We start from the raw sequence: 71,126 nt of genomic DNA, 5'->3' as shown, positions 1-71,126 counted from the left end.
GTGCTAAATAAGATCAGTGATTATGTGTAGAAAAATAGCGCCTCTTCCATATTTTGGCGTTTCTTTATGACAAAAAAACGTGTGAGGACTGCTGTAGCTTTTGCTTACTCTTGAGTTAAGGGAAAATTAAAACTGGGCTTTTCTCTGTAGGAGAGGATAAAAAAGGAAAAAAATAAAAATGGTGGAAATTTACAGTTTCCTTTCCAGTGATTCTCTCCTATTACGGCGCTCGCAGTCTTGCTCCGTGTCTGCTCTCCAGTGCTTTCGCTGTTGTCGAGTTCTTTTGGAGCTTCATAACTGTTTTTCCCTTTCCTTATTCTTTTCATCAGAATATGGGAAATATTCCTATTGAGGAGTCTTGTTGAATGACCTTACCTGACCTATTATATCAGAAGAATATTGTTATAAAAACTGAACTCCAAATGAACATTTGTTAAAAGATGCTTACAGTAACACCCGAATTATCCAGGCTGTTTTCTGAGGAGAATCAGTGTTTAAGACTGGAAGAATCCACAGGGATCCCCTTATATCAACATCCTTATTTTACCCAAGGGAAAGAAATGGAGATTTGCAGCAGTTAATGACTTGCTAAAGTCAGTGTTAATTAATTTTTTAAAACCTGGTGTCCATTTCTTTGCAACCTTAGTTAAAAAAAAAAAAAAAACCAAAACTTTATTATTCTATACATACCATTTCCTTCCAATATCCTTTTAAAGCGTTAAAAAGTAGGGATGACTGGAATATTACATGCTACATTGTTTCAAATGTTATATTTGAATACTTCACTTAGGAGATAAAATTCCTAACTGTTGTAGAAATCAAGTTTGTGCATCCTTTTGTTAGGACCCTTGTTTTTCCAGGTGGCTCCCTAGTTCCCCTCCCTTGTTTTCTGTAGAAGCAAGCATAAAGGTAAATAAAAGCAAAATGAATCAATATGCAATATGCCTAAAATTTATTACTGAAATAAAGCAAAATCACAGTGTAAAAAATGAAAGGAAACCCGTTTTACCTAAAGCGGTGAATGTGGGATTCTATTGCTGTAATGATTGAGTTAGGCATATATTCTAGAAAAATATATTATTGCAATCTTTTGTCACTGATACAGGTTAATTCTGTCTAATTTGAAGATGGGTTTTTTAGCTTTGCCTTTTTCTCTAAAAAAATAAAGTAAAATAAAGGTGTTTTCTAACCTCTGTGTGCCAGTTTAGATGTCACCTCCACACCCTGGTCTTCCCAATCTAAACTAACATCCTTAATCACTATTTATCTTTTTCTTTTCTTTTTTGCTATTTGGGGTTTGAATCCAGAGGCAAGCACCCTACCTTTGGACTACCTCTCTAACCCTATTTATGACATTTTTTCCATGATAAATTAAAATGTTTATTTATTTTCATAGCAATTAAAATGATCTTGTTCTTTTTTTTTTTTTTTTTTTTTGGTGATGGGGAACAGTGGCAGAGAGGGTGATTGTTTCATACACTTGAATGTTACTTCTGCCAGAGCAGGGTCTTTATTTTATGTGTTTGGGTGCCAAGAACAGCAGCATACTGGGGAGTTAATATTTGTTGAATGAATGTTACTTAGAATATGAAGGAAAGCAAAATAAATATTTTTTTGCAATGCTGGCAATTGAACTCAGGGCTGGGTGCACAGTAGGCTCATGCTGTATAACTGAGCCACTTTTCTAGTTCCCTGTTGTCCCTTCTGGGTTGAGCTTTATTGAGTAGCCAGTAACTACAGCTACAAAAAAAAAAAAGTGGAGGAGATGCCAGGTGCGGTGGTAATTCCAACTACTGAGGAGGCTGAGGCAGGAGAATCACAAGTTACTAACCTCAGTAACTTGGTGAGGCCCTAAGCAACTTAGACCTTGTCTCAAAATAAAAATGGTTGGGGTTATAGCTCAGTGATAGCTGAGGAGATAGGTTGCCTTTACTTTAGTTATTCATTCAACAGACATTTATTCAGAGCTTACAAAGAGCCGTGGAGGCGCCTGGGCTGTAGCTCAGTGGCAGAGCACTTACCTCGCATGTATAAGGCACTGGGTTCAATCCTTAGCACCACATAAAAATAAACAAATAAAATGGAGGCATTCTGTCCATCTACAACTTCAAAAAAAAAAAAAAAAAAAACCATGGGGTTATAAAGCCAAGTAAAACATGGGACCACTCTTATGTTGTTCTGGGAAGTTTTTCCTGTTACTTTCCTAACACAGTTTCTTGTTGTTCTTGTTGTTGTTTGTACTGGAGATTGATCTCTGGGACCCTCTCTATTGAGCTATATTCCCAGCCCTTTTTACTTTATTTTGAGACAGGGTCTCACTAAGTGGCTGATGTTGGCCTTGAACTTATGATCTTCCTGCCTCCACTTTCTGGGTAGCTGGATTACAGGCTTGCACACCACTGCACCTAACTCCCAACACACTTAGGCGTGCTCACTATGGTATACTTATGGTCTTGCCCATCTAGATTATGAGAGAGAGAGAGAGAGATATGCTGTGCTAGGGATTGAGCCCAGGGCCTAATGCATGTTAGGCAAGTACTTTACCACTGTGCTATATCCGTAGCCTGATTCTACTCAATTTTTTACTTTTTTATTCTACTTTTTTTTCCCTCCATAAAGTTTTTTTCCCTCTGCTTTGCAAAGAGATTGTAAGAAAAAGGAGAATTCCACTTTTTTGGTGGCATCTATGTATGTTAATATATGATATTTCATGTAAATCCATGTTGTAGTCTAGAGTTCTCACCAATCCGCTGAAGTTTTGTGTTACAAAGACTCAAGCATTCTCATATGTACTATATTTCTTGTTATTTCCTACCTGTTACCAATTTCTTCACATGTACTTTTTTTTGTGTGTGTGATACTGGGGACTAAACCCAGGGGTATTTTACATCTCCAGTTCTTTTTATTTTTTATTTTGATTCAGGGTCTCCCCAAGTTGCTGATGCTAACTTCAAACTTGCAATCCTTCTGCTAGAATGACAGGCTTTCATCATCACATCTGGCAAAATTCATCCTTTTAAGTGAATAGTTTTTTCAAATTTCAGCTGTCACACCCAATCTTGTGGCCACCACCAAAATCAGAATAAAGAACAGCACCCCACCCCCTCCAGATTCCCTCCTGGTATCTGTTTACTGTCAGTCTTTCCTGCCAGCCCCTGACAACCATTGAACTGCTTCTGTCTCTGTAGTTTTGCTTTTTCCAGAAGCCGGGTCAGTGGAATCATATGGTATGTAGCTTTTAAAAGATGACTCCTTTTGCTTAGCACGCTGCATTTGGGATGCATTCACGTCTGCATCTCTGCCATCTGTTTTTGTTGCTGACTACTGTCCTGTGGTAGGGTCACTGCAGTTTGCTTATCCATCCTCTAGCTGAAGGACATCTGAGTTATTTCCAGTTATGGGCAGTTAGGAATAAAGCATAAAACATTCAGACACAGACTTTTGTGTGAACATATCATATTGCTATAAAAATTCCTGGGATTAATGGGTCATATGATAAGTTATGTTTAACTTTATATAAAAATGCCAGTTTTTATTTTCTTTTTTGGTACTGGGGATTGAACCCAGGAGCACTCTACTACTGGGCTATATCTCAGCCTTTTTTATTTTTTGAGACAGGGTCTTTCTAGGTTGCAGAGATTGTCCTTGAACTTGCACCCCTCCTGCCTCAGTCTCCTAAGTTGCTGGGATTTGAGAAATGTCTTTCTTTACCTGGCCTTGTTACCGAACTTTGAGAAGGCTTCAAATATTTATCAGAAATGGAATTTAAAAATATTTCATACAGTCTGTAGCTTGTCTTTTCATTCTCAATATTTTTTCAAAGCAGAAGTTCTTAATTTTGGTGAAGTACAGTTTATCACCTTTTTTATCTTTGTTTTTGGTATCCTATCTGAAAAAACTCTCTAACCCAAATTCACAAAAATTTTCCCATTTCTTCTAGAAGTTATATGTTTTTAGGTTACGCATTTAGTTTTTGACTCATTTTGAGCTAATTTTTGCATATTATGTGAGATATGATCAAGGATTCTTTTCCTTTGTGTTAGAGTGTCTAGTTGTTCTAACACCATTTATAATAAAGACTATTTTTTATTATATGAGTTGTCTTTTTTTTTTTTTGGTATGGGAGATTGAACTCCCATAAAATAAAATAGGCTGGGAACTTATCTCAGTGGTAAAGCATTACCACTGAGATAAGTTCCCAGCCCTTTTTATTTTTAAGACATAGGTCTTATTAAATTGCTTAGGGGTTCAGTAATTTTCTGAGGCTGGCCTTGAACTTGTCACCCATATCCAGCTACATTGAGTTGCCTTCATATCAGCTGACCATATGTCAGTAGGTCTATTTCTGGACTCTGTACTGATTCATTGATTTGTACATATGCCTTCACTCACATCCAATCTGTCTTAATTATTTAGGTTTAATATTAAACCTAAATAGAAATTAAATATTGTGATTCCTCAACATTATTCTTTTCATAATTATTTTGGTTCATTTGCTTATCTATATTAATTTAAGAATCAGCTTGTGGGCTGGGGTGGTAGCTCAGTGGAAGAGCACTTGCCTAGCATGTGTGAGGCACTGAGTTCAATTCATAGCACCACATACAAATAAACAAAATAAAGGTCCGTCAACAACTAAAAATTATTAAAAAAAAAAAAAAAAAGAATCAGCTTGTTGATATCTATTAAAAATCCTTCTGGAATTTTAATATTTTATTTTATAGGTACTGGGGATTAAACCTAGGGACACTTTAGTATTGAGCCACATCCTCACCACACTCCCTTTTTTAAAATTTTGAGACAGGGTCTCACTAAGTTGCTTAGGGCCTCGATTGCTAAGTTGCTGAGGCTCGCTTGAACTTGTGATCCTCCTGCCTCAGGCTTCTGAATCACTGGGATTATAGGTGTTTACGACTATACACGGCTTACTTTTAATATTTTAGTTTCTTTGCTGTATTGCAATGTAAATACCATAATTCTTAGCTTCATAAATAAGGGAACAACTCTATGATAAAGAGAATTTCACAGTTTGTTCAAATCTCAGTTTACAAGTTCAATTTATATGAATGAACTGTATTTTTTTTTTTTGTACCAGGGATTGAACTCAGGGGCACTCAACCACTGAGCCACATCCCCAGCCCTACTTTTTGTATTTTATTTAGAGGCAGGGTCTCACTGAGTTGCTTAGTGCCTTGCTTTTTGCTGAGGCTGGCTTTGAACTCAAGGTCCTCCTGTCTCAGCCTCCAGAGCCGCTGGGATTACAGGCTGTACCACCGTGCCTGCTGAATAAACTGTATTCTATTTTTTTAATATTTATTTTCTAGTTTTAGGTGGGCACAATATCTTTATTTTATATTTATGTAGTGCTGAGGATCGAACCCAGTGCCTAATGCATGCTAGGTGAGCACTCTACCACTAAGCCACAACCCTAGCCCTAAGCTGTATTCTTTATTAAATTTTTTTTATAGTTGTAGACAGACAGCATGCCTTTATTTTTTATTTGTTTATTTTCTTATGTGGTACTAAGGATCAAACCCAGCGCCTCAAACGTGCAAGTGCTCTGCCACTGAGCTACAGTCCCAGCCCTTAACTGTATTCTTATATATTAACAATGAATAATTAGAAGGTGATATTTAAAATAGTACCATTTACAGAGTTGAGATATAGCCCAGTGGTAGAGCACTTGCTTAGCATGTGCAAGGCCTTGGGTTTGATCCCCAGCAACGGGGTGGGGTGGGGTGGGGGGGGAGTATCATCTACAATAGAACCAAAACAAACAAATGAACATCCTTAGATATAAATCTAATAATATGTTTCAGACCTGTATGTTGAAAACTAAAAACCCTGATAAAAGAGGTAAAAGAAGCATAAATAATTGAGAAATAGGCCATCATGGATTAAAAGAATGTTACATCTATTTTTACTTTATTTCTTCTTTATCTAATTCTTTTGTGGTGCTGAGGGTTGAACCCACAGCTACATCCCTAGCCCTCATTAAGAATTTTAAATATCACCTTTGCCTGTACCTATTCTACCTTCCTATAGTTCCTAGGAAAATTATTATTTTTCCCCTCCAAAACCACACCTAGGATAGTTTTCTAAGATAAGTGAATAATATTATATTCCTGAGTTTCTTTTTAAAAATTTACCTTGTTTCGTGTGTGATAACATGGACTTTGGAATCAGAAAGATATCACTTATTTGTATCATTTTGGGCAAGTTAACTGAACTCACTCATTTGTAAAATTAAGATAATTGTGTTTAGTTTGCAAGACTCTTGTGAACATTAAAGACAATGTATATAAATTTTTAGTATACACAGTAGGGTTTTTGTTTTTGTTTTTTTTAATTTGATACCAAAGATTGAACCCAGGGGCATTTAACCACTGAGCCACATCTCCACCACTCCCTCCACCTTCAACACCTTTCTTTCTTTTCTTATTTATTTTTATGTGGTGCTGAGGATTGAACCCAGTGCCTTATACATGCTGGGCAAGCGCTCTACTACTGAGCCATAACCCTAGCCCTCTCCAGCCTTTTTTATATTTTATTTAGAGACAGGGTCTTGCTAAGTTGCTGAGGCTGGCTTTGAACTTGCATCCTCCTGCCTCCACCTCCCGAGTTGCTCCTGCCAGTGCACCTGCCAGTAGGTGTTTATTTAAAATGGGTCCTTTCTCCCTGTGTTATTATAAACATTAAACCAGCTAACATATCCACAGCTCTTATGCAATGTTTGGCATATGTTGAACACTATTGTAAATATTAATTATTAAAATCATTGTAACAATTGCATGTAACCTTGAGGAATCACCCTGAACTCTTTGGACCTCTGTCTCCTCTCCTTAATGTAAAATAAGGCTGATGATCATTTATCATGGGATTGTTGTGAGCATTAAATGCACTGCCCTGGGCACCTGTGATTGGCAGATTTAATTTTATTGTTACAGTTTCATTTTAAGCAAACCAGTAGTTTGTAGATTCAGATTTGAAGTTCAGACCAATTGATCATAATCTTTAGCTCAGCTAATATTGACACCACCTTGTAGAGGGCCTGAATTGGCTTGGAAGTGAAGTGGAAAGTGGGAAGGGTGGATGAACAGGAGGGGAGAACCTAACTGCACAGGAACAGTTCTGTTAATTTGGTTGGCAGCAGTTCTTTAGCCCAGGAGCCACTTGTTTTGAATGTCTCCTTGTGCTCTGGGCATTGGTGCCTTCCTCCCTCCAGTGTTTACAGAGGGAATCCAGGGGCCTAGCAAAGAGCTCAGCCTTTTGGAGCCAGGGAACCCTGGGTTTGAATTGTAGCCTTACCACTAATAACGTATTCTAAGTGACTTAATCTCTGCGCCTCAGTTTCTTCATTGATAAAGTAGGGATAATTAGGTCCACTTAGGACCTAAGCATTAGGAATGATGTCTTAAGGGAACGGTGCCTGCTGCAGAGCTCCTGGTGTGCCCCGGCAGGAGCCAGAGGTGCAGCCTATGCTTGTGCTCTTGCTTGCTTTCCTTATCTTTCTATCCTGGAGATTGAATCCAGGGTTGCTCTATCATTAAGCTACATACCCAGGCCTTTTTATTTTTTATTCTGAGTCAGGGTTTTTTTTTAAAGTGCCCAGACTAGCCTTGAACTTGCAATCCTCTTGCCTCAGTCTCCCAAATTGCTGGGATTACAGGCATGAGCCACCTCTCCCAGCTGTTTTTTTTCCTTTTTTTGTTAATATTAACTTTTAGGTGTATACAGTATCCTTATTTTACATTTATGTGGTGCTGAGGATCGAACCCAGTGCCTTGTGCATGCTAGGTGAGCTCTGTACCACTGAGCCACAAACCCAGCCCTGTTTTTTTCTTAATAAATATTTTTTAAAAACTTGTTTCTCAAAGTTATAAAAGTAGAGCTCATTGTAAATTAAAAGTCGTACAATCGAGTATTATAGAGGTGTGGACAGTGACTAATGTCCCCTAATGTCCACTGCTGTTTCCCTCTGCCTTTCTTGCTTCCTCCCAGCCCTGGTGTAGGAGCTCTTGTTCCTGTTCTGGGGTGGCAGCTCCCAGAATGGCCTCTGGTACTTACACACCTGTGTAATCCCCTCCCACGAAGTGATGATATGTCACTTCTAAACCAGGCTGTAAAGACACAGACATTCTTGCGCATCTTTGCCACTTTGCTTGCTCTGAGGAGTGGGTGCCTCCTGTGAGCAGCCTGTGGCAGCTCATGTGGCAAGGAATTGAGGTCAGCAAGACAACAGGCTCCAACAATAGGAGTGAGCCTGGAAATGGATTCTTCAGCCCTCTTGAGATACCTGCAACTGGTGGATAACTGGACAGCGGTGACCTCACTTGAGACCCTGAGCAGGATCACCCAGTCACGCTGCTTAGGACTCCTGGCCCTCAGAATCTTTGGTCTTGGGAGAATTTGTTATATAGCAATAGATAACTAACATGTCCTTCGTCTATTTTTCTATTTGGTGGGTTTGGTTTTTTTTTATATTTTATTAGTTGTTGATGGACCTTTATTTATTTATATGTGGTGCTGAGAATCGAACCAGTGCCTCACACATGGTAGGCAAGCGCTCTACACTGAGCCACAACCCCAGCCCCTCTATTTGGTGTTTTTAAAAAATGGATTCAAAGACCTTAACAGGTAGATAGGTAGGAAGGTGGGTCTTAGTTTTAGGTAGATTATTTTAATTTTTTTAGAGATACTGGGGATTGATCTCAGGGGTGCTCTCATCCCTGAGCCACATGTCTAGCCCTTTCTATTTTTAATTTTGAGACAGGGTCTTGCTAAGTTGACTAGGCTGGCCTCCAACTTGTGATCTCCTGTTTCAACTTCCCCAGACACAGGGATTGCTGGCGTGCACCACCACGCCAGTGGCCTATTGGTATGCGTTGCATATATTTTTCAAGTTTGTCTTTAAATTTGGTTTTTGTTGTTTTTACTGAGTAGAAGTAGTTGTGTCTGTCAGCCTTTCCCTTAATGTTTTCTAATGATGTTTGGAAAGCTCTCACCCAGGAATATAAGAAGTGTCAATGTTATCTTGTTACCTTTATCATTTTGTTTGATTCCTGTGGAATTTATTCTGTGAGAAGTATAGAAATAAACTTATTTTTCCCACTAAAATCAGCCAGTTATCTAAATATCATATGGTGGCTTTTCTTCCTTTGCTCATTGATTTAAAATGACACCTTTATCATAGGAAATGGAAACTTTCTCCTAGAATTTCCTAACTTCTTTACTATGCTGAATTGTCACTTGTCATTATCTAATATTTTATAGGTACTGCTTTATTTGTTTATTTTCTTGTCCACCAGCTAATGTAAGCTCCATGAGGTCACAACGTTAGTTTTGGTCGCTGTTCTGTTCAGGTGTTTCCTGTACTAGACCACCACTGGTACATAGTAGGCACTCAGTAAGTATTTGGAATGAACAACTGAATACACTTTCTTTCTCAAATCTTCTTCACATCTTCCACCCACCCCTACTGGGGTTTGAACCTGGGAGTGCTTTACCACTGAGCCACATCTCCAACCCTTTTTATTCTTTATGTTGAGATAAGGTCTTACTAAGTTCTTTAGAGCCTCACTAAGTGGCTGAGGCTGGCCTCAAACTTGTGCTCTTCCTGCCTTAGCTTCCCATGCTGCTGGGATTACAGGTGTGCACCACTGTACCCAGCTGGATGTCACTCTTGCAGTAGGATGACTAGTAGTCTAAATTGGAACAGAATTCCCCCCAGAGGTGGGTTAGGGCTCAAGTATCATCCCCATGTCACATCAGATGTGACAGTGCATGCACATGCCCCTGGTCCAGCAAGAGCTGGAGTGTACACTGAAAGTTTTCCCAACACTTTCTGGGCACACAGCGCTTGAGACAAAAGGTGTTTGGCAGCTATTGAAGTAACTTTTATTCGGTGGTGGTTCTAAATTTTGTAGTCCTTTCTTGTAACTCAGCAGCCATAAATTTTGCACTGTAGTCCTGTGCTTGCCCTGGAAGTGCTTGGGGAATCCCCCCCTTGGACCTCCCCTTCATCGCCTCCTGTGCAGGGCATTGGTAACCTTAAGGGGAAGTGTCCAAGATTCCACTTTCATTTCAGCAAATGTGAGTTTTACTTTCTTTCTGTGCCTTTTTTTTTTTTTAATTAGGGGGGAAAAGATCCTTAAATAAGTGGGGAACATTATTGGACAGTGGGAAAAGTTTTGGATTTGAAGTCAGAACACCCAGGGACAGTTGGTTCTTACTTTTGGAGGCTGGGTGACCTGGTCTTGTTATCCACCTCTTTTTAAATTGGAAATTCTAGTCCAAGTATCACAGAATTATTTTAAGTCATATTCAAAACATTGCTTGGAAAACAATAAGGAGCCAACATAAGGGGTTATTATTGTACAGATGTAGTTACAGAGATCAGCTTCTCTGCTCAGGGTATTAAATAAATCATAGAAGAGTCAAGAAAAGGGATCACTTGCACTTTTGAAAGGAGTGTGTCTAATCATTAGACAACCGCCGACTGCCCCCACTCTGGTGAATCTTTTTTTGTTGTTTGTAAGCTTAGCACGAAGCAGTGTGCTAAGATAGACACTGGTCTGCCTCACCCCGATGTACACCCCTGGGCTCTGTGGGTAGAGTAACTACCTACAGCTTAAATTGCTCAAATCACTCTTTTCTGTTTCTTGAATGCCACTGATATTTGGCTTTAAATAACAACTAATGAATTTGATTTAAGAGCTGACCTTGTAGTAAGTAAATGAGATATTAAGTATTTGCCAAACATACTAGAAAAAGCTCTTTTATTCTTGGGAAGAAAAAAATGTAGAGAAAGATGGAGAAAATTTTTAAAGAAATAAAAAAGAATTTTAAAAAACCCTTGGAGCCTAGCTGCTAAGGTACAGATTCAGAGAACTTTAGTACCATGGAGCATGGCTAGTTTCCACCCCAGCAGGCCTTGGAGGGACCCTGGAACAGGGGCTTTCTTTCATTCAACCACAGTGTAGGTTTTATGGTAGGTCAGCAGACCTGGTCCAGATGGGCAGGGGTAACATGGTGGGAACCTGTCCTGGCTGCCTTGCCTTGATAGGGCACTACAGGTGATGTTGGGGTCTCTAGGAAGTTAGGGAGGCCTAGAGGGTGCGAAGTTCCTTCTGGCTGGGGTTGAGAAGGGAGCTGGCAGAGAGAAACTGGAAAGCTGCTTTTTTCCTTTTTTCTTTTTTTGGTACAAGGGATAGAACCCAGGAGCATTTAAACTGAGCCGCATCTGGCTCGGTCATTTTTAAAATATTTTATTTAGAGACAGGGTCTTGTTAAGTTGCTTAGGGCCTCACTAAGTTGCTGAGGCTGGCTTTGAACTTGTGATCTTCCTGCCTCAGCGTCCTGAGCTACTGAGATTATAGGCCACTAGCCCTAGGATCTTTCATCTTTGGTCAGGAGCCAGGGGATCCACTGAGGGTGTGAAGTCAGGGAGAGACGGGGTTAGAGTTCAGTTTAACAAGCTCCCTGGTTGTTGTGTGGAGATTGGACAGGAGGCAGTGAGCTAGGCAGTTGTGGGGGGTCCAGGCTGGGTTAATGGTGGCCAGGATGCTGACCTGTGTCAGGGACTGAGCACCAGCACACAGGACAGGGAGAAGGAGGTAGGCTGGAAGGAGTCTTAGGGTGTTGGAAGGTCATAGTGATTGGATGTGAAAGATGAGGGGAGGGGTGGGTATCGGGGAAGAATCCCAGTTTTCTGGCTCAGGCAGCCAATCTGAAGGTCATGCCATTCACTGGGGGATGAAGGGCAGGAAAAGAAACAGGACTGGAGGGAGATCAGCTTCTATAGGCCTCTGAACTGTCTGTGGGGAAATGCTAAGAGGGCCGGACAGAGGAGTCATCTGACCCTGAAGTGGGGGTAGGTCAGTCAAGGGGAGGGTGGAGAGTGAAAAGAGAGTGATACTGACATTGACCGGATGGGCCCAGCAGGAGCAGCCAGCAGACTTGGGAATATGAGCAGGAAGGTGGATCTAACTGTGATTTGTGACTCACAGCCCCTCTGATTGACTCCGGGACCTTGGTCTTACAGAGTCTTCAGCTCAGGATGACTGAGCTTTCCAGGTCTTTTCAGGAGTTTTCCTCTCCTAGGATTGAACCCAAAGCCTTGTGTATACAGGCAAGTGTTCTACTAACTGAGCCACCTCCCCAGCCCACTTCCTTGTGTCTTATTAAAGTAACCCAAGGATGCTTTACCACTGAGCTACATCCCCAGCCCTTTTTATTTTTATTTAAAAAAATTTTTTTTTTGCACCAAAGGTTAAACCAGGGATGCTTAACCACTGAGCCATATCCCTAGCCCTTTTAAAAATTTTTTATTTTGAGACAAGTTCTTGCTAAGTTGCTTAGGGCCTCACTAAGTTGCTGAGGCTGGTCTAAACTTGCAATCCTCCTGCCTCAGCCTCGCCACTCTCTGGGATTACAGGCATGTGCCACTATGCCTTGACTGCTCCTGATCATTTGGAGAAGAAAATGCAGAAATGTCATAGTTGGTCATAATGCAGAACTATGAGGATTTGGGTTTTATGCTGTGTTCAGATGGTATCAAATTGTGGAAACTTGGCTTTGGAAGGAATTTTATAAGCCTGCAGTCTGGACTCTCAGAGCAGGAAGACAAGCTGTGGCAGATTTTTTCCTTCTCTGTGACTCCCGGGGACAGACAGCATTATTCTCATGTTTCACACAAGCATAGGTTCACAAGGACAAGTTTAAGCCACAAGAAGAATTTCAATAGTGGGACACAAAGTCTGCTTTTACTGTGCTTAGATGCACCTAGGATTTTCTAGTTGATTCTAATCCAGCTGCAGATTTGATCCTCATGAACTTCTTTGAATGACAGTAGGAACAAAGCTGCTACAGTTTGGCATCCCAGGAGGCAAGAAGGAAGAATTTGTAGGTTGGGAGTAACCTAGTGAAGCTAGGCTTGTTGACCTCTTTGCTCAGTTTCTTTTGAGCTTTGGTATGGTCCGGGCAGCACTCTGGTCTTGGATATATCCATGTTGCTGGTGCTAGTTGCTAAGGATTTGAGGAAGATAAAACATGGGAGTTGAATAAGAGGTTCTTTCCACACTGCGTGTTGGTTATGGATTTTAGCAATAGACTACCATGAGGCACAGCATTTTAAAATCACTCAGCCTGCAGACTCATCATGCTTGAGGAAGTTGTGCTGCTTCAGGATTTTCAGAGGAGGCAACCCTGTGGCTCTGTGTTTTCCAGTTAGCTTTCTCTTAAAAGAAAGAATCTTAGGATGGATTACCTACTGGAAAAGTTTTTGTGTTTGTTTTTGTACCAGAGATTGAACCCAGGGGTGCTTAATCACTGAGCCAAATCCCCAGCCTGTTTATTTTTTATTTTGAGACAGGGTCTCGTTATGTTGCTTAGGGCCTTGCTAAGTTGCTGAGGCTGGCTTTGAACTTGTGATCCTCCTGCCTCAGCCTCCTGAGCTGCTGGGATTACAGGCAATGCCACCATGCCTGGCTGGGAAAGCATCTTAAATGACTTCCCTAATGATTTCCTCCCTTAGTTTTCTCTTTATAGAATTCCTATCCCTCAAATGCTGGACCTCATGGACTGGTCTTCTAATTTTTAAATCTTTTATCTATCTGAATTTTTGCTGTGTTTAGAGTTCCTCAACATTACTTTACTGTCTATCATTTTTCATTTCTGTTCTCATGGTCTTTAAAAATTCCCAGTAGTTTTTTTGTTTTGTTTTGTTTTTATGGGGTGTATCTGGAATTGAACTCGGGGACACTCGACCACTGAGCCACATCCCCAGCCCTATTTTGTATTTTATCTGGAGACAGGGCCTCACTGAGTTGTTTAGCACCTTGCTAAGTCAGTTACCACACATCTATTGTGGAAAACAAGACCACAGACTCAGAATCTAAAAATAAGACTTGATCATTTATAAGAATGCATTCCAGGAAGGAAGGCGGGGAGTGGCCACCAGCCTAAGGCGGAAGACCACCACACCCTAAGTTCCTAATGCTGCAGATGAGCCGCTCAGCAGCCCAGACCACTGAGAGAGGGAGAGAGAGGAAATAGTCTCTGAGCCCGCTAGGGATGACTGGGCAGCAAACAAAAGCCTGACCAAAGAGAGACAGAGGTTAAAAACAAATATCTGGGATACCCCAGATCTGGGAGTTTCATACTAGCTAGCTCCTCAGCTCACTCCGAAGCAGGGGATCAAATGGAGCTGGAGGCTGCTGCTTATGACTGGGCTCGTCATACCCTCCTGGATCCCAGTGTACTCCCTCAACAGGGCCATGGCCTTTAGCTCAGTGACACAGCTGAATTCCCTGTCAGTCTCTGCCACCTATCTGTCCCCCAGCTGCGGGCAGGCAGCAAGTACTATCTGGGCACAAAGCCTTCGCCTATGTTCTGGCAGAATATTCAAACACACACAGATGCATGGGGAAGGGCGTCAAAGAACTGCCTCGCCTAGGTGATTTTAAGCAGAAGAGACAGAGGAAAATCTACATGGGAGATTTGTAAAACTTCTACAGGGAAAAAAGCATTGCAAAGGCTCAGGGGAAGAATTGACTCTGGAAGATGACCCCTAAGAGCAGACAGTCTGAGCACTCTCAAACAGAAGTCAGGAACCAAGAGCCCAAATGAGGAAATGTGCAGTGACAGAATGAGGCGGCGGTAGGCTTGCTGGGCCAAGGAGGTAGATCACAGGAAATAACAGTGCTGCAGAATCAAGAAACCCGTATCAAATCATAAGCAGCAGAATGGTTCTCTATCACGTCACCCGCCTGCACATTCAACGAGTGTCCACTCAGGCCTTTCTCTTTGTATCCTCAGCATTTTTCTAGCTCCACCTTCTTCCTGCTTGATCCTGGGACCAAACCCCAGCCCCAGCAGGATGTTTTCTTTTCCTGGTATCTTATTGTAACCAGTTCTGTGGATTTGGAAGAGGAAATAGCTCTCCTTAAACTGGATGTGTGTGTGTGTGTGTGTGTGTGTGTAGGGGACACTTCCTGCCTTCTGGAAGCTTCATTGAGTCTCTTATGTTATATTGACACCTATCGAATGGCTGTATTGAAGTTTCCAGAGGGGGCTTGAATTGTGGGCCTTGTCATGCTGCATGGGACTGAACATTTTCTAATAGCTCAGATCCATAGACCTAAAGCACTTTAAATGTTAGAGCAGAGTAGGTTGGTTTGGTTAGAATCCTGGTCTTGAAAATAAGACGATTCCCATTACCACGGTCATGGACAAGTCTCTTATCTCTCTTGGGCTCAGTGTCCTTCCAACTAGATTGGGGTCTCTCAGCTGTGGCATTATTGATATTTGGGGCCTGATGAGCCTGTAGGATGTTTAGCAGCATCCTGGCCTCTGCCTATTAGATGCTGTAGGCATTTTCACTCCCTGTTAAAAACCAGCAGGCTCCCTCATCTGCTGGGTTTCTGGGATTACATGAAGCACTTCATTTTTTTCCTCCATCTTCAAAGTGCATTTTCCTTAACCCTTTGGTCCTTGGGAAACTTCATCCAAGATAATTTGGAGCCATTAGATGTGACATCTACCAATTTTAGACACCTGCCTTACCTTGGGTTCCTGCTACTCTCAAGATGCCTGTATACCAGATTCTGCAGCTCAGGAAGGAATTGCTGCAGCCCTAGAGCCTGCTCGAAGGAGTGTGGGCTGTTTGCCAAGAAACCTACAGGTTGTTAGGTGGGACCTCAGCAGATGCTGTCAGCTGCTGTTGGTAATATAAAGGGCAGTGTCTTTTTTTTTTTTTTTCCTCATTTTTTTGGTAATGGGGTTTGAACCTAGAAGTGCTTTGCTACTGAACTAATCCCCAGCCTTTTTAAATTTTGAGACAGGGATTGGCTAAGTTGCTTAGGGTCTTGTTAAGTTGCCAGGCTGGCCTTGAACTTGTGATCCTCCTGCCTCACCCTCCTAAGCTGCTGGGATTACAGGTGTGTGCTACCAGGCCTGGCTGTTTTCCTTTGTGTGTGTGTGTGTGTGTGTGTGTGTGTACTGGGATTGAACCCAGAACCTCATGCATGCTATACACATCCTATTACTGAGCTACACCCCAGCCCCAGTAACAGCTCTCCTTTAGAACTAAGAGAGCAGACCGGTGCCTCTAAAGGATGTGAGGAATTCCTGTTTCCCATCTCCATTGTACCCAGTTTTAGATTTCCTTTTTACTAATCAAAGTTTCAAGGTTCATGAGGCTTTGCTTAGCGATTTTCTAGCTTCTTAACCTTTTTCTCAACCTTATGAAAAGGGAAAAGAAGATAAAAGATGAGGGTCTCCTTTGGAAGAGAGAGTGAGGTCATTTCTGTAACTCTACCCAGCATCTTTGTGGGTCTGAGGTTAGGATCTTTTTTCTCGGAAGTCAGGCATTTACCATCATGCACTCTTCTCATGTTGGCAGTGGCCCAATTTTTGGATGTCATAACCTTGAACATTTGAATCTTACGTAATCTCTGGGTGTGCTTCCCAGGGCAACGGAATCAAGCCATTGTGAACCATCTCTGTAGGTTTTAAAGCTTACGTTGTCCAGTCATCAGGCCCTCTCCTTTTCTCCCCACTCTTCACCATCCAAAAATCAAACTAAAGTTTCTCAGATTACAACTGGGCTAAGCAGTGTTCACTTAGCAGTTACAGGATGGTACTCTGTTCTTGCCCTGTGGCTGACAATTTGTGGTCTCTATTTTGGTCTCTCTTACATTTGCAAAACATGATTTAGATACAAATAGTAAATTATAGTTTTAGATAACTGATATTTTATAGGGATAAGCCTGGGTACCTGTCTTAAGATGAATAGTTTCATATTAAGTGAAACTGCTTTTTATGTGATTTTTTTTAAAAAAACATTGGCTTTAATACCTTTACTTATTGTTTTTTATGCAGTGCTGAGGATCCAACCCAGTGCCTCACTCATGCCAGGCAACTGCTCTACCACTGAGCTACAGCCCCAAACCTGTTATGTGATTTTGAAGTTTTCATCTAAAAGTTTATAATTTTAGAAATTGTTTTTCTAAACAATATAATTCACATTCCATGACATTCACCCATTTGATGTGTACAACTTAATGGCTTTAGGATATTCTTGCAATGGTATGTCCATCGTTATCACAGTAAATTTTTAGAATATTTTTGTTACTCCAAGAAAGAATATTCCTTGGATGTCACCCCTAATCCTCCCAACCCCAGCCTAGATTACTAGTAATCCACTTCCTAGCTCTATGGATTTGCCTATTTTGCATATTTCATATAAATGAAATCATATCCTATGAAATCCTTTGTGACTGACTTCTTTGACTTAGCAAGTGTTAAAGGTTTATCCATGTTATAACATGTACTTCATTCCTTTTTATGACTGAATAGTATTCCCTCATATGGATATACTATATTTATTTATCCACTCATCAGTTGATGGACAGTTGGGTTATTCCTATTTTTTTTTTTTTTTGCCACTATGTATACAGCTACTGTGTACTTTCAAGTATCTTTGTGTAGATGTATCTTTTAATTTCCTTTGGATATTATAACTAGGAATTGCTGAATCAAGTGGTAACTATGTTTAACCATCTGAGGAACTGCCGGACTGTTTTCCATAGCAGCTGTACCCTTTTACATCTCTGCCATCAGTGCCTGAGCATCCTAATGATTTTTTTTTTTGTGTGTGTGTGTGATGTCTTGTTTCCCCTACCTGGACTGTAAGTTCTTTGAGGTAAATAAATTGATTTATATAGTTTTTAAATCTTGCATGTGCATTTTGTTGCAATTGCTAGACATCTCACTTCCCTGGGCCTCAGTGTCTACTGAGCAGAATGAGGGTGATTATTAGTGAGCTTCAAAGAAGATGATATTTAAGAAGCGTATGAGGAGGGTGGGCTGCTCAGTGGGGCTGCTCAGTGGTGGAGCACTTGCCTGGGCACATGTGAGGCACTGGGTTCGATCCTCAGCACCACATAAATAAATAAATAAATAAATAAATAAAAAAAAATATATATATATATATATATATATATATATATATATTTATTTTAAAAAGCATATGAGAAAATTTCTCCCATCCAGTAAACCTTCAGTAAATATTAGATGTTACTATTATTATGAGTAATTTTTATTCTTGTTGACATTGGATTATCGTTTGAATTTTTTAAAAATATGAACTTTGAAAAGCATTTTGAATGATTGTGATATCTTAAGCAGATAGGTTAAAAAAATAGTATGTAGGGGCTGAGGGTGTAGATCAGAGTAAGATCATATGCTTATTAGCATGCATGAGGACCTGGGTTTGTTCTCCTGCACCAAAACCAAACAAAAGCAAAACAGAGCCATAAAACAAACAAAACAAAACAAAACCCTACCAAATTAGTATGGAGAATTTCTAAGTGGCAGACATTTTCTCTCTGAGCGTCTGTGTCTGTCAATACCTTCACACAGCCCCACACTGCATTGCAGTGAGGGAGAGTTTGTCCTAGTCCATCTGGTTTATGAACTTGTACTGGCCAGATTAACCATGTGTGCCTGTCATGTTCCTCAAACATAAAGAGGTGTCTCTCCCCAGCTGTCCCCGTGGAAGTCCTCTGAGGCCTTTTTGGAGCAGCTCTCCTTGAACTGCAGGCTCTCGGGGGGCAGGTGTGTGGGTGCTATGAAAGGGCCTGGGTGAATCACCACCCTGTGCCTTGGGCAGATCTGCTCCTTTCATGCTCTGGAAGCTCTGCGCAGCCACCCCCCCAGAGCGACCATCCATTCTGCAGGGATTTGCCAGGTCAGCATTGTATGTGAGATGCCAGAGATGGGGTGGGCCCAGGGCGCTGGGAGGGCAGGGGGAGCGAATGGGCTCAGTGTTCTAGGAGCAGAATGCAGCCAGTGGCCAGTGGGAGCCTTCAGGGGTACTTACTGCTTTCCAGACTGATGGAGACCCCGGGCCATCTGTTTGCTCCACCCACCTACCCACACGACTCCCCTTCTCTCTCTATTCCTCGACTGAATAGAATCCTTGATCTCAGTTGGAGACTGTGTACCTGCCTTTCCTATTCCTGGAAAACTCTATCCCCCCCAGATCCTCAAGGGTTGGTTGTCACCTCCTTGTCACCTCCTTAGAGGACCTTCTCCGAAACCTCCATCCCACTCTAGTGGGTTAACCTTTTTAATTCCCTTGAGCACTGATCACTCTCTGAGGTGATTTTTATTTATACCTTTGTGATTGTTGACTGTCCCTCCCCTTCATGCTCAAGTAGTGAGCGCCTCAAGATGGGCATTTTGTTGAGCTTGTCCACCGTGGGCTTTCTGATGTCAGGAAGAGTGTCTGGCACACTGGAGGTGTTCAGTAACTACTGTCGAGTGGATGAAAAAAGCTGTATGCAGAGGACTAGGGGGTAGCTCAGAGGTGGAGCGCTTGCCTGGCATGCACAAGACCCTGGGTGGGACCCCTAGGCCCACACCCCCACACATAAATATTGCATGCAGAGAAACAAACTGGAAAATAGGAGACATATATTACAAACTCCATGGAGAAGGAATAAGAAGTTGGAACTCACTGGATCCTTTCTTAGAAGGTCAAAGCAGCAGCAGCCATCTTTTACAGAGAGGATAACAGTGCATTATGTATATTATATACATTACATATATATGTAAATGCATATATATGTAATTTAGTTTGGTACCCAGGATTAAAGCCAGGGGTGCTTTACCACTGAGCCACACCCTTAGCCCCTTTTCATTTTTGTTTTGAGTCACTCTCACTAAGTTCGTGAGGCTGGCCTTAAACCTATGACTTTCTTGCCTCAGTCTCCCGAGTTGCTGGGATTACAGGAGTGAGCTTCTGTGCCTGGCCATTCTTATTTTGTGTTCTTAAGTGAATTTTTAGAGCAGTATTAAATAATGTAACCCTATGTGTATGACAGGTGACATTAAAGATCTTTTACTTTCCGTGGGCTTCTGCTGTGGTTCAACTGAACACTTCCTTCTACTTAGCCAGGGGTTCCTCTGTCCCCTTGGAATGGGGATGAGGGTCCTCATTTTCCATTTTATTTTTACATTTAGGATTTATATACATTGGTGCTAAAGTGCCATCACTCTAAAATGTATTCACCTGTTTATTACAGATCACAGAAAGTTTAAACTTTTTATTAAATATTCATTGTTTGCTATCAGAATGTTTTTGCGATTATTTTAAAATTGTATTTTATTTATTTATTTTGTACCAGGGATTGAACCCAGGGACACTTAACCACTGAGCTACATCACCATACCTTTTTATTTTTTAATTTTGAGACAGAGTCTTGCTAAGTTGCTTAGGGCCTCGCCAAGTTGCTGAAGCTGCCTTTGAACATGAAATCCCCCTGCCTTAACCTGTTGGGCTGCTGGGATTACAGGCATGCGCCACCACACCTGGCAAAACTGTATTTGTAATCTTCTTTTAAGAAAATTTTTGTTATATTTAAAATCTTGATTGGTGGAATTAATGTTTCTTAATTTTCTTATTTCTTTGTATGAATAATATGCTTTGATGGTGGCATCACAACAGACACCTAGTGCCATCTTAGGCATTTTATCTCATGTAATCTTCGTAATAGGCCATTAAAGTATTATAACTTAAGTTTTGCAAATGGAAAACTTAAGCTTAAAAGGTTTTATATTTGCCCAGGGCTGTGGATATAGCTCAGTGGCAGAGTGCTTGGTCATATGCCCCACACTACAGAAAAAGAAAAAAATAGTAAAAACTTGCCCAAGGATACACAGTCAGCAAATGCCTAAACCTGAATTTTTAACCCTGTTTGTCCAGACCATTTTTTATTAATCTTGAGGGGTGTGGTGACTTTGCCTGGGGAGCCCCCTTGCACCCTCACCCCACTGGGTTCTTTTAAGAGAGCATCCTGTAGAACTCCCACCATCGCAGCAGGAACCTCGCTGCCCTTTGGTGGTAAGAGATAAAGGGAGTTGTGGCCTATGGTTGAACTGCCTTACTTCCTTCAGCAAAAGGAGACCCCCACCCCTACCCCTCACCCAGGGCATATGGTCTGGCCAGTAGGACCCTCCGGGGCTTCAGAGTCCAGAATATTTGACTTGTCCTTTTTTTTTTTTTTTTTTTGGTACAAGGGATTGAACTCCGGGGCACTCAACTACTGAACCACATCCCCAGCCCCAATTTTGTATTTTATTTAGAGACAGGGCTTCACTGAGTTGCTTAGTACCTCACTTTTGTGAGGCTGGCTTCAAACTTGCAATCCTCCTGTCTCAGCCTCCCGAGCTGCTGGGATTGCAGCCACTGAGTCTGGGTGTCCTTGGTTTTGATGACTTGAACTGTGCTGTTCCTAAGCTTCCAGTTCATCTAGTATCAGTCCTGCTGTTTCAGGTGTTTTGGCATGCCCTGAGCTCAAGTCATTTGGCACGCGGCACAGTGCTGGGTGGTTGTATTGACTCCCTGGGCCATAAGGGTGAGGTTTTTGAGGTGCCACAGGCCTTGAGTGGACCCTGCAGTGATCCTAGATCCTGCCTTGGGGACTCCAGTTGTGATATTGGGTGCATCTGAAGATGTCTTAGGTAACCTCAGACCACCCCGCTGTGTCTCTCAGGACTGGGGAGGGGTGTGCTGAGTTCAGAATCACAGGACCTGGAGGATGTGGTAGAGAAGGACTTACTTTCCTTCCTCTTGGCCAAGAAGGAAGCAGGGTTCAACAGGGTCTTGGACTTCCTTATTACGGAGAGATGGAAGCGCCCCTGAATCTTCAAACACATATGTGTCAACCAGGTGGGTAGGAGAGGAGGCTGTAGAGGCACATGGTTTGGTGTGCAGAAATTGGGCCTCTTGTCTGGAGCAGCTCCAGAAAGCTCTGTTGTTTTTCTTCACATAAAGAGGATGTAGGAAGGAGAGGGAATGTGATGGCCAGGGATTATATGGGAGAAGGTAGCTCAGGCAACTTGATTCTTAATGCTAAAATGGTCTCTAATCCTTGTTTCCTTTTTTGGTATAGGATTTTAAAAAATGTAGGGCAGGGTTAGAATTGGCTGTTAATAATACCCAGGACAAATATATACTCTTAGAATTTTGGAAAGGAAATAACTTTGTAGGAAGAATTACAGCTGCAGCAGTTATTTATGTCTTTTAATACTTGTGGTACTTGGTTTGATTTTCTGATTATATCTCTGCCTTCCCCAATCAGAAGATGTCTTGAGCAAAATATTTTTCCAGTGCATTTAATTTTTAGTGTACACACACACACACACACACACACACACCCTCAGTAATAAAATAAGTTCAAATAAAGTCAGACAGAGAAGGCTGATGATATAGCTCAGGGGTAGAGCACTTGCCTAGCATGCGCAAGGTCCTGAATTCAATTCCTAATACCACAAAAAGCAAATTAAAGACCAAGAACTATGCCATTTCTGCTTTCATAGTAGCAGAAATTAAAACAGACAAACCTCAAGGAATTATTGAATGGGTTAGTAGTTAACCTGGAGAATCATACAGTACTGGTGAGAGTGTGTTATGTTTTTGGAAAAGAATGTGGCAGTGTTTATCAGAAGCCCAGAACATTTAGACTTTTCATGCATTTATTCCATGCACAGAAAGCTCTCCTGACAGATCTGTGCAAAGAAGAACCCTGGGGACAAAGATGTTCACTGACACATTATCCAGAGCTTTTTTTGTATGCAGAAAGCTTGGGATATTGGAAGGTACAAATTGGCAACTGAAGATTAATTATTAATTAATAATTAATAATATTACTTCACAAAATAATATAATATTTACTTCACAAAATTTATATTAATATTACTTCACAAAAATTACATTGTGGGCCGGGCGCAGTGGCATACACCTGTAATCCCAGCAGCTTGGGAGGCTGAGGCAGTAGGATCGTGAGTTCAAAGCCAGCCTCAACATAAGCCAGGCAGGCACTAAGCAACTCAGTGAGACCCTGTCTCTAAATAAAATACAAAATAGGGCTGGGGATGTGGCTCAGTGGTCGAGTCCCCCTATATTCAGTCCCAAGTACCAAAACAAAACAAAACATTGTGGTATAAGTTTTCTAATTGTCCTATGTATGTCTGTGTCTGCTTTTTTTTTTTTTTTGGTTGTAGTTGGACACAGTACCTTTATTTTATTTATTTATTTTTATGTGGTGCTGAGGATCGAACCCAGGGTCTCGCATGCGCTAAGCGAGCACTCTACCGCTGAGCCACAACCCCCACCCCCACCCCCGTGTGTCTGCTTTTAAAGGAAATAGTTGGAGCCTGATTTCCCTCCTGTAGCCATAGAGTTTGCACATTTTCTCCCTCTGTTGTTCTTACCCAAGAAAACCCTAACCTTAATGGAAATAAATTGCCTTTTCCTTTTTGATATGGACAGTTAGGCATTGTTGGGGCAGAAAAAGCAAACCTGCATAATTAAACTGACTGGTTTCACTTTAAATCATAATTACGAACCTGAAATTATTCCTTAGAACTGTCCAGAAATGCCTAGCACATGCAAGGCCCTGAGTTCAATCCCCAGTAAATAAATAAATACATAATCAAAAGAACTGTCCAGAAATGCTAGAACATAGTGAATTCACTGTCTCTGTCTCTGGGAAGATATTTGGTACCTTCTTTCTTTGGCAGTACTGGAGATTGACAGGGCCTTGCGCATGTTAGGCAAGCACTTTACCACTGAGCTGGATTCCCAGCCCAGAACTTTCTTTCTTCAAATCTTCTATACGACCCGCTACCTTAGCTGATAACTTCATCTCCAGTGAGGAAAACCCCTCATGATGCTGCTGTACCTCTTATCTGAGCCCATCTGTAGGCCCCCTGCCTCCCACCAGTGTGGGTGTCACATGGTCCCCTGCCTCCTACCAGGGTCTCTTCTATTTCAGATTCACCTACCAGGGTCTCTTCTATTTCAGATTCAACTCCTTCTTCCTCTTGGGGACCTCAGTCTTTCTTTCTGTCCTCTTTTTTGGTTTATTGCTAGTTTCATAAAAAATAATCTCGTGACTTTTTAAATATTTATTTTTAGTTATAACAATGTCTTTATTTTATTTTTATGTGGTGCTGAGGATCCAACCCAGTGCCTCATGCATGGTAGGCGAGAGCTCTACCTTTGAGCCACAACCCCAGTCCTCTACTCTCACAACTTTAAAAACAAGCCCTACCTTGCTTTTACATCTCTGAGTATCTTATTAGTTTTCCTAATTAGTTGTTCTCTGCAACCTTTTAGCAAAACTTGCAGAGATGGCCTGTCTTCTTTCTCCTCCCCCCTTTAGTCTGCATCCTCCTCATTGTCTCACTGAAAGGCTCATCAAGGACAAGATCATGTTTTCACCCTCATCTTATTGATCCTATCAGAGCAAGGGGTTTTCTCCAACCTTACCTCCTGTCCTGTTTGGTGATTATTCCCCAGTTTTTAACTACGGCCAAAGTCACTCTTCCAAGCCTCAGAAATACTTACAACTACCTACCCAACGTCTTCTCTTGATATCTCTTAGCCGTCCCGGTCTAAAAACAACCAAAATAGAACTCTGGGTACTCTCCTCCCTTCCGTCTCTCCACATGTCTCTCCATTGGTTTCCTAAGACCCACATCTCGGAGACACCCTTGTTTCTCTCTCTGCCCGTCCCAGGGCACCAGCAGCCCTGATGGCTTCACCTCTGATGTCAGTATCACATCCACCCCCCCTCACCCCTGTCCACTGCCCAGTCACGCCTGCCCCACCTGCCCCGCCTGCCCCAAGCCTCCCTCCGGCTTCTTCATCTCCTTTCCTCCGGGCTTCCCCTCAGAGTGGCTGCTCTCCTGTCCAGAGCTGTCCTGCCTGTGCTTATTCACTCTCCAGAGCTCCGACTGCTGCCTTGATGCAGTGCTGCTTCTCCACTGCACGGCGGCCCTGGGAGCTGAGCACACCTTAATCACTCCTTCCTGGTACAGTGAGCGGCAAACAGTGGTTATGCAACAGGGGTTTGGGAAATGAGAGTGGATGCAAGAATGTGTGTTTTCCCTTGTGCTATTTCTAATGGACACATAGGATTCCATTGCACAAATGTAACCTGATTCTCTTAACCACTGCTCTACTATTGGATATATTTTGTTTGTTTCCAATTTTTTCACTACAGAAACATGAGACATAATTTAAAACACTATTGGGAATATTCTTGACTAAACCATGGACTATTATGCAGGAACCGTTTTTATTAATGTAGGAAAATGACTATGTGAAGTGAAAAAAACACAATACAAAATTATATATACAACATGATCTTAACTGTGTAAAAGCACATAGAGAAACCTAATCAGAAATAAGCTAAAATGTTAATTAAGCATTTCAAATTGGCAGGATTACAGACGATTTTTATTTATTATTATTTTTAAGTATCTAAATAATGCATGGTATTTTCTTCTTTATAATTTTCTGTGTTTTTCAAGTTTACCGCAGTGAGTATGTGGGTGTTAGCTTGTTACTGGGCATTAAACCCAGGGATGCTGCACCACTGAGCTACATCCTTAGTCCTTTTATATTTTATTTTGAGACATGCTCTCACTAAATTGCTGAGTCTGGCCTCAAACTTGTGATCCTCCTGCCTTAGCCTTCGGAGTCACTGGGATACAGGTGTACCCACTGTGCCCAGCTTCCTTTTCCATTCTCTTCACTTGAGAGTGGATTTGCCAGATGCTACATGATTCAGGACAGATTGGTTGCAAATGCATCTAGGAGAATCCAGCTATCTCCTGTGGAGCCAGACATTAAGGAGGCCTGCAAAAATGCGAAACACTGCTAATCTCCATAAGATTTCTTTCTTTGTGTGAGTGTATGTGTTACTGAGGATTGAACCCAGGGACACTCTACCACTAAGCTGCATTTCCAGACCTCTTTCTATATTTTTTTTTTTTTTGAGATAGGGTCTTGCTAAGTTGCCGAGGGTCTTGGTAAATTGCTGAAGATATCCTTGAATTTGGGATCCTCTAGGATTAGCCTCCCAAATCACTGGGATTACAGGCATGTGCCACTGCACTCAGCTATCCCTAAGATTTCTTATTGTGGAAAATATTATTACTATTCATTAAAATGCTATTTGTTAAACATACAATGGGTTTATTATTGTTTTAAATGAATCAGTATTTTTGAACTTTTTCGGTTTAAGTCTTCATATGGCAAATGCCAATGGATATCTACTCACATAAACAGACACTGTCTGGGGGCCTCAGTTTCTAAAAGTATAAAGAAGTCCTGGGCCAGAAAGTTTGAGAACCACTGAATTAAGAGAACTCTCTTTATGGTGGGTGGATTGACTCAGTTGACAGATTGGTGCAATCATAGGATTTGAGAACAAAGCCTAAGAGCAAATAACCTAGTCTAATAGGCAAGTATGGAATCAAAGGGATAATGACTTTTTCTCTCTCTCTCTCCCCCCCCCCTCCTTCCCTCCCTCCCTCCTTAGAGATCATGCATGATGTGATAAAGAAGGTGAAGAAGAAGGGGGAGTGGAAGGTAAGTAAAACAGCCCTAAAAGTGAATTCATAAGGGAAAAATAAGAAGGGTAGTAGAGCTGGAGGGAAGGTTTTGACAGGAATGGGGGCTCATACTGTCACCAGAGGTGCAAAAAGCTCCTGGATTGGAGAAGGTGACCTGCTCTGCCTTCCATTTTATGGGATCTTGGTTCAGAATTTATTGGTTGTAAAGCTTATTGTAAAGATCACCTAGTCAGTGCTGGGCATGGTGGCACATGCCTATAATTCCAGTGACTCAGGAGGCTGAGGCAGAAGCATCACAAGTTCAAGGACAGCCTGGGCAGCTTAGTGAGATTCTGTCTCAAAATAAAAATAATAATAATAAAAATAAAAAGAGGCTGGGGATGTGACTCAGTGGTGGAGTATCCCTGGCTTTGATCCCCAGCAGTGCAAAAAAAGAAAAAGATCACCTGGCCGGGCAGTGAGCAGTGGAACTCTTTTATCAAACAAAATCTCAACTGGAACCTGTTAGATAAAATGGAAGGTGCATTTGTTCCGTGTTCTATGGGAGAGGAGAAAGAGACTCTTCTTACTTGTTTGGTGGCTATAAAGCATCTCCAGGAGCCCAAACAACAGGTAGAGAAGCCCCCGTCTAGTCTGCCCTTTCCCTTCGAGCTGTAACTACATAAGACAAAAGAGGTAGAATGGATCATAAAGCAGCGAGCACAGGACTAGAAACCATAACACGCACGGGAGCAAGCACTGAAGCCAACAAGACTGCAAATGGCCTGGGTTCCTGGAATGGCTGTGCTGTCTTCTGTGCATGTTGCCAGCATTGTATTATCTTTATTTTTATTAATTTATTTATTTTGTAGTGCTAGGGATTGAACCTAGAGCCTTGTGCAAGCTAGGAGAGCACTATACTACTGAGCTACATCCCCAGCCCTTTTTAAGTTGTATTTTGAAACAGGGTTTCATTGAATTGTTCAGGCTGGGGAAAAATTTGACATCCTCCTGCCTCAGCCTCCCAAGTAGCTGGGATCATAGGTGTGCGTCACCACACCCAGCACATTGTCAACATTGTAAATGTTGCTTAGTCGTCTGGAGCTGGTCCTCATGCTGGCCAGGAGAGTGTGCCATTTTACTTGATCTTCCCCATGTGGTTTACACTGGCTATTCTGCCCTCAAGTTGCCAGTAGTCAAGAGCCCATACGTGTTCAGGTTCACTGGACCTGGGAAAAACAGAGCTACTTGGTACAGGAAGATTCTGAAGCCCACTCCGGCCTTGTGTTATTCTGCTTTAGTGAACACATCTGTTCTCACCACCCAGAGGGGAGGCCAGCTGGAGGGACTCTGTATGCACATCTCTTTCTCTTACCTTCCCACCAGAAATGGATTTGTAGACATGGGGGGTTTAAGCTATTCTCAAGGAAGAAAATGAAACTAAGTGGCCCTTGTACTGCAGGAGAGAGCTCTTGGGTCCACACATCTGCCCTGATGTGCCTGGCTTTCATTGCTTCCTTCACAGCTGACATCATTAAGGAGAAGATAAATTGCCTTGTTTTAACTTATGGCTCCCTCTATCCACTGTGGACTGAACGAGGATGAGAAGGGTCAGCTGAGCTTTGCAGGGTGAAGCACAGAGCAGGACATCTAGACAGAGTCCTTATGTGCCATGCCATACGTGTGGACTCTAGGATCTCTCTCTCTTAAGAATAGGCTAAGGCGGGAATGGTGGCACACACCTGTAATCCCAGTAGCTCAGGAGGATGAGGCAGGAGGATCACAAGTTCAAAGCCAGCCTCAGCAATGGCGAGGCACTAAGCAACTCATTGAGACCCTGTCTCTAAATAAAATACAAAAGAAGGCTGGGGATGTGGCTCAGTGGTCGAGTGCCCCTGACTTTTCAGTCCCGAGTCCTCCCGAGAAAGTAAGAAAGAAAGAAAGAAAGAAAGAAAGAGAGAGAGAGAGAGAGAGAGAGAGAGAGAGAGAGANGACAGTAGAGAGAGGAAGGGCAGCAGAGGGAGGGAGGGAGGAAGGAGAAAAAGAAAGAAAAGGAAAGAAAGAAAGAAAGAAAAGGCTCTGGCCAGGTGTGGTGGCACATGCCTGTAATCCTCGCAACTTGGGAGGCTGAGGCAGGAGGATTGCATGTTTGAATCCAGCCTCAATAATTTAGCGAAATCCAGACTTAAAAAATTAAGAGCTGGGGCTGTAGCTCAGTGGCAGAGCACTTGCCTAGCATGTGTGAGGCACTGGGTTCAATTCTTAGCACCACATAAAAAAATAAATAAATAAAGGCATGCTGTCCGTCTACAAATATATAATTTTTTTTTAAGCTTGAGTTTAAACAAAAAAAAAAAAAAAGAAAGAAAAAATAAAAAGGGCTGGAGATGTGGCTCAATGGTAAGTGGCCCTGGGTTCAATCCCTGGTACCCCTTCCCTACAAACAAAGAATAAGCTGTGCCCTGAAAAATATTCACTAATATGATTATCTCTGAGTGTTAGCACTACAGATGATAACCCTCAACACTTTTCTTTTTTCTTTTTTGTATTTTTTTTTTTTTACAAGTACTCATTTTCTACTACTTTTTTTCTTTTCCAGTGCTGGAGATTGAACCCAGGGCCTTGTGCTTGCTAGGCAAGCACTCTACCTATGAGCTACATACCCAGCCTTTTTATTTGTTTTATATCTTATTATGGGACAGGGTCTTGCTAAGTTGCCCAAGCTGGCCTCAAACTTGTGATCTGCCTGACTCTGTCTGTCTCCTGGGTAGCTGGAATTATAGGCCTGCACCACCATACCTAGCTGGAAAGGAAACTACTTTTTAAAGGTTTTTGAAATTCAGTCAAGTTAGTAAGAGCAGACGCTGACTCCTGGAAGGTCAGGTTTGGATGTGGGACTCTGCAGACTTGTGGTCCACAGGAAATGTGGCTCCTCCCACATTCCCCTACCCCAGGTGCTCTCTGTGAAGCCTGATGCAGGGAGCTGGCGAGACTCCCGGCAGACGCCACAAGCTATTCTCTTTTCTTCCAGGTGCTGGTGGTGGACCAGCTAAGCATGAGGATGCTCTCCTCCTGTTGCAAGATGACGGACATCATGACTGAAGGGATAACAAGTGAGCACAGTGCTATCTCTCGCTTGAGTTGCACTTGACCTCTGCCTTCCCTGGGGCGTGCTTTACTCCTTCCTACTCGCTATTCATTTTTTTTAAAATTTTTTATTTGTTTTAATTAGTTATACATGACAGTAGAATGCATTTATGCACTTTGATATATCATACATAGATGGGATCTAATTTCTCATTTTTCTGAGTGTACATGTTGTAGAATCACATTGGTCATGCAGTCACATATATACATACAGTGATAATGTCTTCCATTCTACTATCCTTCCTATCTCCCTTCCCTTCCCTCCCTTCACTTCCCTCTAAGGTAATTCTATTCTTCTCTAGTGCCACACACCCCTTATTGTGAATTAGCATCCACATATCAGAGAAAACTTTGACCTTTGGTTTTTTGAGATTGGCTTATTTCACTTAGCATGATATTCTCCAACTCCATCCATTTACTGGCAAATGCCATAATTTCATTCTTCTTTAAAGCTGAGTAATACTCCATTGAATACATATACCACATTTTCTTTATCATTCATCTATTGAAGGACACCTAGGTTGGTTCCATAGTTTAGCTATTGTGAATTGAGTTGCTATAAACATTAACATGGCTGCATTACTGTAGTATGCTGATTTTAAGTCCTTTGGGTATAAATAAACCGAGGACCTACTCGCTATTCTTGTTTGACCTTTGGTGCTTCCAACAACCTGTGTGGCAAGACTGTAAGGCCCCAAGAGTGACCCACAGCTGCCTCTTTATCACTGACTGCCTAGCACTAATGCAGTTTTAGATGCTCATTAAGTATCAGTTAAAGGAATGCCCAAAGAAAGGTTAGATCAAGAAGAAAGATTAGAATGGACACTTAACAAAGGAAGAAATCCACTCAGCCAATAAATACATGAAAAGTGCCCACCTCCTCTAATGATCAGGGAATTGCCACTCAAACCAGAGTGGGATACCACATAGGCTCACCAGATTAGAATACTTAAGCTCTGATAATGTCCAGTGACAGTGAAGAGGTAGGACAATGGGAACTCTTGAATGATGGAATGTCCATTGGTCTAGCTATCTTGACAAACCCTTGACCATGCCCAGTAAAGGTGAAGGGTTGTGGTCCTGTGAGCCAGCAAGCCCAAGGGGTGAGTGCCCAGGACACACGCACAGGAGCACTCACAGGAGCCCCAAATGGATGCAGCCAAAATGTCCTTTGAAAGTAAAGTGGCTAAATGTGCAAGGCCCTGGATTTGGACCCCAGCACCACAAGAAAAAAAAAAGTAGAATGGTTAAATAAGTTGAGGTGGAGTGTAGTCACGCAGCAGAACACGGCACAGCAATGAAAACAGACCGACTCTCCTCCATGGCGTGAGTGAATCTGATAAACAGCGTGGAGCAAAGGAAGCAAGATACAGAGGAGTGCTCACCTAGCATTGTCCTGTATGTAAAGTTCAAGACCGGACAGTACTAAGTGCAGGGTGCTGTGCTGGAACGCAAACGGAGGTGGTAAAGGGCAGCGCTTCCATGCCAGTGAGGATGGTGGCTCTCTTTGGAGGGAAGGGAGGGGGCGTGGGGAGAGGGCACTTCTGCCACACTGGCAAGGTTCTTTTAATTGGGGCAGTGTGTATATAGACATTCGCATTACAGTTATTCCTTGTTTTATGTTTAATTCATTCTTAGAGTGTTATAATTTCACAATAAATAGGTTTTTAAAAATTTTATTATTGGTGTATTATAGTTATATAATAATGGGATTTGTTATGCTATATTCATATATGCACATAACATAATTTTTTCCAATAAATAGCTTTTTTGATTTATTTGTTTTGTGGGACTGGGGATTAGACTCAGAAGGTTCTACCGCTGAGCTACTTACCCAGTCCTTTTTAATTTTGGAGACAGAGTCTTGCTAAGTTGTTAAGATTAGCCTTGAATTTGCAATTCTTCTGTCTCAGCCTGCCAAGTTGCTGAGATTACAAGTTTGTGCCACTGTGCCTAGCCAAATAAATAGATTTTTTTTAAGTTGTATCATCTACCCGGGCACGGTGACACACACCTATAATCCCAGTGACTTGGGAGGCTGAGGCAGGAGGATCATGAATCCAGAGCCAGCCTCAGCAACTTAGCAAGGCCCTGTCTCTAAATAAAAGGGCTGAGGATGTGACTCAGTGGCTAAGTACCCCTGGGTTCAATCCCTGGTAGTAGGAGAAAAAAAAAAAAAAAGTCCCATGACCTGCCCAGGGTCACTAGCCAGAGTCATACCTAAGAGCAAGGACGCAGACCTTCTGGCTCCTGTTCCAGAGCTCTTCTTCACATTTGTGCAGCTCTACTCTTCCCCAAGGCTCCTTTCAAGAAGCATTGTGTTTTAATCTTTCAAACAGCATTGATTGAGCAGTCTCTTGGGCCTCAGCTGTAGCTCCGTGGTAGAGCACAGAGTGAGCATGCCCGCGGCCTTGTGTACAGTCTGCAGCACCATAACCAATCAGTTGATGAAATTCCTGAAAGGAAAAGCAATCTCTTTCAAGGTATTATTCCAAGCTAGAACATCAATATCAGTGGTACGACTGTTGCAATGTGTCTCCTGATTTTTTTTCCCTTGGAGGCAGGTACCTTTGTGTGATGTATAGCACACAGACCATTGGAGGTCTTAAAATTATCACCCTACCCCAGTTAAAGGAAGAAAAGTAGGAGGGTTGAGTTTTGCATTAAACTAGTTGAATTTAATTATTTCCTTTTAAGGTCTGTTCTTTATTCTAAGATTATGTCAGGTTTTTTGTTTGTTTGTTTTGGTTTTTCGAGATGGGGTCTTGCCAAGCTGCCCACGCTGGAAATAACTGAGATTATAGGCATTTGTCATCAAGCCCAAGCCAAGTCTTATCTTCCCTATTTATGATGTTAAAATGTCCTTAATTTATGCCGGGATGGTAGCATAGGCCTGTAATCCCAATAGCTCTGGAGGCTGAGACAGGAGAATCACAATTTTAAAACCAGCCTTGACAACTTAGCAAGGCCCTAAGCAACTCAGTGAGACCCTATCAAAAAAAACAAAAAAGGCTGGAACAAAAAAAGTTCTTAATTTGTGAAATTATGGAAATAATGTCTTGTGGTTTTCCTGTTGATGTGGGAACACATGCTTTAAAAAAATATATATTTAGTTAGTTGTCAACAGACTTTTATTTATTTATATGAGGTGCTGAGAATCGAACCCAGTGCCTTGCACATTCTCTAGACAGGTTCTCTTACACTGAACCACCACCCCAGCCCCTCCGAGCACATGCTTTTTATAGTATTTTTGTGTCATCTGGGGACCATGTCCACGTTAAGACCAGGCATGCCTTGATTTTGAGCTTACAAAGTTATTTTCCTCAATAAATTTTTAAAATTATTTATCCTCTCAGTTGGCCATGGTGTCATGTACCTGTAGTCCCAGCTACTCAAGAGGTTGAGGCAGGAGGATCACTTGACCCCAGGGGCTTGAGACCAGCCTGGGCAACATAGTGAGACCCCATCTCACACAAACAAACTCCAACCAAACACCCCTACTTTTTCCTCTGTCACAAGAAAGGCCCAACTCACCAAGACGCTCAACAGAGAAGAGCACATCCTGCTGCCTCCCCACCTCCATGCCCCAGGCCTGTCATCCTGGGGGCTGCTGGCTGCTGCCTTACTCTTTCTTCCGGTTATTTACTTTTTTTTTTTTTTAGTTAGACACAATACCTTTATTTTATTTATTTTTATGTGGTGCTGAGGATTGAACCCACCATTTTGCACGTGCTAAGCGAGCACTCTGCTACTGAGCCACAACCCCAGCCCTATTTACTTTTTTTAAACATACATATTCCTAAATAAATGCTTATGCTATTAAATCTGGATTTGTCAATGTTGATGTTGTCTGTTGACTTCCTGTGGTAGATGACAACTCACCTCCCCCACCGTATGCAGCTTTCCCCTACCCCCAAAGGTGGGTCTCAAACAGTATCCTTACTTAGCAAAATTTAAAAGTTCATAACCCTGTGTTGAGACTCCAAACATTTTTGGAGGAAGTCTTAGTAGCCTGTAAAATTTAAAACTCTACAACTACTGGCAAAGTAAATGTTTGGGTGACTGATTTTTTATTTTTTGGTACCAGGGATTGAACCCGGAGTTGCTTAATCACTGAGTCACATCTCCAGCTGTCTTTTCTATTTTATTTAGAGACAGGGTTTCACTAAGTTGCTTAGAGCCTTGCTAAGTTGCTGCTGCTGGCTTTGAACTCGTGATCCGCTTGCCTTAACTTCCTGAGCCGCTGGGATTACAGGCGTGGGCCACTGTGCCTGGCTAGGGAATTAATTTTAACATTTGATTTGAAAGTCTTTGTAAATGCCACAAGGTATACTTCTGAAGTGATGCCTTTTTTCACTTAAATCATCTGCATGAAGAACAACAGCCACACAGCTGTACTGTTCTCTCCATGCCAGAGGATGTCGCAGCATAGGTAAACTCCCCCTAAGCTTTATCAGGTAACAGATGAGGCGAAGATGCCCCCAAAGTAGCTGAAATGACCATAAAGGAAACAAGGAAATCAAAACCCAGCAGCTGGCTTTAACAAACAGAGTGTCTGGTTCTGAACTGTTGAGTGCTGTGCGGAGGATGTGTTTGGAGGGCTTTATCCGATGTGCAGAGGAGGATGACAAGGCTGTCCAATTACTGACAAACCCAGCAGGGAGATTCTAAAGGAATCGCGATTATTTAGGACAGATGAGAAAAAACTGAAGGAAGAAGCAAAGAACCATTCTCAACAGATGAGTGGCCTTTTCCATTTCCCTCACAATAGATCAAGGAATTGAACTGAAATGCAGAGTGGGAGATATGTAGTGTGGCACGATTTCAGGCTTTCTAACATCTTAGGCATAGTGAACCGGTGGAACGTGCGTTTCCCAAGAAATGTGGTGACTTTAAGGAAGGGGTGAACGATTCTTTTTCTTTCCCCTTACTCTAGATTTTCTTTTCTTTTCTTGATTTGGCGGTGCTGGGGATGGAACCTAGGGCCTCACAAATGCTAGGCAAGCGCCCTGCCATTGAGCCCCACCCACCCTACTATAGACTTTGACTGTGTCAGTCTACATTGCTTCTAGTTTCATGACCGCCAGTCGTGTTTCCTTATTCACCTGGGCTGTTTTGTTGCCTAGTTGTGGAAGACATTAACAAGCGCAGAGAACCACTCCCCAGCCTGGAGGCTGTGTACCTCATCACCCCGTCTGAGAAGGTGAGTCCTCCACCAGAGGAATGCTGGGCTTGGGATCTCTGTGGCACAGAGCGTCTGACATTTCTAGGTTAAGCATGCATTTAACACACTGCTCTGTTTAAGCATGCAATCCATCACGGGGGCAGGGAGGGTGTGTTTGTACAAAGAGAAGTGAAAAGTTTGTTAAACCTTTTGAAATATGGCAGTTATGCAGCAAGCCGAAGCTGGCATTCCAGGCCCTGGGTTGTTCGTGTCCCCTGCACTCCCTCCTCAGGCAGGCACCCTCCCGCCAGACTTTGGGAGTGCATGTTTTCAGGGTTATTTCATCAATACCCAGTTAGAGTTCAGATTTACCTGTCTCGTAAAGTGTTCAAATCAGCATCCAAATAAGGTCCACCTCCTTGCTTTTGGTTGATAATTGTCTTGGGTCTCTTGATCTATATAAAAAAAATTCCCCTCCAGTTTTCACTTTTGTAAACTGACTCACCTGTGAGTCTGCAGGTGCAGCTGTTTGTGTCCTCCAAGGGTCCTCACCAGTTTTGTGAGTCTCAGGAACCCATGTTATGTGACACTGCCACTCATTCTGGACTGAGCTAAACTCTGAAATAATCCTAATTTTAAGTCCTCAAAATCTGGCTGTGGCTGAATGAGAGTGTTAGAATCATACGCCCAAACCCCCCGCTATTTTGTGCAAGTAGCTTGAAGCCAGCTTGAATTGAGCTCAGTTCAGATATTGGTCCCACTTGCTTCTAGAATGGGATTTAGTGCCCTCTTTTGTTCCTGTCCACAGTCTATCCACTCTCTCATCAGTGACTTTAAGGACCCACCAACTGCTAAGTACCGGGCTGCACATGTCTTCTTCACTGACTGTAAGTACCCCGCGGGCTGCCCCCGCTGCACAGGGGAACTCGTTTGGCTGAACCCAGCCAGGTCAGGCCAATAGGTTTTAGGAATGTGTTTTTGTTTTGCTTTCTTTGAGATACTGAGGATGGAACCCAGGGTGTTCTACCCATTGACCAGTATCCCCAGCCCTTTTTATTTATTTTTTTATTTTGAGGCAGGGTCTCACTAAATTGCTTAGGGCCTCAGTAAGTTGCTGAGGCTGGCTTTGAACTTGCTATCCTCCTGCCTCAGCCTCTTGAGCTGCTGGGATTACAGGCATGTGCCACTGTGCCTGGCTGTAGGGAAGAAATTAATTGTTGCCATGGTTTTCCCAACCTTTCATTTTCTCTTCAGATAATAAATTGCATAAGTAACAAAAATAAACACACACAAATACATACCTGTTAGATCCTGCATTTCCTCCTTCGGGAAACGGCTCACTCAGAACCTCCTCCAAGGACAAAGGGCTTGGAGCCTCGAATTTTCCTGATGCTACCCTTGGCATTTCAGCCACAGCCTTGCAGGTAGCACTATATCCTGCAGTAAATTTCCATTAGTTTTTCAACCACAGAGAGATTCTGATTGAGTGGTCTTATATTAGATAGAATCTACCTCATTGCTCTAAAGTTGGCTTTCTTGTTTTGTGCTGGTTTGGATGTAGATCCCACTGGAGAAGCTATGAGAGAAGAGTGGAACAGTATAAAACAGCAAGACCTCACCTGCTCTTCTCTCTAAGGAGACCCCCTAAAATCACCTCCGAGAAAATGGAAAAGTTATAGCAAGAAATGACCTTATATATAGTACTTGAATATCAGTAGCAAAGGGAGCAAGGAAATGGCATTAATAATGTTAAGCCAATGACATGTTTCTGGGCACAGGAAGCCTTAGTTAGGCCTGGGAGATACATAGACGTCATGGTTCCCTCCCATCTGCTTACTTCTCAGCAGTCCTGAGGGCGATGCCTGTATCATGTTTCCCACAAATTTTCTTTTCTTTCTTATTTTGTTTATCATAAATAGGTTAGATATGAGGTGCGCATTTACATTAAAGACCTTTCCTTCTCCCTTCTTAATCACTTCTGGTTTCTTTCCTTGGGATCAGAAAGCAGTTTTTTGTTAGCTCTTCACGTCTCCATCCTTCTATACCCTAGAGGTATGGAATATTTTAGGATGGCATGAACCTTCTAGTTGCCTTTTAAAAACCTGAATAAAATGAAGCATCTATTGGACGCATTCAGCTGTTAAATGAACCAGCCACTGCCCAGGAAACCCGACTGTCCCTGTCATTCCTGCAGCTTGCCCAGATGCCCTGTTTAACGAGCTGGTAAAATCTCGAGCAGCCAAAGTCATCAAAACGCTGACGGAAATCAACATTGCGTTTCTCCCGTATGAATCCCAGGTGAGGCTGAGCAGAAAATCTGCTTGCTGATTATTCTATCCGGAGCTCTGGGAGGGCGGGCAGCGTGATGGAGTGGGGGAGGGTTGGCCTCGTGTTCAGGTGGCCGCGTGACTGTTACGTATGGATGTTTATTTAATGGAAGCGGTTTTCCACAGGCGCCACTTCTGGCTTCTTGTCAGCCTCATGCCTTTCTTTGTGTGCATTTCCTCCTTGCCCAGTGGTCACTGATCTTGGCTGACTCTTTAAATAACCACAAGTAGCCAGTCCTAAAAGAACCTGGCAGGAGGGGGGCAGATCAGAGGATCCCATCTGCTGCAGAGGCTGTATTGGAGATAGCATCACCTGGTCACGTGCAAGAACAGATGGTGACCTGAGTAACTGTTAACCCTTCACTCACCAAAGGCCACAGCAGCAAACTTCTCCTCCTGGAAGAAAACAAAGTTGTTAAACCAGTAAAGCTGAAGCTGGTTGTGAAAGAACGTATCTTCTTAAAACGTCTTGTAGCAGAAAAAGAACCAAAACCAACAGACCTTTATGTTGTCATGGTGACAGGAGATGATTATAGCATATTGGATCTTTATAGAGCAGCTTCCAGAACCAGAGATTGACCTGATTTTAGAAAAGGAGGAATGGAAAAGACAGCACAAACATTTAGAGCTGGTCTTAGTCCCTTCTCACTTGGCTTGAAGCCTGTTTCCTGCTTCAGAGCAGCAATTTTTGTTCCCTGCATGAGTCCTGTCACCACCTAGATTGGACAAAGTCCAGCTTCAGCCTGTCCAACAATATTATATTTCAGAAGCTTTAAGAAAGTAATAGACCTTTTTAAAAATAATTCTCCAAAGAAGATCAAGATAGTTTAAATAAATGAAGATTTGTGAGATTAATGATAGCTATTAGGCTCAGTAGTATTAGAAATGAATTTCAAACTCCTGGGACCCTTTTAAAAAAATAAAAGGAATCAGGCACAGTGGTACATGCCTGTAATCCCAGCTACTCAGGAGGCTGAGGCAAGAGGATCACAAGTTCAAGTCCAGCCAGGCAACTTAGTGAGACCCTATCTCAAATAAAAAAATAAAAAGGGCTGGGGATATAGCTCAGTGATAGAGCACCCCTGGGTTCAATCTATGGTACAAACATAAATAAATAAATAAAAATAAAACATTTTACTGAAGACAGGATATTATTATACTTACCAAAAACCTCATTCATTCGCTCACAGTCACAGCACAATTTCTAGCTTGTGATTTATTTGTTAAAACCAAATGCAGGGCTGGGGCTGGGGCTCGGGCTCCAGTGGTAGAGCACTTGCCTAGTACGTGTAAGGCACTGGGTTCAGTTCCCAGCAATACATATAAATGAATACGACAACTAATATATATGTGTGTGTGAGTGTGTATTTAAAAAAAAAAACTAAAAGAATTTTTAAAACTCCAAATCCACAATGGCCTTTGACATCTTACAACCCCCTCTTCTGTTCTCCTGGCTTGTCATTGTTCAGACACATTAGGTGCACCTCTGCCCCAGGTCTGGGGTACCACCCATTCCTGCCCCTGAGAAGTCTCCTGCTGGTGATGAACACCCCACTTCCTCAAGCCTTGAGTCAGCTGTCCCTTCTCCATGAGTCCACGTGTCCTCCCCGTCCGGGGCATTCCTTCCCTGCTATCTTATTTTCTCATGCATTTATCAGCTTCTCGATACCGTGCAGTTTCCTTCTTATTCTGCTTAATATCTGCTCCCCCCCACACACCCCTGCTAGATTTAAAACTCCTTGAGGACAAGGATATTGTGGTCGCTCATAGCTCCCAAATGTTTAGTGTGGTGCCTAGCGCTGGAGCAAATGAAAACATGTCCTGCAAATTCACCGCCAGTGTGGCGGGACTCCTGCAGCTCGCCCTTCCGGACACACATGCCAAGTGCATTGTTTTCTCCTCCCAGGTATATTCCTTGGACTCTGCTGACTCTTTCCAAAGCTTCTACAGTCCCCACAAAGCTCAGATGAAGAATCCTATACTAGAGCGCCTGGCAGAGCAGATCGCAACCCTGTGTGCCACCTTGAAGGAGTACCCAGCTGTGCGGTATCGGGGGTAAGGCACACCTGTCTGCTAGGCAGGCATCCTGCACGGCTGCGAGGCGCGCCCCCGAGTCTTCCTCTGGTCTCATGTTTCCTCTAGCAGTTGTCTCAGAGGGTCAAGTTTAAGCATCTCCCTCTTAAGATCATTCTTCTAAAGGTTTTATCTTTTGAATTGTATTGTGAAATATAATGCATACAGAAAAGGGCACAGTATGTACATATATTTAGCTATCAAATAACTAAAGTGTGAGCTCTGTGCGCCTGCAGCCCGGGCTTCCCAGTTTTCAATTTCTTTCTAGGCTCTAAAAACCAATATTATTTTTGTAGAGGTATTTGAGAGTAAGATGCAATACTGAAAATAATTCTCCTAAGGACACTCTTCTCAGATTTTATGAGGTCATTCACTCATCCACTTACTTGCTTTGTGCTGAAGACTCAGCCACAGCCCTAGAACCCTGGGTAGGTAAGGTCTGGATACGACAGGTGAGCACAGGTGTGCACTCCTGCACCTAGCCCCGTGAGGCCAGCACCTGAGCACAGCACCCGCCAGGTGCTCAGGGCCTTTCTGGCCAACCACAGGCTAGAGGTGATATATGTGCGCATCTTGAAGGACAGGTTCAGATCTCACACGGATGGAGAGAGGGCGATTGGTTCTTGCCATTGGCATAAGCAGAAGCTTGGAGTTGGGAAGGCAAAGGCCGGCTGGGGAGGCTTGCAGGTCCGCATGGTGCATATGTAGAGTACACAGATAGTGGAGGCCTGAAAGCCTAGGTTTGGGACTGTGTCCTTCAGTGGCTTCCCTGGGATGTCTGGGGATTGGGACAGGGAGCAGTCGCAGTGCTTTGGAGGCCTGATAGCAGGGCTGAGGGGCAGATGGGTGCAGAGAAGCCAGGAGAGCAGAGCAGGGCCACTGCAGGAGGAGTGAAGGGGCTGGAGTGAGGAGTGGAAGGGAGGGGGGTGAAGCTGGGACCCCAGGCAGTGGGGCCTGCAACTCAGAGGCTGCAAGCTGCATGGGCATGGGGCCGCGGCCCAACAGAGCTCGGGGGCTGAGGCTCAGACGTGTGCCTGACCTTTTTGTTTCATCCTCGGCGGGTACAGGTGGCCATGGACAGCACCTCGTGGCTGCCCCAGCGCCTGGCTTCCCATCTTTGGGGGCCTGTGCTGCAGAGCCTGCCTCAGCACTCTCTCCTGGGTGGGGAACAGGGCCACCATGGTCCTGAGGTTGGCAAAGGTGACATCAGCCAACTCCCTACAAAGCCAGGGGGAGCCCAGAGAGTGTTTCACGCTCAGCCAGGCAGAAAGGTCTGAGCCCAGGCACTGCTGTCACCCTGGTTGTGTGAACATACATGCCACTTACCAGCCAAACCAAACAAGACCCAGTGGAGTTTGAATCAAGAGAAGTGAGAGTCATGCAGGTCAGGCCCAGACGTCCTGATCACGGGAGGGGGAGTGGCCGGGCCCGTCTGGAAGTGTGGCTGTTTACCTGGGCTTCTGCTCCATCTAGACAGTTTTTGAAAAAGAAGAAATAAGGGCTGGGCTGGGGCTCAGTGGCAGAGCACTTGCCTAGCATGTGTGAGGCACTGGGTTCGATTCTCAGTACCACGTATCAATAAATAAAATAAAGGTCCATTGATGACTAAAAGAAAAATTAAAAAAAAGAAGAAGAAGAAATAAGGAAATCACTTTTTTTGTTCAGGTACTGAAGCAAGCATTTTACTTTTCCTTTTTATATACTCGTAGTATCTGCGTGTATTCTTATCGTAAAAACCCAGCACTGACCATGCTCACGCATTTCCTACCCTCCCTGTGCCATCCTGCATCCTTCCTGGGCCATGAGTGCCTCACCTAGTGCCCAGGTGGTTCACCTCTGCTCCTCCTCTTTTGTCAGGGAGTACAAGGACAATGCCTTGCTGGCTCAACTAATCCAGGACAAACTCGACGCCTATAAAGCTGATGATCCAACCATGGGGGAAGTAAGTCTGGGCCTGGGCCAGGAGGTTATCTTACAAAGTGACCACAGTGTTTATGTGACAGTCCAAGGGATGATGCAGTACTCTTGCTCACAGACGTGTGAGGGCTGCTCTTTCTGTGTGTTGGCCTCTAGTGACATGCCCAAAGCCCTTGGGAGCCCAGGTATGTTCTACATAGCCAGGATGACCAACTTGCTTCTGTTCACCAGGACTTTTGCAGTTTCAACACTGAATGTCCTCATCTGGAGATCCCCTAGTAGTAGTACAGTAGCAAAGGCAAAAAGTTGCTCTCTGTGTGCACAGCCCTGATACAGTTTAACACACGCACAGATGTGTGTCACCACCACTGCAGTCAAGATGCAGAGCTGGGAACCCAGAACATAGCCCAATGTACAGCACAAGCTTAGCATGTACAGGACCCGGAGGGCCCTTCCTGCCTCGACCTTCCCACCCCACACAAAACAACATGCAGAGCTGTTCATCACTACTTTGTATCTAAAACAGAAAGTCCCGGGTTCTGGGAACTGCTTAGTCCCAGCTGGAAGCTTAATCACCCATTGTAGCTGAACCTGGAGAGTGCTCTTCTCCACAAACTCACTTCTGCCTCCAGCCAGGTTCTGATCTGCTTCCCAGGCCCTCACCATGGAATAGAAATATTCGAGTGTGCCTGGAGTGTTGGTGTTCTTGCCAAGCAGCAAGCAGACTGGTACTGTTTTAGTAGGGCTGCTTCTTGGAGTTCTTCCTGCTGCACCCTTGACAAGCTGGGCTCTGCTAACTGGGGAAGTTCTAATTGTCTGAGTGGCCCTTGAAACATCTCCTTGTTTGCCCCCAGGGTCCTGACAAGGCTCGCTCCCAGCTGCTGATCCTGGATCGGGGCTTTGACCCTAGCTCCCCTGTGCTTCATGAGTTGACTTTTCAGGCCATGAGTTACGACCTGCTGCCTATTGAAAATGATGTTTACAAGTAAGTAGAGTGTTACAGACTCTAGAGTGACCACAACTTTGCACGTGAACTAGGAATACCTCTAACTTAAGGAAAAAAAAAATGTTTTTAAGCCTAGGAAAAGCAGGTGCATTGGTCCAGTCTTTCCAATAGGCCTATAAGTTTTTGTGTGGTTTCCCAGATCCATGGGGCATTTCTAGGCAGAATGAGTGCCCCTTCTGGGCAGCCCGGAAACTTCAGATCTGTAGTTCACATCACGTCACCTCAGATCAGAGCCTGTTCAGATGTGGTAGTAGGTTGATTGGGGTGTGTGTGTGTGTGTGTGTTACTTAGAATTGAAACTTTTTAATTACAGATCATAAGATATGATGATGATAAAATATATCAACAGGAGTTTCTTACTGACTTTTCTGGTAATGGACCTGTTTTCTTCATTATACAAATATTTCTCTTACTAACTATGATCAGAAACTCAGTTTCTTCCTTTTTTTTTTGGTACTGCGGACTGAACCCAGGGGTGCTCTACCACTGAGCTACACCCCAGCCCTTTTTAAATTTTGAGACAGTGTCTCCCTAAGTTACTGATGCTGGCCTCAAACTTGTGATCCTCCTGCCACAGTCACCTGAGTTGCTGGGGTTACAGGTGTGGGCTACCGTACTCTGCTGAAACTCAATTTCTAAAAACTAATTTTTGTTTTTATGTAAACAGATTATTATCTTTATGTCATTTTTTTTTTTTGAACATTGATCCTGAAAATGGTGGTTTCAAAATGAAGGTTCTAAAATATGAGTAACTCTCAGCTCTTCCTTTGGTACCTGTAACTCTTGCTTCTTCCAGCTGTTCACTATCGTACATGTAACAGAATGTCAAGGGCCTGTTGAAGACAGCTAGATACCATTTAGGGATAGCATCCTAGCCATCTTAGAGAGGCACAAATAGGAGCTTGGCCTGTCCCCTCTGGGTGACTCTTGTGTCAACATATAGCTGGGTGTGGGGAACAACCGTGATCCCAGCAACATGGGAGGCTGAGGCAGGAGGATCATAAGTTTGAAGATAACCTGGGCAACTTAGCAAGACCCTGTCTCAAAATAAAAATTTTAAAAAGGGCTGGGGTGCAGTTCAGTGGGAGAGCACCCCTGGGTTCAATTTCCAGTACTGCAAATAAATAAATAAAATGAGTAAATAAATAAGCCCACATAGAATCTGTCTTCACACCCTGACCAGGTGGCTCTGGGGGAGCTCATATCAGCCAACCTCGGCAAGGTAATATAAACTTTGAGTAAGGAGTCTCTTGCTGCTTGAGGAATTGCAACCCGTGTTGGTGCTACACAGCTGACCTGACTGGCCATCAGATGGTCAGCGTGTTATGAGTCATTTGTCTGATTACCTGGAAGCTGTTGTCATTGCAGAGTGGTCGGGTGAGTGCTCTGGGGACAGCAACCACCCAAGTCCTGTCTCCTGTAGGTACGAGACCAGTGGCATTGGGGAGGCACGGGTAAAGGAAGTGCTTCTGGACGAGGATGACGACCTGTGGATAGCGCTTCGCCACAAGCACATCGCAGAGGTGTCCCAGTAAGAGCCCCTCTACCCTCGTCCTGGCCAGTGCTCCTTCCTGCCACTATGGGTGATGCGCATGCTCTGGGCAACTCAGGGGAGTGAATTCCTTGCCTTAGCAAAGTTGCCAATATCCTAACCAAGAATGGCAAATTCCTTCTGTTCTCTGAGCCTGAGCTACTCCAGTTTCACAAAGTTAGAAAATCCGCTGTGAATGAGGGTTGCCTTTAGGATCCTTGGAAAGCATTTGTGGCTCTCAGAAAAATGCTTTATAGACATTTCAAGCTCCTTCACTTGTTGAAAGCTCCAGGCACCCCCACTGTGCGGGCTTCCTGTTGCTCACCTGCCAGAGCTCATGTCTACCTACTGAACCATACCTTGCTCTGAAATCATATCCGAATGCTTGAGTATTTAAACATTGTTATGAGACCTTTAAACCATTAGCTAGCAGTGCTGCTTTTCTAGAAAGACCCATTCTGCTTTGGAGAGTTGGTATCCTCAGGAGATTCAGAGTGAGGAAGGACATTTTGGATAGTTAGTTCCATTGTTTACAGAAACAATCTCCCAATCTTTTTGGTTTGTTTTTTCTTTCTTTCTTTTTTATTTCCCCCTATGGTGCTGAGGATTGAACCCCTGGTCTTAAGGCATGGGAGGCAAGCACTCTACCCAGAGCTGCATTGCTACATCCCTGGCCCTTCCCTGACCTTCTTGACCACTCTGCCTTAAAAATTACTAATGTACATTTTCAGTAATTAAACTTGTCTATGAATTAGTCATATACATATACTTTATTGCACTAATATATGCATTTTGCAACATACATATAAGTTAGTGTGTTTTTTCAAACAAAATGTGTACATTTCATTTTGTATGTTCAAACACATTTGAAAAGAATGAGGTAAAATAAAGAGGAATAGATATTTTAATGCCTTCTTCTCTCACTTTTGTTTTGGGGGGTGAGGGGTAATACTGGGGACTAAAGCAGGGCCTCACACATGCTAGATAGGTGCTCTCTCACTGAGCTGCATCTCCAAAAATAAGTAAATAAACTTATTCATAAATTTATTTTTTAGTTTTGGTACTGGAAATTGAACCCAGGGGCGCTTAACCACTGAGCCACATGTCCAGCCCCTTTTTTATATTTTATTTAGAGACAGGGTCTTGCTAAATTGCTGAGGCTGGCTTTGAACTTGTGATCCTCCTGCCTCAGCCCCTGGAGTCTCTGGGGTTACAGTCGTGTGCCACTGTGCCCAGCCAGTCCTTTCATTTCTATGGGTCAGATTCTCACTAAGTTGCCTAGACTGGCCTCAAATTTGAGGTCCTCCTGCCTTGGCCTCCAAGTTTCTAGGATTACAGGCAGCATCACCATCTTGACTTTTGATGTTTTCTTCTCTTTGTCCTTTGACCCAGCTGGGGCACCCCTGGCAGCTAAGTCTCCGCATAGCCGTGAAAGGAGGCTGGTGCTTGACTGCTGTGCCCTGTGCAGAGCCCTTGGTGTTGCTGAGACTTAGCTGCCTCCTTCTGTTTCCAGGGAAGTTACCCGGTCTCTGAAAGACTTTTCTTCTAGCAAGAGAATGAATACTGGAGAAAAGGTAAACTCCTGCCATGTTCAGTGCCCTGTAGATGAGTTTTCTTTCTGGGAGCTGGGGAGAGGCCTCTGTGTGTGACTACGGAGTTAGTGAGGTGGTATTTTTCTCTCTTTCAATGTCATTCTGTCTTGTTATTGCATTTGAGATTCATATCTGGAGCTCCCATCTTCTGATGTTTAGAGAGAGCTGGGTTTTGTTATTTAGTGGTTGGGGGCTGGGGATGTGGCTCAAGCGTAGTGCGTTCACCTGGCATGCACGCGGCGCTGGGTTCGATCCTCAGCACCACATACAAATAAAGATATTGTGTCTGCTGAAAACTAAAAAAAAAATAGATATTAAAAATCTCTCTCTATCTCTCTCTCTCTCTCTCTCTCTTTAAAAAAAATATTTACTGGTTGGGATCATGGTTCATTTTCAGCTAGAAGAACAGTGAGACTTTGTTTAGCTCATGGTGGAATTAGAATTCGTAACCCAACTTATGAGGCCTCTCCTTACCCTGATGTCAGAGGTGGCCTTCCCATCTTAGGCAAAGGACAGGGACTTACTTATTGAAGTTCAGCTCTGGTTGTGTTGCTTTCTTCCTTAAAACCATTCAGTGCCTTTCAGTTCCCGTTAGAGTAGAGCCCACCTATCTGTGGACACGCCTTCTCGCTCGCGCTCGCTCTCTCTCCCCACCCCCCTTCCTGCCTTCCTGCTCCCACCTCCCCTTATTTCAGCCATTCCAGGGCTCTGGAGCCTCAGGCCTTACCTAGTTCTTGGGCTTAGACGTGGTTTCCTCAGGGAACCTCTGGGCCTCTCTGAACCAGCCAGGTGTGTGTCTGACGCGCCCATATCACCTGCTGGATCCAGTCAACAGCCTGACCCACTCTGCCCACCGCTCGCTTGTCTGGCCCCTCTGCTGGATGTTGAGATCCAGGAGACAGAACCGCCCCCTCCCCCACCCTTGTATCTCCTCACCTAGTCGTGTCTGGTGTGCGGCAGTTCAGTCAGGTTTCATTGGATAAATGAGTGAGGTCACTACAGTCAGGGAAAGTAAACAGACCCATTTTGCTTGAAGCGTCCAGCCCTCTGTAACTTCCGTGTTTTCTACCTGTCTGCACAGCTGCACCCTCTTTCTAGGTGCAGGGGTGAAGCGCAAACTTGATGCCAAGACTGCTTGAGCTGAGTCTGTAGAAAAGCAGTATATGGAAGAAAAAAATAGTTTTTCTTGGCAAGAATTACACTCTCAATGACTTTATGGTGGGCGGTCAGTAATTGGGGTTGAACCCGGGGGTGAGCTACGACTGAGCCACATTTCCAGTCATTTGTATTTGTTTATTTTGAGACAGAGTCTCGCTGAGTTGCCCAGGCTGACCTGGAACTTATGGTCTTCCTGCCTCAGCCTCCCAAGTCAGCTTTTTCTTTTAAAGACAGGTTTACCCTCAGTGGCACAGGCTGGTCCTCCTGCATCAGCTGATTCCTGCCAAATAATCAGTGTTAGAAGTGTGCACCACCGGACCAGGCTTCTCAGCTTTCTAGTCCAACAAACAGAATACAACATGACACCTGGCAGAAGCCAGGCACAGTGGCACACATCGCGGTCCCAGCTATTTGGAAAGCTGAAGTAGGAGGATTACAAGCTTGAGGCCAGCCTGGGCAACTTGGACCTCATCTCAGAAAAAGGAAAGGAAAAAAAAGTCATAACATATCCACTAGACTTGGAGGGTTAGCTGCCCACCTGTAAGACAGTCGTGACGTTTGTATCCAACACACTTGACCTTGTGTTCCACAGATTCCCTTTGAGAGTCACTGAGCATGTACATGGGTAGTCTAGGGTGGCTGCTATCCTGTCCTGTGCCCACTTAGCTCAGGGCCACTGGAGTGACTCTGTGTGCTTTCTGTTCCCTCACAGACCACCATGCGGGACCTGTCCCAGATGCTGAAGAAGATGCCCCAATATCAGAAAGAACTCAGCAAGGTATGTGGCTGCGAGGACCTCTCAGAGCCTGCTCTTCTCCCTGAGTCGAAATCCAGATTTCTAGTCCTCTTCAGTTTCCATTAGAAAAAGAAAGGAAGAAGGAAGGCAGGCTGGGGTTCACCTCCTGTCCCTTCCTTTCTCTGTGTCTTCCTCTCCTTCATTCTCCCTGTCCCCTGCTGTTGGTGGGGGGCCTCGGCTCCTCACCATACCAGCCTGTCCTTGTGCTGGTGTCCTCATGATACAGCCATCCACTCCCCAGAGCGAGTGATCCGAGAGGACCAGAGGATGTGAGAAGGCCTTCCGGGCCCTGACCTTGAGCATCACATGCCACCACTTCCTGCACTGTTTGCTGGGAGCTGGTCACTAAACCCAGCCCGCACTCAAGGAGGAGGGAATTGGGCTCCCTCCGGGGGTGTCAAGGTTCTGCACACCACTACCCTCTCAGAGGGTTTACCTTCTACTTTTCGTCTTTGTTAGAATGTGGCTCGACCCTCTCTCCTGACATGTGACACTCTACACATGATGTTTGTGTGCTTGCTTGTGCACAGTGTATCTCCTTTGTCAGTCTGGACGCTCCTTAGCACCTAGCCCAGTGTTCAGGACACTTACGTGCTCGGGGGATAGAGTGTGCGTCAGGGATTGATTCTCGGATTGATTCTCGGTCACCAATCTCCCTGCTTCCTCCTAGTACTCCACCCACCTGCACCTTGCCGAGGACTGCATGAAGCACTACCAAGGCACCGTGGACAAGCTCTGCCGAGTAGAGCAGGTAGGCTCTCTTCTTCCCTCTGCATGGCAGACTTGCGTGCCCTTCACCCAGCTGACGTGTTGACATTGGCCTTGAACCTCCTGCAGAATCCTAGGGAATAGAGCTGGGAGAGCCTGCGGTCTGCCGTCGGCTCTGGAGCTGTGCCGTCCATCTCGGGTAGGAGTGCTGGTCTGGGGTGCCGTGCGTGTGGATTTCGCATGCCTGGCTCTCTCCAGAGCCTCTTTGCCCTGGATGGCTCTAGAGAGACCTGGAGTTCCGAGCCTTACGTCAGCAGGGCTGATGAATTTTGTTCTGAATGTGTTTTCCTCCTCCTGTGACTGGACCAGCTTTGGAGACCTTGAGACCAAGAGAGGGCAGTGTAGCCGCTGGCCGGGACCTCCCCAAAGCCTGGCAGATCACACTTAGGCCTGGAAGCCGGGACTTTGGGACTTGAGTCCTGCCTCTGTCACTGGTTTATTTGTTTGTCCTGTTTCTCTCTGCTTTATTTTCTTCATTGCATGAGGGATATCACAGTGCTGACACATTTTTTACGAGAATTATATGGAGGACTCCCTAAACCTGGCATTCCATCCTTCAAGTGTGACATTACTAAATTGTGTGTCCACAGTGCTTTGCGTGTGGAGCTAGGAATGAACCCGGGGCCCTGCATGCTAAGCTCACTGTACCACAGAGCTATACCCCCAGCCCCTGTGTGTCAACTTCTAAGGGAAGAGAGGGGACATTCAAAGATCTGAAGCCTCAGCCAAAAGTCTCTCAATATAGAAAAATACCAGCTCAGGTTCTCGGGGTGAAGCTTAGATTTAGATCCTCTGGCTGATGTCACAGGCTCAGCTCAAGTTTGTAAGCCCCATCCTGTGTCAGTGGTTTTTTTACAAGAGGAAGCAGCCCTCCTGAAATCCATCGTCAGTTTCTCAGGGGATCTCAGGAAACACATGTCTTCTCCAAAAGAGTTTGACCATCCAAAAAGGAGGTTGTACCCAGGTCAGTTAAAGTGCAGTTTGGGATTAATTTTTGGTTAAATTTTTTGAGATGTATTCAAAAGTATCGTTGGACTATTTCATTTTGCTGGGCTGATGGAGGGTACTAGAGGTGGGTCCTGCTGAGCAGGTATCTGTTGAGACTGGTGGTAGGACTGAGGTGAGGGGTGTCCTGCCTCCCTCAGACCCAGAAAGAGACTATGAATTTGAGATTATCATTTGTATGGGCTCCTGGGATCTTGAGAGGAGGGAGGGAGCCTTCCAGCAGCCTCCTAAGAGTTACAAAGGAAGCTGATCTCTAAGGACTAGAGCAGATGGCTATCAGTGTGGTCTGGGAGCTAAGTGCTGCTCTCTGGACAGTGTTTCGCCTGAGGTGTGGGGTGCAATAGACTGTGCTCAGGGATCTTTTTATCTGAATGTTTTTTTTTTTTGGTTTTTGGTACCCAGGATTGACACCAGAGGCACTTGACCACTGAGCCACATCCCTGCCCTCTTTTGTATTTTATATAGAGACAGGGTCACTGAGTTGCTTAGTGTCTCACTAAATTGCTGAAGCTGACTTTGAACTGGTGATCCTCCTGCCTCAGCCTCCCGAGTCGCTCGATTATAGGCATATCCACTGTGCCCTGCTTCATCTGTAGCTCTTTGTCAGCCCTTCTTTCCTCCTTCCTCTTCCTGAGTGGATCTGCAGGTTGGGGAGCCCCTCTTTCTCCCCACATTCTTGCAAAAAATGGTAGGAAGATTAAAAACAGAGGTTAAGCCAGGCACAGTGGCACACACCTATAATCCCAGCAGTTTGGGAGGCTGAGGCAGGAGGATGATGAGCCCAAAGCCAGCCTCAGCAACTTATGGAGGTGCTAAGCAACTCAGTGGGACCCTGTCTCTAAATAAAATAGAAAATAGGGCAGGGGATGTGGCTCAGTGGCCAAGTGCCCCTGAGTTCAATCCCCATACCAAATAAATAAATAATTTTAAAAAACAGGTTAAAACCTCAGAGTAGTTAAAACTCAAACAGCATATTCTTGTGTGCCGGGGAATAGAGTGGGAAGACGTAGCCACGCAGTCATCTCCAGATATTGAGCTCTCCTGGGTAGGGAGCATGTTCCTTTAGTCCGTCCCCCTCAGCAGGGCTTATGCCTCGTGTGCACGAGGTCTGACACTCACCTGCAGGGGACAGCCTACTTTTACACAGGTGGCAAATCACGAGGGTTTCTAATTTTGGAAAGAGAAGCTCTGCGCTCTCTGGTGCACTCACCGAGGCTATTGAAGACTGTGCTGATGACACTACATCTAACAGCTACTCGCTTAGAGAGGAGCCTGTGTGCCACCTGCCCAACCATGCCACAGAGCTCGGTGTTCATGGCTGTGAACTTTCTGTGAACTGCCATCTATCCAAACTGTCACCAGAAATACGGTCAGCATGGTGTGTTTCCTACAGGACCTGGCAATGGGCACAGATGCTGAGGGGGAGAAGATCAAGGACCCCATGAGAGCCATCGTCCCCATTCTGTTGGATGCGAACGTCAGCACTTATGACAAAATCCGCATCATCCTCCTCTACATCTTTCTGAAGAACGGTAGGCAGGATGGGCTGCAGAGGGGCACAGGCTGGAAGAGGGGACACGAGGTGGAGAAGTGGTTTAGAAGACGTGGAAGGGGAAGGAAAATAAGATCTTCGTGTCTGGGAATGTGATGGAGTCCAACCAGTGGCACCCAGGGGCTGAGTTTCCAGGCGACCCTGAGTACTAGGTAGATCAGGACGGGGAGCGGGGAGGAGAGGCTCTCATTAGCTGCATCCCATTTGCAGTCTCTGATTTTAGAGAACTGATTCGTACCCGTGTCATAGTTGCCCAGAAGTGTCCACTGTGCAACAGATGGGTATAGACACCTGTCCAGTTCGACTTGGATGCAGGACAAGGGCGGGTAGGGATGAAAGCCAGGAGAGGGAGAGACTAACGGCCAGGACAGTGCTGAGGCCATCACTCAGGACAGGGCACCGCTGCCACTACTAGCTCCAGGGGAGATGGGACACTTATTTTGCCCTCATCTTTAAGTCTCACTGATGTGGTGGGCAGATCCCTTTCTGCTCAGAGACGGAAGCCGGTGGCTCTGCTTTGGAGCCTAGTGATGGGCAGGATGGGTGTGGTGACCAGGTGTCTTGTGCTCCCAGGCATCACTGAGGAAAACCTGAACAAACTGATCCAGCACGCCCAGATCCCTCCAGAGGACAGTGAGATCATCACCAACATGGCCCACCTGGGTGTGCCCATCGTCACGGATGTAAGGGCCGGCTGGCAGGCGGGGCGGGGGGCTGTCATGTCTGCTCTTGCACTAGCCAATCAGCAGCACCTCCTGACCCCGGTGCACCTCACACTCAGAGGACAGGCAGTCAGGGAGTGGGGGGGAAAGGACATATCAAAAGAGTGAAGGTGACTCACGAGTCCCACCTGTGCCGGTGACGGGACTGCAGAGCTGTCAAACCCAGCGGGTGTTTTCTCCTCTAATAGAGAGCAGGTGGGATTTTTAATCACCTGGATTTTTTTTTTTTAATGACATATATTTGACCCACATTTGCTATTTTTCATGACTTCAAAGAACCAAATTTGTTCTAGGTTCCTGAAAGGGATCCATCTTGGGCTATTTTGGGGGAAACTTGGCCCTTATAAGTCCTTGTCAATGCTACTCTAAAGGAGGAACTTGGGAGAGGTTCCAGGGCCAGTGGAGGTCACCGAGGCCCAGTGGCTCCTGCCTCAGTCTCATCTTGTATGTGCTTGGTTCAGTCCACACTGCGCCGCAGGAGCAAGCCGGAGCGGAAGGAGCGCATCAGTGAGCAGACTTACCAGCTCTCACGGTGGACCCCGATTATTAAGGACATCATGGAGGTCAGTGACTGGTAGGGATGTGGGGAGGGACATCCAGGGCTAGGGCTCTTCAATGGATGGTCCAGGTGCTTCCAGCATCCCCTGCTCTCAGGTGCAGTGACACCCCATGGTTTTCCCTTGAGGACAAACCTCCAGGCTTCCAGAGCCATCAGCCCCCTGGTCTTCTTTGTTCTGAGGGATCATGAAGAACTGGGAGACTGCCAGATGTAGACCCCAAAGAGCCACTCGCCTACTGTTCCTGTCTTGGAGGTCTAAGCCTCCTTGCTCTGGAGGCCCCTTGGTGGTGTGTGTCCGAAGCAGCCAGGCCCAACCTGTTATACTAGTTACTTGGGAAGGCTGAGGCAAGAGGATTGTAAGTTTGAGGCCAGCCTCAATAATTAGTGAGGCCTTAAGCAACTCAGCAAGATCCTGTCCCAAAATAAAAAATAAAAAGAACTAGGGACATGGCTCTAGTAAAGCACCCCTGGGTTAATCCCCAGCACCAAAAACCAAACAAAACAAAAACAAAGCAAGTAGACCCATCATAGCATCTCACAGGTCAGATGAGGGCCGTGCACACGCTCTAGTGAGGACGTGCTGTGCCACACCTCGTGCCTCAGCGGGGAAGGGCCTGCCTGCCACTTGTCCTGCCGCTCTCTTCCTGAGCCCTCTGTTCTCACTGCCTCGCCTGGACTGCTCTGACCCTTCCTGTCCACAACCTGAGTCCTGCTGTCCTTTAAAACTCCATGCGGTCTCACAGTGTCCAAATCCCGTCCCTCCTGTCTGGCCACCCAGCACCACCCCAAGGCCTGTGATCCTACTACGGTTTGTGTGCGGGCTGCTGCTTATAGGCATGTGCTGCTCGGAGTTTGGGGTCATCTTATACCATGACCCTGTCACCTGGACTGCCCCATCTTCTGCACGGAGCCTCGAGCTGGGCTGCGAGCTAGGGCCGTGGGGGCGGTGTCACTCCCTCCTCTCAGTCGGGCAGGAGGAAAGCCTGCGCTAGCCCTGCACTGGGTCTTCCAGGCTGGATGAGCCGCATGACTTCCGTCCTTGACAGGCAGCTAAACCAGGGCCCAGAGAGCAAGGGACTCACCAGGATCCCTTGGCCCATCTCCCTGCAGCCAGGTTCCTGCTGAAGGATACGTTAGAGGTCATCTGCAGGCACCATAGCAACGGGGCCACCATCGTATGCAGCTAGAACACACCAATAAAACATGGAGAAAATGAGTGTATTTAAATATGAGTCAGGGTTCTATTTTTAAAACCCTCAAACAAAAGGCTGGGTGGACAAGAAACATTCAGAAGCAATTACCTCCTCCTCCTCGGAGTGGATCAACCCGCCTGTCTCTCCCGCCTTTGCGCCTTTGCGCCCCTTTCTTCCCTCCTCCCTGGTCCCCTAGGGAGACACAAGGTGGCGGTAGGAGGAGTGTGGATTCCCGGGTACCTACCAGACAGTCAGTGCTGAGACGAGGAGAAGGCCCTGTGGGTCCAGCCCCGCCAGGCTGGTGGCCAGTGCCAGGGATTTAGTGGACACCAGGCCTGTATGTAGCTTCCAGCAGATTGTAAAAGGGAATAAACTAGAAAGAAATAAGAAAAAGGAAGGCTTTTTTGTTTTTCACACTTAAAGAGAAGGGCTGCAGCTATGTCGGCGTCACAGCTGGCTGTGGGGCCGGTGCCCAGAGGAGCCCTGTGTGGCTCTGGGGACTGCAGCGGGGGAGGGGGGCCGTGGCTCTGCCGCTCACTCCTCAGCCAGCGGTGGTTCCCTCAGCCCTGGCAAGCACAGGGAAGGCCTGACCTCTGCCTTTCTTCTCCCCAGGACACAATCGAGGACAAACTTGACACCAAGCACTACCCGTACATCTCCACCCGCTCCTCTGCCTCCTTCAGCACCACCGCTGTCAGGTGCGTGGACACGGGAAAGGCGAGGGAGACGTCTGGTCGCAGTGAGATGGTAGGACCCATGAGGGCCCTCCCTCCACTGTGTCCTCACCACAGCCTGGCTCCCCCTGGCTTCCTGCTCCTCACGGGCTCGTCCTCCACTGCTCCTTGCCCACTCCACATGGCCATGCAGCCTCCTTGCTCGTCCCTGAACCAGCTGGGCCTGTTTCTGCCTCAGGACCTTTGCCCATGCTTTTCTCTTTGCCTGAAATTATCTGTCTCCACAAGTTGGCTCTTGTCTTCTTCAGGTCGGCCATCAAGAGTCGCCTCCCAGGCCTTCCCTAACCTCCCTGTTTAAAGTCAGTAGACCAGGTTCATGGCAGCCCTGCCCCTGACAGCCCAGGTGTGGAAACAGCCCACCTACTGTCGATGGCTCCACAGAACGTGGAGTGTCCACGCAGAGGCTCCTGAGAACAGTCTGAGCCGAGCACACAAGCTGGAGACAGCACTGTTAGTGGCTCCAGAAAGGGCATCTGACGCTGGGGACTGCGGTTTTCCAGGGCAGATGCTCTTAGTCCCTCTGTCCTCTCATGCTCGTCCCGCTGTCTTCTCTCCCGCCTCTCCTCTGTCTTCATTTTTACCCCTTCCCAGGACCTGGGTGGCATCTGTGGCATTGGCACCCCCTCTGATGGCAAGCAGTCCTGGGGCCAGGCTGCTCGGGAGCCGCGGGATGTCAGATTGCCAGGGAGGGAGGCGGAGAGATTTAGGTTGGCCGAACAGAGCCCCGGGGCCTTCCTGCCTGGGCAGGGCCTGCAGTGCCTCCCGAGCTGAAGGACGGTGGGAGTGTGGCCGTGTCAGAGCAGGCTCCGCCCTTCCTTTCACTTTTCCTGTTTTCTTGTCCTAACAGCCGCCACTTCCACCTGCTTCCCAGGTCCGTGTGCAGGGAGAGGCCTGTCAAAGGGCTGCCAGGCTCTGGCCCCCCCTCCCCCATGCAGCCTAGACAGGCTCTGGGCCTTCCAGTACCTGACCCCATGACACTGAGCTCTGTCACTTCACCATTCAGACCTGCTGCTCTCCCCCACCCACCCTGTTAAACTGTAGCCCCAAGGTGGGCACGGACGGCCTCTTTCTGGGAGAACCAATCCTCATGAGCCCTGGGCAGAATGTGTTTTCCCAGGAGATCCGTGTGACAGTATGGAGACAGACCTCAGACACTGTCATTGCTGCTCCGTGCCCTCAGTGTCCCAGATACATTCGTTGTGCCTGTGAAGCTGCTGAACTTGAGCTGAGCTGAACCTCCGGCTGCGCACGTGTCTGAGAGTGACAGTGTCACCACAGAGATGCTAGTAATGATCTTTGTGCAGCCGATGGCTCAGAGATTGTGCTGCAGCCCAGAAAGCGACAATTCTCAGATGGCTGCTCTGTGCTGGGCGCGGCACCGGCACCGGTGTGCACATGAGCGCGAGCGCGGGGACTGTGAGCACAGACACTCACCTCGCCCCTCTCCTCTCCTCTCCCTCAGCGCCCGCTACGGGCACTGGCACAAGAACAAGGCCCCAGGGGAGTACCGCAGCGGGCCCCGCCTTATCATTTTCATCCTGGGGGGCGTGAGCCTGAACGAGATGCGCTGTGCCTACGAGGTGACCCAGGCCAACGGCAAGTGGGAAGTGCTGATAGGTGAGTAGCGCATGGGCTCCGGAGCAAGCAGCTGCCTCATCGCACTGTGACCCATCCCACGCTTTGGTGTCGCACCCTGTCTTAGGTTCCGCACTGCCCCAGCAAGACGTAGTCCTAGGTAACCGTTTGTGGGTGGCAGAAATTGAGGGGCTAACTGTCCCTTCCTCACATCTGCGTGGTGAGGTGGAAAGTACCTGATCAGAGAGTCCAGCAGACTCAGGCCCAAATGCGCTCTGCCACTGCCAAGTGGGGTCGCCTGCAGCCAGTGTCGTGCCCTCTCCCAGCCTCCATCTACTATGCAGCCACACAGGGCTCAGCACCCACACTTGCAGCCTCCAGCTGGGCCCGAGGTGGGAGTGGCAGTGTCCTAGCGTCGGGCCTCTTGGCCTAGACGCCGCGGAGGAGGTGGGAATTACCGCCTTCCTCCCCTACTTCAGTGGGGAATGATGGATGTTGCGGGAAGATACCACCTGGAACCCCGTCCTGACCTCTGGGTTCTGTTGAGGGCTCCTCCGTCTGGCTCCTCCCGGGTTCTCACTGCCGCAGCCTTTCCAGGGTCTCATGCTGGTTTCTAGGAGAGGAACCAGCGGCTCCAGTGGCCTCCTCCTTCCCCTCCAGGAGCCGCTGCAGTTTCTAGGTCTGTGGGGGAAGCATGACCTGGGAGAAATCTTGCTTTCTCCAGTCACCCTCCTTGTGTCCCTTCTTGCCCTTAACACAATGGACTTGCCCCTGTCCAGGTGTCCCTCTTGCCACTGATTGGCAAGAGGCGACCACATGCACAGGCCTGGCCAAGCCCCATCCTCAGCGGGAACACGCCCGTGCTGAGCAAGGCCCGAAGTCAGAAACCTGGACCCTTAGGAAGGGGTGTGCTGTGCTCCCAGTGGGGACTCAGGCTCTCCAGGGCCTGAGGACTGCCTCGCGGGCCACTTTCATGTGAACTGCAGCAGGGGAGACCCTGAACTGCCCCAGAAGGAAGGCCTCTCTGACTTCTGCCCATAGGTGCCCACTACTGGTCATAACCCCAGGCTCAGTTAGTATCTCAGTAACAGGTCTCAGTTTTATTTCTCCAATGTGGTGCAGCCGGGTCATAGTGCCCCCAAAGCCATCCAAGAGAGCAGGCTCCATAGACCAATCCGTATGACTGCTCCTGGGTTCCTCAAGATGGACCAGACGGGGTCCACCACCTTCTCACTACCACGACCCTCCCAGCTCCCTGGGCTTCCCTGTCTGGCCACCAGGCCTCCCTGTAATTATTTCTTTTTTTGTGGTGCAGGCCCCTGATCAGCTCTCTGTCCCCTGCTTGCCTGTGTTGCATGAATGTGTTGGATAATCCCGAGCTCAAACAGCTTTTCTGGACAGACGCTGTCACGGCCAGGCTTTGGGTGTGATCTTCCCCTTCCCCTTTGCACCTGCTTTGAGTTTCCCTGAGGGGAGGGGGAGCCTGGGGCTAGGATGTCGCCCATGCAGGTTCATGGAGGCCTCGTGCAGACAGCCTATGTCCGCTGTGTGGCCTCAGCTGCTTCCTGCACGCCAGCCACCTTGCCTCTGTGTGCGCGTGTGCATGCACGTGTGTGCAAGCTGTGCATCTTGCTTCCTCACGCCTCATTGGCTGCGTACAGTGTAGGCCTAAGTTGGCATGCTCCTGTGACGTACCTTGTTCAAGCAGTCAGCTGGCCTCTGTTCTCCCGCAGGTTCTACTCACATTCTTACTCCCACCAAATTTCTCATGGACCTGAGACACCCCGACTTCAGGGAGTCCTCTAGGGTATCTTTTGAGGATCAGGCTCCAACAATGGAGTGAGAGCCAAAGAAACAAAGTAAAAGCAGCTTATTACAGAAAGAAACTCTTCCACTCTGAAGGGTTTTCTTTGATTATTCCGTCACTCTTTTTCTTTGGTTGTTTTTTTTTTCCTCTTTTTAGTTTCTTATTTCTTTGATTTTCTTTTAACAAGAAAATGCTTGCAGTTCTTAACACCGATTGAAAATGTGTTCAGTGTGCCTCGCGCCCTGCCCTGAAGCCCTTGGGGCTCCGACCTGCCAGCTCACTCATGCCCTGGGTGACACGCTGCCAGCTGGACAGCTGCAGGCCACTGGGTATAAATCAAAGTGACAGTGACTGCAGGAAAGTCCTCAGAGAGGGAGCTGGAAGCAGAGGGGCACTTGAGGCATGCCAAGCCTGCCGCCAGGAGTGGCCCTGTGGGCACCCTCAGGGAATGTAGGCATCCTGGTGGTGACTTGGCTTGGGAGGGTGAGAGTGCAGGCCCGCGGCAGGGGCCATGTCCAGCAGGCAGATCTCCCGGGAGACCCAGGGGCGCCTGCTGGTGAGGAAGACTTGGCTGGAAGCGTTAGAATAGACTCTGGACGTGCCAGTACCGTAGGACGGGTACTTCCCAAGGAACAAGAGCTAAGTATTGGTTGGTCATGAGCTGCTTCACGTGCGCTTGGTGCACGCCAGTCCCCAGTGGGAGGGACTTCCGTCTCAAATTTCTCTGCTGAAATGGAACTTTATAGCCATTTGCTAAGAAAGTGCTTTTATTTTAATTCCCCTGTGGATCTTTGGAGAATCAAATAATTATACCCTCTCTTCTCTGATGTGTCTTGGTAAGGTCTGGAGCCTTTTTGGAGAAATTCACTCTTGACGCTCTGTGGGGCTTTATGGGGCTTTAATGAACACCATCATTCTGGGTGTGATGGCGCATGCCCGTAATCTCTGCGATTAGGGAGGCTGAGGCAGGAGGACTGCCAGTTCAAGGAACTTAGCAAGATCCTGTCTCAAAATAAAAAGGGCTGGGAGTGTAGCTCATGGGTAGAGGACCCCTGGGTTCAATATCAAGTACTGCAAAAAATGAAAAGAGAGAGAAAAATTTTTGACAATGTCCTCATTCCTTCCTCTTTCCACCCTCCACTGTTAGGAAACTCCGATAATGTGTTTAGGTGGCAGTGGCAGACTGATCACAAGCCCTCTGTCCCAGCATTAGTGTTGCGTCCTTGTTGATGCTCAGGGATAGGCCACCTTTTGTGTCCCTGACTTTGATACTCCACTTGCCCTGAGCCAAGTCGTGGCCCCATGAGTCAGGGGGCAGAGTCCTGTAAGCAGTGGAGAGTGACCTGAGCTGAGAGCCAGAAGTGGACTCCAGCTCTGCTCCTCCACGAGTACCTGTGTGACAGAGGTGGTCACCCCCATTCCCAGGCCACTGTATATAAGCACAAGGGGGATGAACTGCAGCACCCCAGTGCTCTTTCTCGTGAGTGTCAGGAGAATGGCCCTTCAGAACCTTGGCTTGGTGACATCAGAAGATGCTCACTTACATAAAGAAAATGGAGCTCCATCTGGAAGGGAGGAAGAGAGGCCACCACTTATCTCCTCCTCTTCCCTCTCCTTGGCAGAGGCTGGCACGCTCCAGGGAGCCAAAAGCTGAGTGCAGCAGCTAGTAGCCAGGTCAGGGAGCTGGTGACAGCCCTGGCCTTGGCCCCCATCCTTCCTGGGCTCACCTTCCTCTAGACAGCAAGGCCAATGGGGGGAAGTAGGGATAAAAGCAATTGTTAGAAAGGAAGAGAGGGAGGGAGGGAGCAGAGAGAGTATTCCCTAGAAGCAGCTCGATGATTGTTAGATCAGGCTCCCGGCCTGTGTGCAGGTGGCAAGCAGGTGTGTGACATTTGCTTGCAAGATATATTTGAAGACTTCCAGAAGGACACACAAATGTTTGACAGCAGAACACTTGTAGGACCTAAAAGAATCGCACCACACCTCTCTCTAGCTCCTGAAGAAGCAGCCTTTCCTTTGCAGAAGCTTTCCTTGACATTCCATCACGACCCCAGAGAGGGCCAGCTGCCGTCAGCACAGAGCGGGTGTAGACAGACTCTAGTTATATATTCTTGGCTTTTGAAATAGTTTGCCAGACAGTGTGGGTTTTACAGAGCTCAGCTAAGGAGCGATGAGGCCCCAGGCAAGGTGGCGCTCACCTTCAATCCCAGTGACTCAGGAAGCTGAGACAGGATTGAAAGTTCCTGGGCAACTTAGCAAAACCCTCAGCAAGTCAGTGAGACCCTGACTCAAAATAAGAACAAATACAAAGGGCTGGGGAGGCGGCTCAGTAGAAGACACCACTGGGTTCAATCCCTAATCCCCACTCCCACCAAAAAAAATAAATAAATAAAAAAGCGAAACACAGAACCTAGTACCAGCAAGGTCAGAGGTCAGGGAGCAGGTAGTCTGACCTGCCCTCCTGCTGTCCTGCAGACAATGCAGTCTCCAGTGAGCTTGAGTTCGCTCCTCCATACCAGTTTTGTGTTGGTCTGTCTTTTAAGAGGGATGAGTTTCCGCCTGCCCAGCACTGAGATGCCCCCAGCAGGCATTGTGCACGGTGACAGTCCCTCGCTCTGTCCTCTCTCCTGTCACTGAAGCACCTTCCCCAGGTCTGGATCACAGGGAGCCAGTGTGGACGGCAGAAGTGCAGGTCCACCGAGTCTCCTTGCAGTCGCCCAGTCACGCCTCTAAGTTGTCCACAAATGACATCTTTTGATTGGGTTCCATCTCTTTAGTTAATTTAGGCTAAAATACCACTCCTGAGGGGACGTGCAGGAGGCTGTGAGAAGCAAATGGGAGAGCTCCCGGGCTAGGCTGGACCTCTTGGCTTGCACATTCTGCTTGTGGTTTTATGTTGAATCCTTTGTTTCTCTAGGTTGGGGGCAGGTGACAGCAGGGCTCAGGTCTGGACCTGGTTCAGAGCCCAGCTGCTGTTGAGCCTCACTTGCACGTCCCCTCCCCTCCCAGGAGCCCCAAGGCGCCCAGAATCAAAAGACGAGAGGCCCTGCCATGCTACCAGCCCACCTTCAGACCTTCTTCTTGCCACACATGTTTGAAAGTGTGGGCTGGTCACCGCCCCAGCCCTGGAACCTCAGCTCACCTGCTTGCCCTTAAATGTGCCCATCCTCAGGCGCCTTCCTGGGTATTCCAAGTCAGTAGATCTGTTCCAGGCCGATGCAGGGACAGCCAGACCAGCTAGTCTGAGAACTCTTGGTGTCAGACCCCGTCAGTGTGGAGGGAAAGACTTTCTCCCGTCACAGCTCGCCGTGTCTGGCCCATGGCTTTGGAATGTGGGGATAGCATTTGATTAGGCCTCCGCTGGCTTAGGAAACCACTGCTCACGTTTCACAGTCAACCTGTGACATGGAACAGCAGGGACCCTCAGAGCAGTGAACCCACCTGCTACTGTCTTCTGGAGAGCTGTGTGGTCAGCCACCAATGGATTCAAATTGAGAATATTTGAACATGTGACTTAGGGACCCCAGTTGTTGGTAGCATTCATGGTGGACATTGTTAGAACCATACAGAGCCCTGCGCGTCAGGCTTTGGCTTCCAGGTGATTTGGATTAATGCCAACCAGCCTGGTCCCTTTAAAGAGACCAGTAAGTGAAGGCCCAGGAATGGGCCTGTTGCTAGGGCCTTAGTGGCCTCATGGGCTGTCCCCAAGGCTAAGTCCTAGAGTTGTTCTTCAATCAAGACTGGGAATGCTCAGTGATCAGATAATGTCAGAAAATTCTCCAGCAGGAGTCCCTGCTCAATCCTGAATCTGCATGTAAACCAGGGGGAGCACTTTCGGATCGGCATCTGATCAAAGGAACCCCTTTGGATTTCTCCTTGAAATCGAGTCTGCCTTCTTGTTTCCTGGAACCCTTTTGGGTGGCTGGGGAGCGGGGCGTTGGGGACAGTGTTCTCTGGCAGGTGCACGCAGGAAACCCTAGCGCCTCCCGTGCTGCATCCAGTCCGGCTTTCACATCCAGACACGCCGGCCGGCCGCGGGAGCTGGGATCTGGAGGCCCTCCTTCTGGCAACTGTTTCTGCTTCAGAATTGGAGACAAGCCTCAAACATTTCTGTCCTTTCTCCTCTTTGCCTTTGAGCTCCTTTAGGACTAGTAGAAGATTCCTAAACGCCCCACAGTGAATGTGGGAAGGGGTGCTGTAGAAACACCCAGGGTGTCACTGCTCGAGGAGCCTCAGGCCTGCAGATAGATAGCAGTTAGCCAGAGAGCGCAGGGGCCAGGGCAGGCTGCGTGCTCAGGGCATCACGCTCTGCATCCCTGGGAAGTAACCGAGGACAGGCTCCTCACCCAGAGCAGCGAGTGGGGCCTGGGGCCTGGACCTCAGACAGCAGGATGTTGAAAATTTCTCTCACACCAGAGAGAGTGTTGCAAGTTTCCTGCTGCTCTAGACCCACCAGGGAAGCCCCCAGCTCCCACAGCTCCAGGTCAGCGCAGCAAGCAGTGGTGAGCGGCATCCTAGTGGAGGCACAACCAGAAGCCAGTCCACTGCGTTCTTTTGCCTGCCCTTGAAATGGAAATCTGGCTCCTGTGTTTCCACTCCTCCTCTCCCATGAGGCCCTCCCTTGCCCAGGTCTCCAGGGAGGCACATTTTCAAGTACGGACCTCTTTTGTTTAGTTCTTTCCCACCAGGATCTTTCTTTGAAGTCCACTGCTGCATGCGGCAGGTCTCATGCTCACACATCACCCAGTCACTTCCGTTCTGTTTGATCAAGTCCATGGCCAAATCACACGATCCATGCATCATTTTTTACTGCACTTATTAGATCTCTTTCTCTCCTTATGAAAAAGGGCTTCATTTTTTATTTATTTAATTTTTATTTATTTATTTATTTATTTACTTTGCACTAGAAATATATCTAATTCCATTAGCTTAAACTTTTGCAAGCATTTCTAATCTCTTACAATGCGCGGTCTCTGCAAGGTAAGGCCTCAGGTCCCCGCCCTTTCCCTCACACCTGAGGTCCCACCCGCGGCAGGCAGCGCCAGTCAGCTGGCTCCGAGGTCAGTGCACCCCATCCATGTCCTTGCAACCAGGCACACACAGACCCCTGCCAACCCCAGCCCATTCTCAACTTTTTCCCGTGGCCACGTCATTTGGAGTTTCTCTCCCTGGCCTCACCTTGAGATTGAGAAATGCCGCCACCCTGTCACCTGACAGTTGGTGCTGGCTCTGAGGAGAGGTGGCTCGTTCCCTGCTACAGCCTGGGACCTGCTGAGCCAGAGGATGCATTTTGTTTTGCCACAGCCCTCGCTGTCTCCCTGGCCTCCTGTGACAGGGGCCTAGATGTCCAGCCCCAGCCCCCTCCAGGCTTCCATGGACCCAGACCAGGGTGGGGGAGGCGGATGGGTGCAGATCTGGGCGTGGAGAAGGGCAGGAGAGGAGGATGGGGAGCTAGAGCAGGTGAGCTCACTGTCTTCTCTGCCTCCCCAGGATCCACGCACATTCTCACCCCACAGAAACTGCTGGACACGCTGAAGAAACTGAACAAAACAGAAGAAGAAATAAGCAGTTAAACAATAAGCCGCCCCTCCAAGCCGCGCCCTCCCACTGCTCTGAGCCCCTAGCGCAGGCCGGTTTCTCTGCTGCCTCCCCGCCCTGCACGCCCTGGCCGGCCCGCGCTGTTCGTGTTAATGATGCCCTCCTCCAGTGTGAACCGAGAATAATGCATTGTGTTTTTTAAAAAGATATATATGTATCCTACAAGAAGTTCCTGTGCAAGCTGCAGAAATTTTGGAATTCTTGAGAATGAATGGACTCCTCCCCCTCATTTATGATCCTGTGACCTTGTACATAGCCACCTTCGTCGCGTGCAAACTGCTCGAGTACGGAAAGGTAGAAGTCTGGGTCTTTTAAAAATGTGTATTGGGTTTTTCCTGTTCTTGCTGGGAATCGCAGAGCTGTCTGTGTCCTTCAGGTATTTCACACTGAGGATTAATCTGTTACCTCCTCTCCTGTTCCTACCCCTCGGGTGTCTGCTCACATCCAGATAAGCTGGGAAGTGACAATCAGGGGACAGACACCTCACAAGGCTGAGATGGAACCGGCTCTTTGCTTTCCCTCCCAGCTTGTGCCCCAGAGATGCAGCTGTGGGTGGGGCTGGGAGTGTCCACGAGGCCAGGCTGGGTGTCCCCTGGTGTCTTCCACAGTGTGGCCCTGCTTTCCCAGGCCTGTGGCCACACTGTGTGACCCTGAGAAAGGTCCTTCCCAGCCTAGGTCACTATGCACAAGACAATGAAAAGCAGACTCCTCCCCAGACGGAGAAGCAGTTAGGGTTGACCCACTGACCAGGTCCCTTGCCTGGGGCATCACCCCTCACAGCTCCTGTTCCCCAGAAGGGTCAGCCTGGGTCAAGTTCAAGGTCAGGACTGGACTGGAACAGGTGGTTCCTGACAGCCGTGGAGAAGGGCCCGTCGGGCTGATGCTGACGCTGTCCCCACTCCACACGCAGCCTTGTCAGGTTGTCCTCAGTTTAAGATACTTTGTGGTACTTTATTTTGCGTGGTGTGCAGTCATATGTCATCGTGGTTGTGAGAGGCCCATCGTCTTTCTCCTGTGCAATCGTGTCGCTGTGAAGCAGAGGGGAAGAGCAGGTGCTGGAGGTGCGCCCGTCCCCAGGTCTCAGGAGCGAGCACACGTCGTTCTGCTGCTGTTGTCGTGAAATATAATGACAGTGGAAGTCACAAAAAATGTCCCCTGCCCCGGCCCTCGCCGCCCTTGCCTCCCGCAGACTGTGTGTATATTACTGTGTCTCGTGACGTCCTTGCAAACGTGATGTGCGCTTGCCCCGCCCGCCCGCCTTCCTTGGAGAACAGTCCTGGACGCACTGTCACTATGGCGTCCTCTCCTGCTGGCTCTGGAATCTCCTGTGCACTCTACTTAGCTCCCAGGTCTCCTGTCGCCTTCTCCCCTTGAGATCCTGCCTCCTTAGGACAGAACCCTAGGACCTGCGCTGGTTGGTTTCTTACGGTCCCCGCTTGTTTTGTCCCCTCCCTCCGACCAAGCAACGCTCACGCTTTAGGACCTTGTTTGTCAAACATGTTGGTTTTCCTTTCTCTGTTATTTATATAAAAAATAATTTATCAAAAGGATATTTAAAAAAAAAAAAGCTAGTCTGTCTTGAAACTTGTTTACCTTGAAATTATCAGAATCTCAGTGTTTGAAAGTATTGAAGCACAAACATGTATCCTCCATACCGTTCTGTACTGAAGCACTTGAGTCTAATAAATAAAGAATCAGCGCCCACTGCTGCTGTCCAGGGCCCCCGGGCTGCTTTTACTTTGGGGAGTAGAAGGAGAAAGGCTGCACGATGGTCATGCAGAGGAGGCCACCACCCCCATGTTGTGGCTCGAAGCCTTCCAGATCCAGGTCACTGCTGCCTGCATTAGGTCTGTAGCCATCTCAGGTTCTGGGACAATCCACGGAGCTTGCCTCTGCACTGCCTAGAAATGAGGCAGTCCTTCCCTGTCCCACCCTCTGCAGAGGCCTCTGCTCAGACACTGCAGGGATCAGATGCCACTCCAGCATGGTGCCCTTGTATTCAGGGCATCCCTTCACCAGTGTCACTGTCCCCCACTCCTAGCCCATGCGTGTGATGACCTGCTTCCAGGTTGGAATCTGGTGCAAGTCCGGCAGGTCTTAAAACTTGCTTGGGACCCCCCCACCCAGGGAGACCGTGGTGAGGTTGGTCCAGCTTGTAACTAGACCCTGAAATCAGAGTCAGGGTCACACAGGGAATCTGCTGGAATGCCGGGCACAGGGCAGTGGAGCTTTTTGGACGAGCTTGGGTTTCCACTTTTGTCCTTGGGGCCTCTGAAATCCTGTTCTGCTGTGGTTTGGGTAGAGTTTGAGCTCGTGCCATGGGTTCATGTGTTGGGACCTTGGTCCTCAGTGTGTTGGTGCTGGGAGGCCGGAGCGGGGTGGGGGGCTGGGGGCTAGTGAGAAATAACTAGGCGGAGAAAGGGTGCTGCCCTGGGAAGGAATTAGTAGGGTTCTTATTCCCTTCCTAGGACTTTGGCTTCCTGTCTTGCCATGCGATCACTCACTCAAGTGTTCCACCATGATGCTATTAGCCATGAGGTCCTGACCAGAGCTGATCCCAGGCCAGTGCCATGCCCTCGAGTCTCCAAAATGGTAGCTAAATAAACCCGTTTTCTTCGTATATTACCCAGTCTCGGGTATTTCATCATAGGAACAGAAAATGGACAAAGGCACCTTCATAAGATGGAGAAATTTAACAACTCGAGGCTGGTTGCTAGAATCTGTACTGCCATATCCCTGGTGAGACCTGCCTTGTAAGGAAGTGACGATGACAACAACTGTTTATCAACCATACCAGGCCACTCACAAACCTTGTCCTTAGATGGGTCCTCGCCCAGTTTACAGATAAGAAGCTGAGGCCCAGAGAGATGCAGAAACTCACAAAGCTCACTCTCCTGGCGGGCATCTGACACCCTTTGTCAGTCGTTTCTTCACCAGGAACAAAAACGCGATAGAATAAGATCCAAGATTGGAGTTTTTAAATTCTAAATTGTTCTAAACTAAGTTCACATTAAAGCAAAGTAGATCCTGTTTGCTCTTTCTCCCCAGGGCTGTCTGTTCCTGCAGCCCAGGGGACGGCTCTCTAGTCTCTGATTTCTTTCTGACATCCTTCCGACCTGGCTTTCCATCACTTCTGTCTCTCCCTCCTCCCTCACTGCCAACCAAGAGCAGATGAGAGTGGCACCTTGCATTCGGGCCAAGGTCCTATTCTCTGTTTAGTGCAGCCCAGAGGAAGCCAGTGGCTCTTCCCCAGGGGTCTCCAGTGGTGCTCTGTCCTGAGGGGAAGGGTCTGAACCAACCTAAGCTTATTCAAAGCACCCATCTCTAGCCGCATGGTCCCAATGCCAAGATGGGCCCCTGCGCTGCAGCTGTCACCCTGCCCTTCCAGAGGCCCAGGTCCACGCCAGAGACTTCAGCAGAGTCAGCTGAGGGGCCTGTACATGCCCTTCGGTGTCACACTGGGCATTTGTTCCTGGAGAGGCAGAGTGGCCAGGGGAATCAACCTTAGCGACAGGCAGCCCCGGGCGGAATCCACCCTTGGCCTCTTTCCACGTGAACTCGATGAGGGACTTTGCTCCCTCCTATGATGCCCGTGGAGGAGTGCGGCTGGCCTGGCGCATCGTACCCAGTAAGTGCTCAGTCATCAGTGAGGACGAAGATGAGGCCTGGGGAGAAAGAGTGCACATGCTCATAAATTGAAAAGGGGCCAAATGTCCATGACTAGAGATGGACACGTCATACACTCACCCAGGGAATACTTAAAGGCAGTTAAAAATACATGGCCTCCAACAGCTGACACCAACATGAGTAACTCTCAGGAGCTTGCCGTTGAGTGAAGAGCGAGGACGCGCACCGAGTGATACATTCATACAAAGCTGGAGCCTCACGAAAAGCACCGCAGGGGGCTGGGGTACAGCTCAGTGGCACAGCGCCTGCTCGTGTGCATAAGGCCGGAGTTCCATCCCCAGCATCACACCCCCAAAAAAAGGCACTTAGCGCTGGGTGGGTGGAGCAGGTGCTAATGTGTCACTTAGGGTCGCATGGGTTGTAAATGTGTAAGAACATGCAGAGGTGTGGTAAGTACCCAAGTCTGAGCAGTGCTGCCCCTGGGGACAGGACGTTGCTACCATGCCACCTCCTACCCTCAACCAAGACGAACCAGGGGCTCAACAGGGCTTCCTTGAGCCAAAAGAAAACAGAGATGCTAATTCTAACAATGGCTAAAGACACTGAGCGCTCACGTGTCAGGCCCAGCAGGCTTTCCAAGTGCCTCGCTGTCCTTATCCGCCCTCCTCCACAGGGGGACACAAATGTGCAGAGGGACCAAGTAACTTGGCTAAGGTCCCCACCCCATGCCCAGTCTGACTGCAGGGCCTCGTTCTGCTCTCGCAGGTAGACACTGTCGGCAGAGGTCAATGGTGGGATTCTGCAGAATGCGGGTCTGCAGGGGCTGGAACAAGTAAGTGACTTCAGGATGGTGACGGTTTTTCACAGAGAAGCCAAAGAAGAGAGAAGGAGAAAAATTGGTTCTCCTGAGCCAGTGAGTTACCCTTCCCTGTTCCCCCTGATTGCCAGAATATGTGCATGTCCATGTTTGTGTGTGCATATCTATGAATATGCATATATATATATTCATGTACCTATGACTAGATATATAAAGAACTCCTGCAACCCAACAACAAAAAATGACCTGATAGAAAGTAGGCAAAGGACTTGAATAGACACTTCTCCAAGGAAGATATGCAAGTGGCCAATAAGCACATGAAACAATGTTCTCTTATTCGGGAACTGCAGACCAAAAAAAAAAAAAAAACAAGTGTTGGTGTGGATGTGGAACAACTGGAACTCTTGTGCATTGTTGGTAGGAATGTAAAATTGTGCAGCTGCCATGGAAAACAGTGTGGAATTTCCTCAAAAGATTAAAAACAGCCAAGTGTGGTGGTGCACGCCTGTAATCCCAGCAAACAGGGAGGGTAAGGCAGGAGGATTGCAATTTCAAGGCCAATCTGGACAACTTAGATCCTATCTCAAATATTACATATAAAGGGCTGGGGGTGCAGTTCAGTGGCAGAGCGACCCTGGGTTCACTCCTAGTACCAAAAAGGAAAATTAAAAACAGAGGGCTGGGGTTGTGGCTCAGTGATAGAGCACTTACCTGGCACGTGTGAGGCACTGGGTTCGATTCTCAGCACCACATATAAATAAACTTCCATCAATAAATAAACTTCCATCAACAACTAAAAAAATATTTTAAAAAAGTTAAAAATGGTGGGGGCTGGGGCTCAGTGATAGAGCACTTGTCTGGCATGTGTGACGCACTGGGTTCAATTCTCAGCACCGCACATAAATACAATAAAATAAAGGTCTATCAACAACTAAAAAATAAAATAATTAAAAATAGAACTGCCACATGATCCAGTAATTCTTCTTTCCAAAGAGTTGAAATAAGGGATTGAAGAGATATTGGTACAACTGTGTTCATTATTTGCAGTAACCAAAAAACTAAAGCAGCCCAAGTGTGTAACAATGGATAAATAGTTAAACAAAGCACAGAAGAATATTATTTAGCCTTGAAAAGGAAGGAAATTCTGATGCATGCTACAACATGGAGGAACCCGGAAAACATTATGCTAAGCCAGTCGTCACAAAACATAAGCACTGTGAGATTCCTCTTATATAAGGAACCCTGACTAGTCAAACACATAAAGACAGAAAGAATGGTGGCTTCTAAGGCCTGGGGAGGGGGGATGTGGAGAGTTACTGGGTTTTGTTTTGTTGGTGCTGGTGATCAAACCCAGGGCCTTGTGTGTGCCAGGCAAGTGTTCTGCCACTGAGCCACATCACCAGTCAGGAATTAGTGCTTAACGGGGGAATTTTGTTTGAAGATTGAGTTCTGGGGATGGACAGTGGTGACGGAAGAACGACATGGTGAATGTGATTCATGCCACAGAGCTGGATGCTTTAAAAATGGTGAAGATAGTAAATTTTGTGTTTTTTTATCACAATTAAAATAGAAATAAAGTTTTAACAAGCTCTGTGTTCAGAAGTGGTTTTCCAGTGAGCTGATGCTCATTTTGCAAGCTGAGGGCCACTGAGCCTGGTGCTGAAAGGGTCTTGGGGGGCGGGGGGGGGGCTGGCTACAGGAAGGAAGGAGGCTGCCCTGCAAACACCAGCCACCTCGCCAGGCTCCCAAGGACTGGTTATCCATGGGCAATGTCCCCCTGATCTGATTCAGAGCTGAAGGAACAGTACCAGGTAGCCCTGGGTGTGGGAGGTCTCTCCGCATGCCGGGTGAGGCACCGTGACTGCACATTTCCATGTGGACAGTCCCAAGGACACAGACTGAGAACACTTCTTCACACTGAGCATGCCACTGCAAGGATGGTAAGTAAGGAGCTTGTTTGAGTGACTTGTCTTCAGGGTCTTGGGTGACCTCTCTCTCCAGAGTCCAAATATGCTTTTATTAGGCTGGATTCCAAGACCACACCAAATCCTGAAACAAAACTGAAGAAACTCTTTTCAAAGCTGAAATCCATCCGAGTGGATGCAGGTGAGGTGATGGTAGAGGTGGCCACGGCACTTCGCTGCCTCCCTGTTTACTCAGGGATGCCCTGGACTTGCTTTGATCACAGTGGCAAGGTCCCACGTCTAGACCTATGCAGGCCTTGTGACTTCTGCTCTGGTGCTCTTGTGACTGGTTCTGAGACCCCATGGGAGCAAGCTGAGCAAGCTTGGAGATGAGACACAGTCCCACCATTGTCCCAACAGCAACCTGCCTTAGACACGAGGACCAGCTGGCCCGTGACCCCCCCACAGCTGACTGCAGGTGCGGGGTGAGCCCAGCTGAGATCAGAGCAGCCAGGAGCACACCAGAAGGGCCCCCAGGGAATCATCTAAGTGTCTGTCTTCCTAAGCCACTGAATTTTGGGGTGGTTTGTTATGCAACAAAGGTAAATGATGTGAAGTAGCTTCACTGGGCTTTTTGCCCCAGCCCCTCGTACTGGGGAGTGAACCTGAGGGTGCTCTATTACTAAGTTACATCCCCAGCCCTTTTAACAATTTTTATTTATTATTTATTTATGTATTTATTATTTGGGTGGGGGGGGTTACCACGGCACTCAACCACTGAGCCACATCCCCAGCCATATTTTGTATTTTATTTAGAGACAGGGCCTCACTGAGTTGCTGAGGCTGGCTTTGAACTCGCAATCTTCCTGTCTCAGCCTCCTGAGCCACTGGGATTACAGGCGTGTGCCACCATGCCCAGCTATTTTGTAAATATATATAATTTTTAATTGTAGATGAACACAATACCTTTATTTTGTTTATTTGTTTACGTGGTGCTGAGGATCAAACCCAGTGCCTCACATGTGCTAGACAAGTTCTCTTCCACTGAGCCACAACCACAGCCCCTAATTTTTTTCATTTTGAGACAGGGTCTAGCTAAGTTATACAGGCTGCCTCAAATTTGCAATCCTCCTGCCTTGGCCTCCCAAGTAGCTGGGATTACAAGTCTGTGCCACTGCGCCAGTTCTGATACAAGATTTTAACTTGGCCTCCATAGTCAAACATTTTACCTTCTGGCTTTTAAGTATGTGATATACTTACCAACCCAGTGTGTGACAGGGCAGAGTATATTTCAGTAAGGAACTCATAGCTGTCAAGGACATGTTTGTTGGGGCTGGGGTTGTGCCTCAGTGGCAGAGCACTTGCCTAGCATGCGTGAGGCACTGAGTTTGATCCTCAGCACCACGTAAAACTAAATAAAGGTACATCAAAAACTTAATATTTTTTTTAAAAAAGAGGACATGGCTGGGGTTGTGGCTCAGCGGTAGAGCATTTGCTTCGTATGTGGGAGACCCTGGGTTCGATCCTCAGCACCACATACAAAAATAAACAAGTGAAATAAAGGTGTTGGGGCTGAGGATGTGGCTCAAGCGGTAGCGCGCTCGCCTGGCATGCGTGCGGCCCAGGTTCGATCCTCAGCACCACATACAAAGATGTTGTGTCTGCCGAAAATTAAAAAATATTAAAAAAAATTCTTAAAAAAAAGAAAGGTGTTGTGTCCAACTACAACTAAAAAATAAATATAAAAAAATTTTTTAAAAGAGGACATGTTTGCTTGTAATATCAACAATTCTTGGGATGGGAGTGTAACTCGGTGGTAGAGCACTTGTCCACCACACATGAGGCCCTGAACTTGACCCCAGCATCACAATAAAAATAAAATAAAACCTCTCTGACACATATGCCTTTTCCCAAGTTAAAAAGGTTCCACTTTGGGACAGTAGAATGAGACAGACATTATTACCCTACATGCATGTCTGATTGCACTACTGGAGTGACTCTGCACCATGTACAGCCAGCGGAAGAAGTTGTGTCCCATTTGTGTACAATGGGTCAAAATGCATTCTACTGTCATGTATAACTAATTAGAACAAATTTAAAAGTTAAAAAAAAAAAAAAAAAAAAGTTTCCACTTTGGTAGAA

General features: G+C 46.4%; 1 protein-coding gene across 2 annotated transcripts; it reads left to right on the top strand.

Moving 5' to 3' along the window:
• The first annotated feature begins 26,317 nt into the window (after positions 1-26,317).
• Stxbp1 (syntaxin binding protein 1) lies at positions 26,318-64,340 on the top strand. Of its 2 annotated transcripts, XM_048812996.1 has the most exons (19): positions 26,318-26,449; positions 29,444-29,525; positions 34,686-34,762; positions 35,532-35,610; positions 36,918-37,021; positions 38,957-39,105; positions 40,981-41,065; positions 41,895-42,025; positions 43,470-43,577; positions 45,091-45,151; positions 47,040-47,105; positions 47,794-47,874; positions 50,290-50,428; positions 51,022-51,131; positions 51,632-51,733; positions 53,535-53,620; positions 55,119-55,273; positions 56,965-57,090; positions 62,529-64,340. In XM_048812996.1, exons 1-18 carry the CDS (start codon positions 26,345-26,347, stop codon positions 57,072-57,074), a joined length of 1,830 nt encoding a protein of 609 aa, XP_048668953.1. In that variant the 5' UTR covers positions 26,318-26,344; the 3' UTR covers positions 57,075-57,090; positions 62,529-64,340. The 2 variants fall into 2 exon arrangements, with proteins under 2 accessions (XP_048668953.1, XP_015353042.2); XM_015497556.2 differs by lacking the exon at positions 56,965-57,090.
• The last annotated feature ends 6,786 nt before the right edge of the window (positions 64,341-71,126 follow it).

This window comes from Marmota marmota, unplaced genomic scaffold (assembly GCF_001458135.2).
Source record: "Marmota marmota marmota unplaced genomic scaffold, marMar, whole genome shotgun sequence".
Lineage (NCBI taxonomy): Eukaryota > Metazoa > Chordata > Mammalia > Rodentia > Sciuridae > Marmota > Marmota marmota.
This window is presented reverse-complemented; position numbering and strand designations above follow the sequence as displayed.

Coding starts and splice junctions, on each gene's coding strand:
- Stxbp1 (XM_048812996.1), top strand. CDS start 26,345: ATGACTTTTTCTCTCTCTCTCTCCCCCCCCCCTCCTTCCCTCCCTCCC. Junction 26,450..29,443: donor AGAAGAAGGGGGAGTGGAAG/GTAAGTAAAACA, acceptor CTTTTCTTCCAG/GTGCTGGTGGTGGACCAGCT. Junction 39,106..40,980: donor CCAGCTGTGCGGTATCGGGG/GTAAGGCACACC, acceptor CTCTTTTGTCAG/GGAGTACAAGGACAATGCCT.